Consider the following 71,782-nt stretch of genomic DNA (forward strand, 5'->3'; position numbering starts at 1 on the left):
CCCAGCATCGCCTATACCATGTGGAATCCCCCTGCACACAAGTAACAAACTTGGCTTGATTCTGCAATCTTTACCTGGACTTCAGATGATGGAGGTTACAGTGTCTCTCACGTAGACTTAGATAGACATGGCATCATTGTATCTGTCCCATTATGGCGTCTGTGAGAGCACGGGCACTGCCATTAAGGCCATCTCCATTTTGAAGTAGTCCATTTTCTTCTTCTACTACTTCTATGAGTTGGCAAACAAACTGAAAGGGTGCATACTGCCACCTGGAGTGTGTTGTTTAAACAGGTATAAAGCCAAGGTTGGCGATTTACTGCCATTTTCTTTTCTTTTTTCTTTTTTATATTTACTGCCATCTGCAGTTATGGAATGTTTGCTCACAAGTATAATTAATTGGCTGATCCCTCCAGGTGACCTGGATGGAATTATGTGATCCTTCCTAAACCCATAGGAAGCCCCACCCAGTTGACTACTTCAAAAAGGTGAAAGTCCGATCAATGGTGCTGGCCATGCTAAAACAGGATTTGGAGCACTAGAGTCCTCTATCTATCTCTATGGTCTCTCATGCTAAAAAGCAAAGGAGAACCATTTCAGTAATTCCCCATTAGGCCAGAATATGTGGCTATGTCACATGGTGCTGGAGTCCCTAAAGTGTGTATGTGTGTGTGGTGTGTGCGTGCACATGCGTACCCAGGCTTGTGAGTATGCATTCACATGTAACAATCAGTTTGAACACACAAACATTGAGTCATGAAGGGCTCTCACACTTGCATGCTCTCCTGTGTAATTGTATTTTATGGGGAGAAAGAGCTTGAGTGAAAAAAAATTCATTGGGGCACTATTCCACAGAGCCTTTAGCTTTCACAGAAGCCAGAGCTGTTGGGCCATAGATGCCAGAAGGTGGTCTCACAATGCCCCAGCGGCAGCACTACTTTTCACTAGCACTAATGGGGTACTCTACAGGGCCCTTCACTCTCCTCAATAGCATTGGTGACCACTGAAAGCTATGGTCAATGAAACATCTGTGCGAGTAATACTACTTTTTGTTCACTGTCCTTCTAAATTAGATTTGTGCTGAAGTTCAGAGAGAAATCAACTGGCTGTATTGAATACAGCACTTTAGGGGCACTGTGTGGTGAGCAGGTTTGGATTTTATGGCAATGTTCCAATTCTCTGAAACAGCTTCTTACCTGAAAGGTCTGGGACTGGGTTCCAATACTCTGGTTTTTCCCAACACATATCCTTATTAGGCTGCCTTACAACACTTTTTGCTTAGGTGGGAATATATTGAAGTTTTATAGAGACCCCAGCTGATGTATAGAACAATCTTAAAATTATCTACTTGGCTTAGATACAAGCATCATGAAACCTCTTACACAATAAATTCATTTGACTTGGTGAAGATCAGTTCTTTGGACCTAACTTGCTTTCCACTTCCATGTGGTTTCTTCCCTCACAGACTCAATGACATGGTGAAATGATTAATTTTGTGTATGGTTTCCTAGAAAAAAGGGAGGCTCAACTTACCCCTTTGGTTCAACTTACCCAATCTCCCTTACAAACTGTCATTTTGAAGAGCTTTGGAGAGCTGTCAAAACATTGGAAAAGTGAACAGAAACATCTAGACACAGAAGGGTAATGATAAAGGAAAACCTTCAAACACTGTGTAATCAAACGTAAGCAATGCTCTTTGTGATGTCAGTCTGGGCTCGTCTCTGGGGCAGCAGAACGGAGATTGGCTGGTGGGTTGAGACCCACACAGCACAGGAAGAAGAAGTGTCAGGGAATACATTACCTGCATGTTTGGCATGACACCCTCTGCATCTTGGCAGATTGATGTTTCCTGAAAACAGAGACAGGCATGAGGGTTCCACTGATGAGGGGATGTGTGTGATGTATCTGAGGGTGTTACTTTCTGGGGAGTTTTGTTTTATTGCATTTGGAGATTTGAGGTGAAACTGTCACTGCTACAAATTTCAAATACATTTTCTACTTTGTTACTGCAGCTTGTAAGGAAGGGTATGTTGTCTTCTACAGCATTTTCCACCCAATTTGGTGAGAGTCAGAGGGCATAATACATCCATTCTTCATTGGCTGAGTGGCGAGAGGGTGAGCTTTTGATTGGCCTGGGGGTGAGAGGAGATGGAGAAAACTGATCTTTGATTGGTTGAGAGGAGAGGGCCGACAAGGTCAGTTCTCCCTGCCACAAAGGCAGCCAACCCCTTGATCAATATGGTCATTTTCGCTGTTCACTGAACTCTTTATCCCTTTCTCTCTCCCGCACACACACACACACACACACACACACTAAATGAATTGACAGTAAATGGACCATAGGGTGAGATCCAATGATAATCTGTTGGGTGAACTGTGAAGAGGGGACATAGTTTATTCCCATTCCTATTACTGGGAGTTAGTAACTTCTGTCGTCTCTACCTATACCTGATCTTTATGTTCTTGCTGTATGTGGTTGGAGTAGAGCAGGCAACCCTGTTCCTTGATGATTTTGTCCCAACTAGGCACCACACTGAGCTAATTACTTAATTGATCAGTACAGTGATTACCTAAATTCAACACACCTGGTGTTCCAGGTCGGTTAAAGGTAGACTCAGAGAAATGCCGTTGCCGCGAGCAGCACCGCAGATATTGAGATGAGCGGGATGCAAGACTTCGCTCTCACACGGTCACACACTGTATCTGCACATGTGCACTGGTTCGCTTCACGCGGTTCACAGCGTGGTAGCCACGGGACCAAAACAGCAGTTGAGCCTCACGCTTCAACGCTCTTCGTTATTGCGGAAATTGACCCACTATGCTGTTTACTTTCTGCATCTACGTTATGAGTCTACTTTTAAAACCATGAAGTGACTGCGGCACTATAGGACCAGGGTTGCCTACCCCTGGAGTAGAGGATATTAGTATTTATTTTCAATTCATTATTCTCAAATATGAGTTCATAGTTTCAGACACAATATCAATGATTTATCTACTCACTAAGATTGCGTTGTTTTTCACTTTCATTAGAGATGAGAAGAAATGCTGGCTTAGCAGTATGCAATTTGCAGGCACTCACATGGGTGCCAACATTGCGCCAATTGAAATTGTAAAACTCAAACCTAGTTCGCCAAATTCAGTGTATTTATGGCTTTAACACCACGGTGTCATATAGCTTCTTCACTAGCATGTCTTCAGCAGGAGCAGACCCTTTAGCAGTACAGCGAAAAGGAGCTGTAAGCCAGCAAATGGCAGCACAAGCTGTTTATGAACACTGTTCCCGGTGGATGATCTCCAAATAAATCTATCCAGTCAATTAGACCCGCAGTGGGACACGAACCATTACAGTTGCGTATGAGTACGTATGCTTAATAGCATCATTTACAGGAAAGGGTCTGTGTGTGTGTGTAACAGCAAGCATTACTGTAATATCTTACAGCATCATTAGTTGTGCAAAAGCACCTGCATGTATCAGTGAAACAGTCCAGTTGCTCACTTCTCAGCCATAGCAACAGGCAGAGATAGGCAACAGATACACAAATGGATCTTTATATATAAGTAATTCAAAAGTAATTAAATACGTATTTAAAATACAAGTAATAGAAATACTACCTTTCTCTGCCAGCAGGATGCTCAATTTGCGTACCCTGAAAATAGTTTAACTGATAAATACATGGAAATGTACTGAATAGTCACCTACCAGGAAACATGGAGTCAGACGTCATAAGAGCGTTCAACAACGAGCTAGAAAATTGTGATAAAATCATTTAGATTTACCGCCCCCTAGATAAAAGTAAATGGCAAACAAAACTGTACACGCTTATGTTCCTCTTAGTGTACATCTTGAGGTGGATTTCTAGATAAACTCTGCATTGCGGTGCGGTGGCTCAGTGGGTTGACTGATAGTATGGCAGGATAGGGATAGCAGGAGGAGGATGGAGATAGATGGAGTGAGAGAGAGAGAGAGAGAGAGAGAGAGAGAGAGAGAGAGAGAGAGAGAGAGAGAGGTTTCTGACTGAGTTGAAAGACAGAATTCTGCCAGTTTCTCCATGTGACCCCCATCAAGGCTGGCGGAGAAGTGAACTGCTGCCTAAACAGCACTGAACACTACCTGCAGCCTGGCTGGGATCTCTTGCTCTCTCACCAGAAACACTCTGACTCTCGCCATGGTTGTTATATTGACTTAGTGTGGGGGGGGTTGTAGAGAGGTTAATGCACACAAACACACACAGGGTGGAAACAGCTGTTAATTTGTTGCATGATGGTTATTTGTCTTTCTAATGTCCTCGAGGAAACAACTCAGAATGAGTCTGGATGGTCATTAATGTGACTTTACCTGTGAAGTAAATAAATATAGAAAATGGAGAGAGAGAGACAGAGAACGAGACAGACAGAGGGGGTGGGAGAGACAGAGAGGGAGAGAGGGTGAGACAGAGAGAGACAGAGAGAGAGACAGACAGAGGGTGAGGGAGAGACAGAGAGGGTGAGACAGAGAGAGACAGAGAAAGAGACAGACAGAGGGGGAGGGAGAGACAGAGAGGGAGAGAGGGTGAGACAGAGAGCGAGAGTGTGTCTGCGTACGTGTCTTGGTTGTCTGTATGTGAGATTGTCATATCTTTGTAGATGTGACAGCGAGTGGAAAATGACCCTGCTTCATTGCCATGCTGGCCCAGACAGCACTGTAATATATGACCGGCATCATAACAGTGAGCAAAGACAGCGGTTGGGAGAGAAAGGGAGCAGAAATATCTTCTCATCATGCCAGGGGCAGTGGCATAAAAGCGCTGGTGTAGCTTTATTTTTCTCCCCGCTGTCATTTTATGTAACGAGCCCATTAAACCAGGTGGCGTCTCATTTGTCAACTCCCTCGCAAATGTGTGTTCGTCAACAAAATGGGACTTGCGCCAGTGTTTGGTGTCATTGAAGGTCCTTTAAGATAACAAAAGAGCACACGCTGGCTTTGTGTCGCAAATCTGTATTGATAATAGAGTTGTGAGCCTTGGAGACAGGCTGCTAGCTTTCATCGACTTGGTAAAGCCCTCAATCGAGATCATTTCCCTCCCTACGTTTATTGACCTGCCTTTCCAAACAGATTTTACACTAACAAATTGCTTTCATTTGTGTCACAAAATAATTGTATTTGATCCGATACATCCGATTCTCCCCTTCTTGTGTAAGCTTATGCCTAATCAATTTACTTCTAGCCTCTTTCAACCGCTAATCTCTTTCACCCCCTGACAACAAATTCTGACTTATTGAATAGACAATGCATTATCATAGTGTTGGAAATGAATGTCTGGCAAACCGTCCTTACATTGGCCGATTGGTGCAGGCATAGCACAGTCCACACACTTATTCAGAAGTTTAACTACTATTTATTCAGTACTTTACTAAGAATCTTACACTTTCTTTTTACAGATCTGTAACATCTTGAAACCTGCAAGATCAGTAAGGGGGCTTTCTGTTGTACACTTGTTTTGGGTTTTATTGGTGAAAACGTATTATTATCAGGGTCTCAGTTGTAACATCATGATGATTTGTTTTATTTATTAGCCGACGCCAATGGCAACAGCCGACACATAACGAAAAAGACATTACAGATAGAAGACTTAGCAATTTACATATATTTAAAAACATTAACATGTAGTGTGTGTGTGTGTGTGTATCTATCATGTATACATACATGTCAGTACATACACAGAACAAGTAGGTCACATGGGGGAGAGGCGTTGTTGTGCCATGAGGTGTTGCTTTATTTGTTTTTTGAAACAAGGTTTGCTAATCACTTGCGCTATATAAGATGGAAGGGAGTTCCATGCACTCATGGCTCTGTATAATACTGTACGTTTCCTTGAATTTGTTCTGGATCTGGGGACTATGAAAAGACCCCTGGTAGCATGTCTGGTGGGGTACGTGTGTGTGTCAGTGCTGTGTGTAAGTTGACTATGCAAACAATTTGAAATTTCCAACACATTAATGTTTCTAATAAAAACAAGATGTGACGCTGTCAGTCTTTCCTCAACTCGTAGCCAAGAGAGACTGGCATGCATATTATTAATATCAGCCCTCTGATAAAAATGAAGAGAAAGACGTGCAGCTCTGTTCTAGGCCAGCTGCAGCTTAACTAGGTCTTTCTTTGCAGCACTTGACCATATGACTGGACAATAATCAAGATAAGATAAAACTAGAGCCTGCAGGTCTTGCTTTGTGGAGTGTTGTGTCAAAAAAGCAGAGCATCTCTTTATTACAGACAGACCTCTCCCCATCTTTACAACCATTGACTCTACACTATATAGACCAAAGTATGCGGACAACCCTTCAAATTAGTGGATCCGCCATTTCAGCCACACCCGTTGCTGACAGGTGTATAAAATTGAGCACACAGCCATGCAATCTCCAAAGACAAACATTTGCAGTAGAATGTCCTTACTGAAGAGCTCAGTGACTTTTAATGTAGCACCGACATAGGATGCCACCTTTCCAACAATTCAGTTCATCAAATTTCTGCCCTGCTAGAGCTGCCTCCGTCAACTGTAAGTGCTGTTATTGTGAAGTGGAAACTTCTAGGAGCAACAACGTCTCAGCCGCGAAGTGGTAGGCCACACAAGTGGTTGCAACACTCAATACCGAGTTCCAAACTGCCTCTGGAAGCCATGTCAGCACAAGAACGGTTCGTCAGGAGCTTCATGAAATGGGTTTCCATGGCCTGAGCAGCCGCACACAAGCCTAAGATCACTATGCGCAATGCCTAGCATTAGCTGGATTGGTGTAAAGCTCACCGCCATTGGACTCTGGAGCAGTGGAAACACGCTCTCTGGAGTGATGAATCACGCTTCACCATCTGGCAGTCCGACGGATGCCAGGAGAATGCTATCTGCCCCAATTCATAGTGCCAACCGTAAAGTTTGATGGAGGAGGAATAATGGTCTGGGGCAGTTTTTTATGGTTCGGGCTAGGCCCCGTTGTTCCAGTGAAGGGAAATCTTAACGCTACAGCATACAATGACATTCTAGACGATTCTGTGCTTACAACTTTGTGGCAACAGTTTGGGGAAGGCCCTTTCCTGTTTCCGCATGACAATGCCCCCGTGCACAAAGCGAGGTCCATACAGAAATAGTTTGTCGAGATCGGTGTGGAAGAACTTGACTGGCCTGCACAGAGCCCTGACCTCAACCACATCGAACACCTTTTGGATGAATCGCAGACTGCGAGCCAGGTCTAATCGCCCAACATCAGTGCCCGACCTCACTAATGCTCTTGTGGCTGAATGGAAGCAAGTCCCCTCAGCAATGTTCCAACATCTAGTGGAAAGCCTTCCCAGAAGAGTTGAGGCTGTTGTAGCAGCAAAGGGGGACCGACTCCATATTAATGACCATCATTTTGGAATGAGATGTTCGACGACCAGGTGTCCACATACTTTTGTTCATCTAGTGTATATATTTTGACCATGACAGTTTACAATCTAAGGTAACACCAAGTAATTTAGTCTTCTTAACTTGTTCAACAGCCACACCATTCATTGCCAGATTCAGCTGAGGTCTAGAACTTAGGGAATGATTTGTACCAAATACAATGCTCTTAGTTTTAGGACCAGTTTATTACTGGCCACCCATTCCAAAATTGACTGCAACTCTTTGTTAAGGGTTTCAGTGACTTCATTAGCTGTGGTTGCTGATGCGTATATGGTTGAATCATCAGCATACATGGACACACATGCTTTGTTTAATGCCAGTGGCAGGTCATTGGTAAAAATTGAAAAGAGTAGAGGGCCTAGAGAGCTGCCTTGCGGTACACCACACTTTACATGTTTGACATTAGAGAAGCTTCCATTAAAGAAAACACACTGTGTTCTATTAGATAGATAGCTCTGAATCCACAATATGGCAGAGGTTGAAAAGCCATTACACATAAGTTTTCTCAACAACAGGTAATGGTCAATAATATCAAAGGCTGCACTGAAATTTAACAGTACAGCTCCCACAATCTTCTTATATCAATTTATTTCAACCAATCATCAGTCATTTGTGTCAGTCTAGTACATGTTGAGTGCCCTTCTCTAAAAACATACTGAAAGTCTGTTTTTAATTTGTTTACAGAGATATAGCATTGTATTTGGTCAAACACAATTTTTTCCAACAGTTTGCTAAGCGCTGGCAGCAAGCTGATAGGTATGCTGTTAGAACCAGTAAAGGCTGCTTTACCACTCTTGGGTAGCGGAATGACTTTGGCTTCCCTCCAGGCCTGAGGACAAAGACTTTCCTCTAGGCTCAGATTAAAGACACTGTATGACAGATAAGAGTGGCTATAGAGTCAGCTGACATCCTCAGTAGCTTTCCATCTAAGTTGTCAATGCCAGGAGGTTTGTCATTATTGATAGATAACAATTATTTTTCCACCTCTCCCACACTAACTTTTCAAAATTCAAACTTACAATGCTTTGCTTTCATTATTCGTTTGTTATGCATGAGTACGATGGCTCACTGTTCGTTGTTGGCATTTCCTGCCTAAGTTTGTCCACTTTGCCAATGAAGTAATCATTAAAATAATTGGCAACATCAAATGGTTTTGTGATGAATAAGCCATCTGATTCGATGAAAGTTGGAGTTGAATTTGTCTTTCTGCCCATAATTTCATTTAAAGTACTCCAAAGCTTTATACAGCATCATTGATCTTTACTTCATAATACAGTTTCTTCTTCTTTTTGATGAGTTTAATCACATAATTTCTCAATTTGCAGTAAGTCAGCCAGTCAGATGTGCAGCCAGACTTATTAGCCACTCCTTTTGCCCCATTTCTTTCAACCATACAGTTTTTCAATTCCTCATCAATCCATGGAGCCTTAACAGTTCTAACTGTCAGTTTCTTAACAGGTGCATGTTTATCAATAATTGGAAGAAGCAATTTCATAAATCCCTCAAGTGCAGCGCCCTCCAGCTTTAAGAATGCAGCATTGAAGTGATGCTCTAGAGCGTTTGTATAATTTCAGCCAGTGCTTTTGAAAGTAGTGCTCACTAGCCAAAATGGGTCCCCGAAAAGTGTGCACAATTGTGTACTACATGTTCCATTTTGTATGATATGTTATGTCCTTTTTTTGGTTTGTCAACAAAATGGGGCACACGCCAGCATTTGGAGTCATTGAATGTCCTTTAAGATAACAAAAACGCACGCACAAGCTTTGTGTCGAAATCTGTATTGATAATAGAGTTGTGAGCCTTGGAGACAAGCTGCTAGCTTTTATCGACTTGTTAAAGCCCTGAATCGAGGTCATTCCCGCTCCTAAGTTAATAGACTTGCTTTTTACACTAACAAATTGCTTTCACTTGTGGCCCAAAATACTTGTATATTTGTGGTGATTTAAACCGATACATCCTTTCCAATAGTAAGGTCTTACTGATTCCCCCATTTTTGTGTAAGCTTCAGCGAGTAACCTAGCGGTTAAAGAGGTGAGCCAGCAACCGGAGGTTTGCCAGTTCGAATCCCAGGTCAGATGGAAAAATGTTGCTAGTAACTGGAGGGTTTCTGGTATCAAATCATAGATGCCATTGCCTGCCGTTGTGCCCTTGAGCAAGGCACTTAATCCCTCACGACTGCAGCGCCCAGTGTGGCAGCCTCCGGTACCTCTCCAAAACCTGTGTATGTACACTGAGTATACCAAACATTAAGAACACCATCCTAATATTGAGTTGCACCCCCTCTTTTGCCCTCAGAACAGCCTCAATTCGTTGGGGCATGGACTCTACAAGGTGTCCAAAGCGTTCCACAGGGATGCTGGCCAATGTTGACTCCAATGCTTCCCACAGTTGTGTCAAGTTGGCTGGATGTCCTTTGGGTGGTGGACTATCCTTGATACACATGGGAAACTGTTGAACGTGAAAAACCCAGCGGCGTTGCAGTTCTTGACACAAACTGGTGCGCCTGGCACCTACTACCATACCTCGTTCAAAGACACTTTGGTGTTGTCCATTCACCCTCTGAATGGCACACATACACAATCCATGTCTCAAATGTCTCAAGGCTTAAAGATCCTTCTTTAACCTGTCTCCTCCCCTTCATCTAGACTGATTTGAAGTGGATTTAACAAGTGACATCAATAAGGGACCATAGCTTTCACCTGGATTCACCTGGTCAGTCTATGTCATGGAAAGAGCTTAATGTTTTGTATACTCAGTGTTTGTGTGTATTTCGGAGGGCTTGGGTTGAAAGCGGAAGTCAAATTTCGGTTGGACCTTGTGTGCAATTGGCCAATAAAGTGATCTTAATCTTAATTGCACTTGGTACTGATTCTAAATGAGCGAGAATCAGGCTCCCGAGTGGCGCAGCGGTCTAAGGCACTGCATCTCAGTGCTTGAGGTGTCACTACAGACTCCCTGGTTTGATTCCAGGTTGTATCACAACCGGCCGTGATTGGGAGTCCCATAGGGTGGCACACAATTGGCCCACCGTCGTCCGGGTTTGGCCGGTGTAGGCCGTCTTTGTCAAATAAGAATTTGTTCTTAACTGACTTGCCTAGTTAAATAAAGGTTAAAAAACAAAAGTCAATCCCAAATGGATTTGGCACATAGCCAACATTTATCAGATATGGCCCAAATATAGCTTGTGTTTTTCAGAACACTGCTGGTGATTCTGCACATGGAGCACTTCTTTAGCTGAGGCTCAATTCAATTTCCAATCCCTGAGAACATCTGACCACAGAACCCTGCCACCAGCAGGGCCTGGGGTCCTGAATTCTCTGATGGAATTACCCTACATTGACTGACTCCACAGTCTTGCTTTTTCCAGAGGCAGCTCGGTGAAAAAAGCAGCTCATTCTATTACCTAAAGGTCCATGTCACAACCTTTCGACTGCCCTGGTCCCTCCACTTTATTAGGTTAGGCACCATTATTTTAATGCAGTTGTCCATTTTCTCTCAGGTGTATTAAAGTTCCCTAACCTTCGTTTCCTTCTGACCTTCTCAATAAGCTGGAAGTGAATCAAGTCCAGTCGCAATGACACAGGTAAGACAAATCTCTTCCGACCCAACAGCATTTCATACAGATGGACATTGTGAATGATCACCTGCATTTCCAATGTATTTAACTGAAATGGATAATCATAGGTTTGATAATGTGGGATTTATGCCCAATCAAGTTACTTCTAGTCTCTTTCAACCACTGCCTAAATGAGAGCCTATAAGTATTGTATGCAAAACTACCTCACCCCCTGACAACAAATTCAGACTTGAATAGACAATGCATTATTGCGTCATAGTGTTCGAAATGAATGTCTGGCAAACCATCCTTACATTGGCTGATTGCACCAGGCATAGCTGTATTATACAGGGTGCATTTAAAAAAGAGACCTAGGTCTCAATATGTCTTCCCTGTTAAACTAAAGGTTAAAAAAAAAAGTGCACTGTCAATAAGAAATCCACACATTTATTCTGAAGTTGAAATACTATTTATACAATCATGTACTCAGAATATAACAATTTCAACCAAAACAGAGAAATCTCCACATCATTCTTCATACCGATCTGTAACATCTTGAAACCTGCAAGATCACTAATAATAATAATAATATGCCATTTAGCAGACGCTTTTATCCAAAGCGACTTACAGTCATGCGTGCATACATTTTTGTGTATGGGTGGTCCCGGGGATCGAACCCACTACCTTGGCGTTTCAAGCGCCGTGCTCTACCAGCTGAGCTACAGAGGACCACTAAGGGAGCTAGCTTTCTGTTGTACGCTTGTTTGAGGTTTTATTGGTGTAAATGAACTGATATCAGGGTCTCAGTTGTAATCTCATGATGAGAGAATGCTGTGTGTGTGGTGTTGAGGGGGAATTGGGGTGTTTGTGCTGGAGAATGCAAGTTCATTACACTTGTATTGAGAAAGCTTACTAGACAGAGTTGATCTGTGTCTGTGCCATGCAGTGTCGGGCTTCATTAAGCCTCCTCTGCCATGCTGTGGCTGCGTTCACACTGCACTTCCCACAGCGCTGTATTGGCACCTCACACATCACAGTCCGTACGGGTGACGGCTAGGGCCCCACAGCTCCTAGTGGAGTAATGGCCTCTCAAACACACATACACATACTGCTCTCCCCTCCATAAGGGAAACCACACTCTGCTACAGTCAGCAACTCTCAGCGCTCCTGTACTGTAGAATGGGTAGGCATAAATGAAGGAGGCACCTCCAGCTTTAAGAATGCAGCATTAAGAGTGCCCCTGCTGATATGTTGAGCTTCTAATGGGCCTGGAGGTGAACCAAACTGCCCACATAGGAGTTCAGGTGTTGAAGGGGTGCCTAGTGCTGGTGGAGGGGGAGGGTGTCACAGTGGCTGATGAATCGGCATAATTCTGTTCTGTCGAGCTAAAGCCAAAGGATCTTGGATAGATGGAGGATCATCTGTCTTAATGGCTGCCTGGTGGACAATTCAGAGAGGATGGTCAGAGAGGAATTGTGAATGCAGGCAAGATTCCTCGCAAAACGAGGATGCCTAAGTAGATGTTGTAACTTGAAAAGGAGAGGAGAAGGGATTGGTCAATGTGCCCCCCTGGGTAAAATACTCTTGTACTTCAGCCCCGTTTGTTTGTCTCTTTCCAGGTCCTCATCTAGGAGGCCAGACGGCATGTATCATATTAAAGAGCTCTTCTCTCTTCCCCCAAGTAGGGGACGTATGAGTGCATCTCAATCTGCAGCAATAACCTATTTATGAACATCCAGCAAATATACAGTGAGCGGAAAAGGAGTACCACTCAAACATTACACACAGCTAACTCAGGCCAAATCATTTCACATCCCCTTGACTAATGCATAAGGACATGTATCCTTAAAAATATATACTTACTCAAACAGCATATACCATACTACTCCTTTTTAATTCAGGAAATGAATGATATGAATTGAGAAACTAGCATGTTAAGAATGATTCTTGCACAATTGTTCTACTGTACCTCTCCTCATTGAACATCTATTTCAAGAGGCTGACAATGTACTCTACACATTGTAACCCCATCCTCAAGGGGCTCATGAAAATCTCTAACTACAGTTAGACAAACTGAATGTTTAAGGAGCATCCTTCATCTCAGCTGCGCGCATAAAACCATTCTGAGACTGGATTTGAGGGAAAACTAGAGTAGAAAATGAACAAAGCTGAGTATTTTGCGGAATACACAGAGGGAGACAGTGGATTGGGGATTAGAGTGATGATGTTGTTTGCTTTTGAAATGACATGAGTCAGGATGTCTCTTAGTCCCTTGACAAATAAGCCCAATCTGACAGAATGCACACTGAGAATTTGCTGAGCTTTTAAGCGGATACCATGTCAGTTCAAACAATGTTATTTCACACACCAAGTCATATTGAGAAATGGCTCTAACCTCACTTCAAGGAAATTTTCTAAAAGAGTATTCTACAATGTACTCAGTCTTTGATTGTTCCGTTTTTACAGCAGCTACATTGTTACATACAGTACCAGTCAAAAGTTTGGACACACCTACTCATTCAAGGGTTTTTCTTTATTTTTACACCCTTTGCCTTGATGACAGCTTTGCACACTCTTGGCATTCTCCCAACCAGCTTCATGAGGTAGTCAACTGGAATGCATTTCAATTAACAGGTGTGCCTTCTTAAAAGTTAATTTGTGGAATTTCTTTCCTTCTTAATGCGTTTGAGCCAATCAGTTGTGTTGTGACAAGGTAGGGGTGGTATACAGAAGATAGCCCTATTTGGTAAAAGACCAAGTCCATATTATGGCAAAAACAGCTCAAATAAGCAAAGAGAAACGACAGTCCATCATTACTTTAAGACATGAAGGTCAGTCAATACAGAAACATTTCAAGAACTTTGAACGTTTCTTCAAATGCAGTCGCAAAAACCATCAAGCGCTTTGATGAAACTGGCTCTCATGAGGACCGGCACAGGAATGGAAGACCTAGAGTTACCTCTACTGCAGAGGATAAGTTCATTAGCGTTATCAGCCTCAGAAATTGCAGCCCAAATAAATGCTTCACAGAGTTCAGGTAACAGACACATCTCAACATCAACTGTTCAGAGGAGACTGTGTGAATCAGGCCATCATGGTCGAATTGCTGCAAAGAAACCACTAATAAAGGACACCAATAATAATAAGAGACTTACTTGGGCCAAGAAACACGAGCAATGGACATTAGACTGTGGAAATCTGTCCTTTGGTTTGGAGTCTAAATTTGAGATTTTTGGTTCCAACCGCTGTGTCTTTGTGAGACGCAGTGTAGGTGACCGGATGATCTCTGCATGTGTAGTTCCCACAGTAAAGCATGGAGGAGGTGTTATGGTGTGGGGGTGCTTTGCTGGTGACACTGTCTGTGATTTATTTAGAATTCAAGGCACACTTAACCAGCATGGCTACCACAGCATTCTGCAGCGATACGCCATCCCATCTGGTTTGGGCTTAGTGGGACTATCATTTGTTTTTCAACAGGATAATGACCCAACACACCTCCAGGCTGTGTAAGGGCTATTTTACCAAGAAGGAGAGTGATGGAGTGCTGCATCAGATGACCTGGCCTCCACAATCACCCGACCTCTAACCAATTGAGATGGTTTGGGATGAGTTGGACCTCAGAGTGAAGGAAAAGCAGTCAACAAGGGCTCAGCATATGTGGGAACTCCTTCAAGACTGTTGGAAAAGCATTCCAGGTGAAGCTGGTTGAGAGAATGCCAAGAGTGTGCAAAGCTGTCATCAAGGCAAAGGGTGGCTACTTTGAAGAATCTAAAATCTAAAATATATTTTGATTTCTTTTGACACTTTTTTTGTTACTACCGTATTTTCCGCACTATAAGGCACACCGGAGTATAAGCCGCAGCAGCTAAATTGAATGATATTGAATGATGTGTACATATATAAGCCGCACTGGACTATAAGCCGCAGGTGTTTTAATGTTTAATTACCATATGTAAGGGTTCGTGCACAGAGGGGATTGTCGGGAAAGAGACAAACTGTCTCGCTCTCGTAATGTCTGTCTGTCTTGCTCTCGTTCTGTCTCTCGTTCTGTCTCTCGTACCACTCTCGGTTCCACTTTTACTTTTGCGCGCTACCTGTCTCACTCTTTTCCGGCCTCCAGCTTTTCCTGCTGGAGCCCGCCGCTTAAAGGTGGGGGGCGCGGACCGGTCATAGAGCCCATAGAGTTAAAGTTGGTGGACTGTAACCTGTAAAATCCATAGATTTAGGAGGTCTTCTAGTGGCCGTTAGCTGTAAAAATCCATAGATTAGCCGCACCGTTATAAAAGCCGCAGGGTCGAAAAACTGGAAAAAAGGCGCGGCTTATAGTCCGAAAATTACAGTACATGTTTCCACATGTGTTATTTCATAGTTTTGATGTCTTCACTATTATTCTACAAGGTAGAAAATAGTAAAAATAAAGAAAAACCTTTGAATGAATAGGTGTGTCCAAACTTTTGACTGGTACTGTATATGTGTACTTAAATACAGTGCCCTCTGTAATTATTGGGACAGTGATGCTTTTTTTCTTAGTTTGGCTCTATATCTGATTTGAAATGATACAATGACTATGAGGTTAAAGTGCAGACTGTCATCTTTAATTAGAGAGTATTTTCATCCATATTGGATGAACCGTTTAAATTACATCACTTTTTGTACAGAGTCCCCCCATTTAAGGATACCAAAAGTATTGGGAGAAATTCACTTATAAGCGCATTAAAGTAATAAAACATTAAGTATTTGGTACTATATTCCTAGCATGCAATGATTACATCAAGCTTATGACTCCACAGATTTATTGGATGCATTTGCTGTTTGTTTTGGTTGTGTTTCAGATTATTTTGTGCCCAATAGAAATTAATGGTAAATAATGTATTGTGCCATTTTGGAGTTGCTTTTATTGTAAATAACAATATGATATGTTTCTAAACACTTCTACATTAATGTGGGTGCTACCATGATTACAGATAATCCTGAATGAATCGTGAATAATGATAAGTGAGAAACGTACATACGCACAAATATCATACCTCCAAGACCTCTTACCATTACAATAACGGGAGGTTAGCATCCACATTCATGTGGAGGTTTCTGTGGCATAGCGGCAGTATCAAGTCCTTAGATTAGAATAAAGAATACTCCACAAGCTGGTCGAGAGTTTCAAGTACCTCAGTGTCCAGATCACTAAGGATCTATCATGGTCCACACACAAACACAGTAGTGAAGAGGGCACGACAACGCCTCTTCCCCCTCAGGACTTTGAAAATATTTGGCAAGGGCCCTCAGATCCTCTAGACTCCAGCCACCCAAGTCATTGAATGAATGTTCTCTCTGCTACTACACGGCAAGCGGTACCGACGCACCAAGTCTGGAACCAACAGGACCCTGAACAGCTTCTAACCCCAAGCTATAAGACTGCCCAAGTAGTTAGTCTGGGTAGCTACAGTGGTTTGCGAAAGTATTCACCACCCTTGGCATTTCCCGATTTTGTTGCCTTACAACCTGGAATTAAATGTGATTTTTTGGGGGGTTTATATCATTTGATTTACACAACGTGCCTACCACTTTGAAGATGCAAAATATTTATTTTTCTGAAACCTACAAGAAATAAGACAAAAAAACAAAACTTGAGCGTGCATAACTATTCACACCCCCAAAGTCCATACCTTGTAGAGCCACCTTTTGCAGCAATTACAGCTGCAAGTCTCTTGGGGTATGTCCCTATAAGCTTGGCACATCTAGCAATTGTTTTTTTTCCCATTCTTCAAGTCAAAACTGCTCTAGCTCCTTCAAGTTGGATGGGTTCCACTGGTGTACAGCAATCTTTAAGTCATACCACAGATTCTCAATTGGACTGAGGTCTGGGCTTTGACTAGGCCATTCCAAGACATTAAAATGTTTCCCCTTAAACCACTCGAGTGCTGCTTTAGCAGTATGCTTAGGGTCATTGTCCTGCTGGAAGGTGAACCTCCATCCCAGTCTCAAATCTCTGGAAGACTGAAGCAGGTTTCCCTCAAGAATGTCCCTGTATTTAGCGCCATCCATCATTCCTTTGATTCTGACCAGTTTCCCAGTCCCTGCCGATGGAAAAACATCCCCACAGCATGATGCTGCCACCACCATGCTTCGCTGTGGGGATGGTGTTCTCAGGGTGATGAGAGGTGTTGGGTTTGCGCCAGACATAGCGTTTTCCTTGATGGCCAAAAAGCTAAATTTTTGTCTCATCTGACCAGAGTACCTTCTTCCATATGTTTGGGGCGTCTCCCACATGCCTTTTGGCGAACACCAAACGTGTTTACTTATTAACTTCTTTAAGCAATGGCTTTTTTTCTGGCCACTCTTCTGTAAAGCCCAGCTCTGTGGAGTGTACGGCTTAAAGTGGTCCTATGGACAGATACTCCAATCTCCGCTGTGGAGCTTTGCAGCTCCTTCAGGGTTATCTTTGGTCTCTTTGTTGCCTCTCTGATTAATGCCCTTCTTGCCTGGTCCGTGAGTTTTGGTAGGCGGCCCTCTCTTGGCAGGTTTTGTTGTGGTGCCATATTCTTTCCATTTTTTAATAATGGATTTAATGGTGCGCCGTGGGATGTTCAAAGTTTCTGATATTTTTTTACAACCCAACCCTGATCTGTACTTCTCCACAACTTTGTCCCTGACCTGTTTGGAGAGCTCCTTGGTCTTCATGGTGCCGCTTGCTTGGTGGTGCCCCTTGCTTAGTGGTGTTGCAGACTCTGGAGCCTTTCAGAACAGGTGTATATATACTGAGATCATGTGACAGCTCATGTGACAGCTCATGTGACACTCAGATTGCACACAGGTGGACTTTATTTAACAAATTATGTGACTTCTGAAGGTAACTGGTTGCACCAGATCTTATTTAGGGGCTTCATAGCAAATTGGGTGAATACATATGCACGCACCACTTTTCCGTTATTTATTTTTAGAATTTTATGAAACAGGTTATTTTTCAATTTCACTTCACCAATTTGGACTATTTTGTGTATTCCCATTACATGAAATCCAAATAAAAATCCATTTAAATTACAGGTTGACATGCAAAAAAATAGGAAAAACGCCAAGGGGGAAGAATACTTTTGCAAGGCACTGTATTTGGTTAACTATTTGCAATGACCATTTCTGCACTAACTTTGTCTCTTCACATACACTGCTGCTACTGTTTATTATCTACCCTGTTGCCTAGTCACTTTATTTCTAGTTATACACTCAGTGGCCAGTTTATTATGTACACCCATCTATACTGAACAAAAATATGAACGCAACATGTAAAGTGTTGTTCCCATGTTTCATGAGCTGAAATTAAAGATCCCAGAAATGTTCCATACGCACAAAAAGCTTACGAAGACAATCCATCCACCTGACATATCAAGTTTTGATGTCTTCACTATTATTCTACAATGTAGAAAATAGTAAAAATAAAGAAAAACCCTTGAATGAGTAGGTGTTCTAAAACTTTTGACTGGTAGTGTATCTACCTCAATTACCTCATGCCCTTGCACATCAACTCGGTACTGGTACCCTGTGTATATAGCCAAGTTATCGTTACTCATTGTGGATTTATTCCTTGTGTTATTATCTTTCTATTATTTCTCTTGTTCTCCTCTCTGCATTAAGGGCCTGTAAGTAAGGATTTCACTGTTAGTCTACACCTGTTGTTTACGAAGCACGTGACAAATACACATTTGATAACATTTGATTTGAGATTGTTTGCAATTCTATCCTTCCAAAATCAAGGCAGACTGGAGGTCTTCATCAAGCGCATCTTTTTATTGTTCAAGACACACATCTCAGATCAATCTTTTACTTTCAGGCAGAGACTGGGGATGCTATGTGACCTCTACTACTAGCTGCAGTGTTAAGTCAAATGGTACGAGGGAGTATACCAGACGTTTTAGGCAAAATCACTGCACAATAACATTAAACCATCACCACAGCATACAGTTGAGACTAGTATTTTGGTCAGATGGGTAAAACTTCTTTTTTTATGCTATGAACAACCATTAATTGCTACTATTTTCCTCGTCCGCAGCAGCAAGACCAGATTGCCAGTGCAGGGGAAACGACACCCAGAACAGTGTGTGCAGAAGGCAATATGATACGCAGGACACCAAGCACTGCGAGTGCAACAAATACACAACACTTTTCTGACAGCAACCTCAGACACCACAGCATATTAACATGGAATGACATCGCAGCAATGTCAGAAATTGCCTGGTAAAAATTAGACTGCTGCGTCTATTTTAATGCTACCAAGTCACATGTTTCAGTGCATAAACTGTGTTGATACTCTACATTGAGTTTTCAGTGTGACTCTAGCCAGTCTGGTGGTATACTGTAGCTATATAGGACATGTGTTTGTGCCATCAGATTTAGTGATGGTTTGTTTCAATGTTACATTACCACATTAAGGTGACAGGCTAGCTGACATCTGGTACCCATAGAAAGTGCTCTGGTTCATCCAATATCCTATCATCCACACAAATGTATTCAAATTCATGCTTTTAATGTGCAGGGAAATAATTCCAACAAGGCAAGCAGCTAGCAACATCCTTTAATATTGGTTTTCTCCAAATGGATAAATAAACAAACAAAGCTTTGTAACTGTTCATCATTTGGAGCAGAATACATTCAAACACATGCAAAAGGGAGTTGTACAACTGTTGAACAGCACTTTAAGTGCTAGGTTAACATCTCTCTATTGCAAAAGGATAGCAGAAAGGGGGGAAAAGGTTTTCATGATTTCTTCTTCACTATTAGTAAATAGCTGAACCTCTCTGTAAATGTGCCAGCACCAGCACTCCTTGACCTGTGAACTTGTGACCTCCAAAATGGCCCCAGAAAACAAAAAATGTCTGAAAAACCTACAAGTACATCAGATAAATGTAGTGCACAGGGCTAAGGAAGCGACAGCAGTGGGAGCATTTGAAACGCAGTAGGACTGTTCCAGTGACTTCGATAGGGTAGGGCAGCGGAGGGAGGAGGGGATCTATAGTGCACACGGGTGGGCGAGGTCCTCAAACAAAGACTGCTCTTCGATCCCTCGCGCAAACAGCTTGATCAACTGGCAGTGGACTCTGGAAGGGCAGAAGACAAAGAAAACATTGTCAGGGAAAAACAAAGGCATGAATTAAATTCAAATGTTGAAAATAGCACAGTGCAGACAAACTTTCAGAAGTGGGTTATATTTCTACATATAGGGGGGTGCGTACCCGACTTCGATGGCAGCGTGGGGGAGGATCTCGCCGTCACAGTTCCAGCTGCTATAGGCAGGGTGGCAGATCTGGCTGAAGAGCTGCTTGCCGTTCTCCCTCAGGTCTAGCTCTGAGTCGTTCTGGCATGGCGTGAAGCGGAAGCGCCGCACACGGTGCACCTCTACAAAGGTCATGTCAAACTGAAGGGGAGAGGGACAGAAGGTCATGTCAAACTGAAGGGGAGAGGGACAGAAGGTAATGTCAAACTGAAGGGGAGAGGGACAGAAGGTCGTGTCAAACTGAAGGGGAGAGGGACAGAAGGTCATGTCAAACTGAAGGGGAGAGGGACAGAAGGTCATGTCAAACTGAAGGGGAGAGGGACAGAAGGTCATGTCAAACTGAAGGGGAGAGGGACAGAAGGTCGTGTCAAACTGAAGGGGAGAGGGACAGAAGGTCGTGTCAAACTGAAGGGGAGAGGGACAGAAGGTTGTGTCAAACTGAAGGGGAGAGGGACAGAAGGTCATGTCAAACTGAAGGGGAGAGGGACAGAAGGTCATGTCAAACTGAAGGGGAGAGGGACAGAAGGTCGTGTCATACTGAAGGGGAGAGGAACAGAAGGTCATGTCAAACTGAAGGGGAGAGGGACAGAAGGTCATGTCAAACTGAAGGGGAGAGGGACAGAAGGTCGTGTCAAACTGAAGGGGAGAGGAACAGAAGGTCATGTCAAACTGAAGGGGAGAGGAACAGAAGGTCGTGTCAAACTGAAGGGGAGAGGAACAGAAGTGAGAAAGTGAAATCCCTGATACAGGGAATTAGCGAGTTAACCATCTCATGCAACCACTCCTATGGACCTGGGTTGGAGTACCCACAGAAATCAAGACACCATTGCAGACGACCAGTGTGGTTACCTGGTCGTCTTTGCTGGTGTGGCGTAGCAGGTGGCGCAGGAAGTTGAATCGGGAGCACTTGCGTACAAGGATGAGGTCGGTGGTGCCGTCAGCGAGGTGGGCGGCGGGGGACAGGCCCTTGGGGCTACGGGGACAGGCACAGCTCATACTGGCCGCGTTGATGGCCAGGAACTTCCCTCTGATCACCCCCCACCCCCCTTCATTTTCTGGGATAGAGCAGAAACAGGTTGGTGCTTTGTGGTAAATACATTGTGTAGGTTTCAGTAGAGACCCATGGCGTGTGGAGTTGAGGTCATTTGGGTGTTCAGGCAGAGATACTGTGCTTACCACTGTCTGAGACATCTGGAGCAGTCTTGCATTTCTCTGGGGAATCCTCTGTATACAGCTGCCCGTCGTGCTGGCATATGAAGCACCTGGAACGCAGGAATGGAGTGAGGATGGGACAATGGAGTTTGCTAGCAAAGTGAACAATCTCTCCTTTGCACCATCTAGACAAACATGTAATACTAAAGTACATAACAGGTTGTGTGTATCATTGGACAGGTTGTAAGAGTACAGTCTGACATACCCAGCTCTACACCTGGTCTGGTCTCCTGGTGTTCCCAGTGTGTCAGTTGCTGGTAGAAAAGACACAACCCCTTCATAGTGGTGATGTGTCAGAAAAGTCTTAAAACCTGCACAAACAACGGCATGGCCTTTATTATTAGCAATGGCAACAGTCTACCGCAACTGTACCCAGTGGTGGTATTTCCTAAAAAAGCTAAAGCTAACTCTTCTGACCTACCGGAAAAGTCATATCTGGCTGGTCCCATCCATCGTTTCCTCACGCTGTCTGCCAGCACGTCGCCGTAGAAACCGTATCCAAGCAGGGAGACTGAGTACCTCAGGAATGTGTTGTTGTGATGGACCGAGCACACGTCCATTGGCTGGGAGTCTCCTGTGAAGACACGCACCCAAAGTCTAGTATGAGTGATCCTCCACAGATACTGTGGGGTACAGTGTCCTACAGAGGCAGAGGTGTGATGGCACACAATACGTGCTTTTACTATGAAACACACACCAATGCCTGAACACACCCGCACACACACACACCCACCTACTCACACACTCACACACACCCGCGCACCTCCAGCAGTTTCCTCTTATCTCTAAACCTTTGAATCAGTAGGTCACGGCTGTCACTTGTTGGTCAGCTGAGTGTACCATAGCGATAACATGGAAGTGAAAAACATGACACACATTTCTACTCACAATAAAGCTCCAGGAATGACCTGGAACAGTGATAAAGAATGCTTATGCTGTATAAAAAGGTCAGTTACACTCCATTTTTTTTTTTTAAAGGCAATTTAATTAGAAGTGCTGCCAATATTTCAATGTGGATAAATGCACTGACCCACTATGATGTGTAAGGCTGAGGTCACAGGGTCGTTGATGCCGACAGTTGCATAGCAGATGCAGTCCGTCGAACCTGGATACCACACAAAACAAGACATTGATACGTTCTGTTTCTGACTACAAAAACTCTGAATCACGGCCATGGTGCGTGTGTATACACGTGTGTGTAAGATGGAAAAATGGAATGTGAAATCAACACAGTTATATATTGTCAAGACACCGAGAAAAAAAAAGTATGTATGCTTGCAGATGGCGTGTATAGAATGTGTCCATGCATGTGCTTGTGAATGTGTGTGTTGGGTGTTGACTAACCTGCGGGTATAATGCCGATGCGGAGAGTACAGGGTACTAGCTTCTCCTCCGGGCTGTTCTGGTCCACTCCGTTATCCTTCTGTGCTCGAAAGACCAGGCCATGAACTATCTCGCTGAACATGCCGTCCCCGCCCACACACACCACTCTGCATAGAGGTCAAAGGTCATGTAACACACAGAGGTCAGAACAACAACAAAACTGATCTTTTTGTTTGAGAGGAATATACTTGACCCGGGGTGTTTTTAGTTCAACTATGATTGGTTGAATATGATTTAGTGACGGTTGGGCTGAAAACCAGACTACAAAGAGGTCTTTAAAACAGACCTTTGATTATTGTAGCGACAATGACATTGAGAACATCTCCACCCTCGACTCACCCATCATATTGCTTTAACTCCGCCTCTGTCCTCAAGTGGTCCCTGGCATGATTGGCATGCTCTGTAACTATGACAACAAATGACCAGGAAAGAGTTAGAAGTCTCAACATGCTTCACATTTGACTTTCAAGTGCTTCCTGTAGATGGGATACACTTGAAAAGTCAACTTGAACAGGTTTACAATTGACTAATTTATATTGCTTGATGTTTTCCTAATATGTAGCATAAATCGATATTTTGGACTTTGGGAGTAATCATTCACTCGCTTGGAGCAATATATCGACTAAGCATTTTCCATAAAGAAGTCCCAAAGTAGCCCTAAAGTAGCATTTAATCTTCTCTAATCGTTAGACATTGTAATAATTTGTAGCCAAAGGAATAGTTTGATTTCATGTGCAAACATTTTCACATCCACCTTAGATTCTTCTTTTCTTTTTTACACAATTGCTCAAATACTGTATCAATATCTTTGATATCAACCCAAGCAGCTGTATAGTTAAATACAATTAGTCAAAATTTGGACTTTGAAATTCCACAGTTACAAATGTAAACAGTCTTTCTGTAGTCTGAGAAGTAAACCGGATGGAAGGGGAATCCAGCATTCATCGACATCATCCGTTCCATTAAGGAACTGGGATGATGGATGGCGGCCGTAAATGATGTCATATTCCTGTGCGGCCTGAGAGAGCTTGTGTCCATTTGCCTACAGTGAACAATTTTTACTTGGCCCATAAAGACTCATCTTTTATTAAAGCAAGTTTAATGTCTTTGGCAGGAACTCACCAATCACGTCCGTGGAGATGGAGGCACAGGCGAAGAGAGGCGCGACTTTCTGCTCATAAATACGCTTGCCTTGCTGCTTGCCCCCATAAGGGTTGATGTACACCAGCAAATGCTTGGGTCTGCTGGCTGCAAAAAGTCAAGTGAAAGATGTTATTGTATTTTCCAGATCAATTGTAGGCTGTAGGCTGAGTAAGTGTTGAACAATTAGTGCTTTTTGAGGTCGGTTCGGTTTCGGTTCAATTATTGAAAACATTATCACGGTTTTCGATTTCAATCATTTAAAAAAATATGAAATACATTAATAGTGAGCATTCAATTGCAAAAACATTGAAAATATTCCATTGTCTCTGCCAGGTCTACATTGGGTAGACATCAATAGAAAAATAGGAAATTACTATGAAACAATACAATATTTCAGTTGTGTATATTACAGTGGGGAAAAAAAGTATTTAGTCAGCCACCAATTGTGCAAGTTCTCCCACTTAAAGATGAGAGAGGCCTGTAATTTTCATCATAGGTACATGTCGACTATGACAGACAAATTGAGAAAAAGAAATCCAGAAAATCACATTGTAGGATTTTTAATGAATTTATTTGCAAATTATGGTGGAAAATAAGTATATGGTCACTTACAAACAAGCAAGATTTCTGGCTCTCACAGACCTGTAACAACTTCTTTAAGAGGCTCCTCTGTCCTCCACTCTTTACCTGTATTAATGGCACCTGTTTGAACTTGTTATCAGTATAAAAGACACCTGTCCACAACCTCAAACAGTCACACTCCAAACTCCACTATGGCCAAGACCAAAGAGCTGTCAAAGGACACCAGAAACAAAATTGTAGACCTGCACCAGGCTGGGAAGACTGAATCTGCAATAGGTAAGCAGCTTGGTTTGAAGAAATCAACTGTGGGAGCAATTATTAGGAAATGGAAGACATACAAGACCACTGATAATCTCCCTCGATCTGGGGCTCCACGCAAGATCTCAACGTAGGAGTGGCTTCGTAAGAAGCATTTCAAGGTCCTGGAGTGGCCTAGCCAGTCTCCAGATCTCAACCCCATAGAAAATCTTTGGAGGGAGTTGAAAGTCCGTGTTGCCCAGCGACAGCCCCAAAACATCACTGCTCTAGAGGAGATCTGCATAGAGGAATGGGCCAAAATACCAGCAACAGTGTGTGAAAACCTTGTGAAGACTTACAGAAAACGTTTGACCTGTGTCATTGCCAACAAAGGGTATATAACAAAGTATTGAGAAACATTTGTTATTGACCAAATACTTATTTTCCACCTTAACTTGCAAATAAATTCATAAAATATCCTACAATGTGATTTTCTGGATTTTTTTTCTCAGTTTGTCTGTCATAGTTGACGTGTACCTATGGTGAAAATTACAGGCCTCTCTCATCTTTTTAAGTGGGAGAACTTGCACAATTGGTGGCTGACTAAATCCTTTTTTCCCCCCACTGTACTTAGTTTTTATTTGATGACTTTATTATTTATTTTTCATTCCTTAAAGTCATCATCTCATCTCAAGCAGTAGCAGTCAGCCAAACCTAACGTTATCTCTGTGCTCTCCATACTGTACTGTCTTTGAGTCATCCTATTTAGGTAGCCTATGCTGCAGACCGGTCTGATGAAATCATTTTACTAGTTCTTCAAAGTAGATAAGGCATACTTTCACGAACGGTCTCTGTCCCTCTCAGCGTTGTGTACATTCCTCTCTCATGCGGTCTGTGTGTATCTAACCTAACGTAGCAGACGTAAAAATTTATCCGTCCATAGATCTGTATATAATTATGTTTCTGCCCTAACAATGGGAGTCATTGTCACAAAGGCAGGAAGGCAGGCGACAATTTTAGGTCCAAAATAAGCCCATAGAAACACATTGGGCTTATTTTGGACATATTTTGGTGACCTCTCTGGTCTCCGTCCGAAACTGAAAAAAACTGGCGCAATGGATTATGGGATTGTAGTTAATTACCACATTTCTGAGCTGAACTAGGTTGAATATTTGCTTAATGAAAACGACAACTCCCTTCAGCCCAGCATCCCACATAGTTGACTTGATTTCTGTTGTGAATTATTTGATTTCTCTCTAGAAAAATGGCACGCTGGGCTCACATAAAAATTTAATTAAAAAAATAGATGGAATTCAAGTAATTGAACAGACGGTCAATTAGTTGTTTAATGACCGGAAAAAATATGAAATGACGGTTAATCGCTCAGCACTACTGAGTATCTGCACAGAATGACGGCCATACTCATTTCTGAGTTAGCCTTGCAACCAGACTTCACAAAGCATATTCAGTGTCAGTAATACTCAGCCATACTCAGTGCTGCGAGCTGCTCTCTGATGGTCTGGACCCACTGCTGACACAGCGCCCCCTCTGGACAGTGGAAGGTGACGTCACTACACCGCCAGCGGTGCTGCCGCACTCTCTCCACATAAGACACTGTGGAAGAGGGACACAAAGGGATGACAGGGTACAGAGGCTTAACAAAACAGATTTACCTTGCAGTATCATCTACCATATTGTAGGGCATTCACTCACTGCTCTAGAATATAGAGAAAAACAGGGCAATTCAAGAGGGTGCTACGAAAGTAAAGTTCAAACGTTGTTTTCTTTGCCCCATGTCATTATAAATCACAAAGAATGAATCATTAGATTGTTCGCTACGATATTATAACCTTAATATACTTGACCACGCCACTTTTGGTAGTATCTCTTCAATATTTGGGGTTGGGAGGTGGTACCATTTGGAGGTGTTTGCATGGGTTGGACCAATCAAAATCAACTTGATACCCTCATAATTTTCACCTACAGATCCTTGGCTTTCATTGGCTATATTGGCGATCAATCTACGTTAAAAAGGGCTGTTTCTATGGTGATTTAAAGAGAGAATCAGAAATAGAGAATGAAAACAGGAACAGATTGTCTTCGGGGGGTGGATATTGAAATTCAGTCAGCATTGTAAATTAATATATACTTAGTCCCTATTTTGTTTTGTATTCTGCGGATTTCATTTAGAAAAAGCATGTTTTCACTAACGAACTTGCTTGTCAGTTGATGTTAGCGCCGTTCTGCCGCGGAGCCGGGCTACTGAGTTCTACTTTTTGATCGTGCCTGTGTAGATTTTTTTTGTCCCTGGCCTACACACAATACCCTATAATGTCAAAGTGGAACTATGGTTTTTTTTATGTTAAAAAATTAATACAAAATGAAAAGCTGAAATGTATTGAGTCAATATGTATTCAACCTCTTTGTTATTGCAAGCCTAAATAAGTTCAGGAGGAAACATTTGCTTAACAAGTCACATAATAAGTTACGTGGACTCACTGTGTGCAATAATAGTGTTTAACATTATTTTTTTAAATGACTACCTCATCTCTGTACCCCACACATACAATTATCTGTAAGGTCCCTAAGTCGAGCAGTGAATTTCAAACAAACAGATACAACCACAAACCACAAAGACCATGAAAGGTTTTCCAATGCTTTGCAAAGAAGGGCAACTATTGATAGATGGGTAAAAAAAAAAAAAGCTGACATTGGATTAGATTTTGAGCATGGTGAAGTTAATTACACTTTGGATGGTATATCAATACACCCAGACACTACAAAGATACAGGCGTCCTTCCTAACTCAGTTGCCGGAGAGGAAGGAAACCACTCAGGGATTTCACCATAAGGCCAATGGTGACTTTAAAACAGTTGGCAGAGTTTAATGGCTGTGATAGGAGAAAACTGAGGATGGGGTCAACAACATTGTAGTTACTCCACAATACTAACCTAATTAACAGAGTGAAAAGAAGGAAGCCTGTACAGAATACAAACATTCCAAAACAAGCATCCTGTTCGCAACAAGGCACTAAAGTAATACTGCAAAAAAAGTAGCAAAGCAATTAACTTCTTGTCCTGAATACAAAGTGTTATGTTTTGGACAAATCCAATACAACCCATTACGGAGTAGCACTCTCCGTATTTTCAAGCATAGCATGTTATGGGTATGCTTGTATCGTCAAGGACTGGGGAGTTTTTCAGGATAAAATAAGAAACGGAGCTAAGCACAGGCAAAATCCTAGAGGAAAACCTGGTTCAGTCTCCTTTCCACCAGACACTGGGAGATGAATTCACCTTTTAGCAGGACAATAACCTAAAACACAATGCCAAATGTATAATGGAGTTGCTTACCAATAAGACAGTTAATGTTCCTGAGTGGCCGAGTTACGGATTTGACATAAAGCTACTTGAAAATCTATGGCAAGACCTGAAAATGGTTCTCTAGCAATGTTCAACAATCAATTTGACAGAGCTTGAAGATTAAAAAAAAAATGAATAAATGGGCAAATGTTGCACAATCCAGGTGTGGAAAGCGCTTAAGAGACTTACCCAGAAAGGCTCATAGCTGTAATTGCTGCCAAAGGTGCTTCTACAAAGTACTGACTGAGGGGTGTGAATACTTATGTAAATGAGATCTATGTATTTCATTTTTATTTATTTTGCAACAATTTCTAAAAACATGTTTTCATTTTGCCATTATGGGGAATTGTGTGTAGATGGGTGAGATTTGTTTTTATTTTAATCTATTTTGAATTCAGGCTGTAAAAACAAAATGTGGAATAAGTCAAGGGTTATGAATACTTTCTGAAGGCTCTGTATATGGTAGAGACATGGGGCTTGGACTATCGTTTTTCTGATGCAATTCTCTATTGAATGGACATACTTGTATAAACCTTGAATTAATTCAACATTTTATGGGTGAACACCCTATATATTGAATCCAATATCTGTAGATTGCTCTAGATTACCAACAACTCCTACCTGTGAATGCATATGGATAGGCCTCAGTCAGTTTCTGGGGCATTTTCTGCCACCTGCCATCATCTTTCGTCCCGCCGTCCACATCGAGCTCCCGGACTGCTAGGATCTCAGACACGGACACGCTGTGGCTGGTACCTGTTAAACACACCAAATCAATCTGTCACAATGTGGTAGGAACCAGAGGTTTATCCTTTATACATTCATTTCTTGGAGAAAGGGAAAGCAAACACACACACACACACACACACACACAGAGAGAGAGAACTATGGTGCCAGGATCTCAAGCCCTTTTTGACCTACCCAACCAAACTTGGCTGGCTGTATCAATTACAGCTTGGATAGCTTCATGCTAATAAAGTTAATGTGATGAGATTGTAGCTTTAATGGACTATTAACGGTTTGATTTCAGCATTAGGGTGGAGCTAGTATTGGGCTGAGAGAAGGCAGGGAGGGGGAGAACCATTAGTGTTGTATAGCTGTTGACCACTCCTGCCATAGAAAGCACTACTGATGGATAATGGAAGGGGAGCTCATTTGGAGAAAGATTAAATCTATCACTATAGACCAATACCATATTGTTAGGGCAACTCCTACACTAATGGTGCCTGTTATTACCACCCTTTTCCTGAAGTCATTATCATGATCCGAGTCTGAATTCATTTAGATTTTGTGCCAGTGCAGTTCTATAAAAGCTCTATAGGAAATCAGGGAAGAATGAATTACTTCTGTGCTGATCAATCATTAATGCATATACAATGGCCTGGTGTGGCACCATACAGAGGCCATAAGAGTGACATTATAATAAAATACTGTTTTATTTCTGCCTGCTATCTAACTGCATACCCCAACCCATCAAGCTGACCTCGAATGCAGTTTGTGTGTCGACTGAGAAGTCACTTTTCAGCTACCAAGACCTGTCTACGACCCGTCTATGATCCATTTGTATTTGTATTTATTATGGATCCCCATTAGCTGCTGCCTTGGCAGCAGCTACTCTTCTTGGGGTCCAGCAAAATTAAGGCAGTTATACATTTTAAAAACATTACAATACATTCATAAAAGATTTCACAACATATTAAGTGTGTGCCCTCAGGCCTCTACTATACTACCACATATCTATAACACAAAATCCATGTGTACATGTGTGTATAGTGCGTATGTAATCGTGTGTTTGTTTGCATGTGTCTATGTTTGCGTTGCTTCACAGTCCCCACTGTTCCATGATCTGTTTTTTAAATCTAATTTTACTGCTGGCATGAGTTACTTGATGTGGAATAGAGTTCCATGTAGTCATGACTCTATGTAGTACTGTGCACCTCCCATAGTCTGTTCTGGACTTGGGTATTGTGAAGAGACCTCTAGTGGCATGTCTTGTGGGGTATGCATCGGTGTCCGAGCTGTGTGCCAGTAGTTCAAACAAACAGCTCAGTAGAAATACAAGTAGTGATGAAGTCAATCTCTCCTCCACTTTGTCCCTCTTTGTGGCACCTGACCACACGACTGAACAGTAGTCCAGGTGCGACAAAACTAGGGCCTGTAGGACCTGCCTTGTTGATAGTGCTGTTAAGAATGCAGAGCAGCGCTTTATTATACAGACTTCTACCCATCCTAGCTAATGTTGTATCAATATGTTTTGACCATGACAGTTTACAATCCAGGGTTACTCCAAGCAGTTTAGTCTCCTCAACTTGCTCAATTTCCACATTTTCCATTACAAGATTTAGTTGAGGTTTAGGGTTTAGTGAATGATTTGTCCCAAATACAATGCTTTTGAAATATTTAGGACGAACTTATTCCATGCCACCCATTCTGAAACTAACTGCAGCTCTTTGTTAAGTGTTGCTGTCATTTCAGTCACTGTGGTAGCTGACATGTATAGTGTTGAGTCATCCGCATACATAGACACACTGGCTTTACTCAAAGCCAGTGGCCTGTCGTTAGTAAAGATTGAAAAAAGTAAGGGGCCTAGACAGCTGCCCTGGGGAATTCCTGATTCTACCTGGATTTTGTTGGAGGCGCTTCCATTAAAGAACACCCTCTGTTCTTTTAGACAGGTAACTCTTTATCCACAATATAGCAGGGGGTGTAAAGCCATAACACACACATTTTTCCAGCAGCAGACTATGATTGATAATGTCAAAAGTCTAACAAAACAGCCCCCCCAATCTTTTTATCACCAATTTCTCTCAGCCAATCATCAGTCATTTGTGTAAGTGCTGTGCTTGTTGAATGTCCTTGCCAATATGCGTGCTGAAATTCTGTTGTCAATTTGTTTACTGTAAAATAGCATTGTATCTGGTCAAACACCATTTTTACCAAAAGTGTACTAAGGGTTGGTAACAGGCTGATTGGTTGGCTATTTGAGCCAGTTAACCTCTACGGGATCAGTGTTCTGTATATGGGACGGTTGAGCTAACGTGTGCTAATGTGATTAGCATGACTGTTGTAAGAAACAGCAAACTTTCCAGGACATAGATATGTCTTATATGGGCAGAACACTTAAATTATTGTTAATCTAACGGCACTGTCCAATTTACAGTAGCTATTACAGTGAAAAAATACCATGCTATTGTTTGAGGAGAGTACACAACAACAACAAAATTATCATGGCAACTGGTTTGATACATTCACCTCTGAAGGTAAATAATGTACTTACATTCAGTAATCTTGCTCTGATTTGTCATCCTGCGGGTCCCAGAGATAAAATGTAGCATAGTTTTGTTTGATAAAATCAATTTTTATATTCAAATGTAGGAACTGGGTTCCACAGTTTGAACCCTTGCTGTCTCTGATTTCACACCCACCCCGCCCGGCCATCTAGATGTGTGAAAATTAGTGTATAGGCTAATGATCCATCATGTATGACATTCCTGAGAGTGTGTAAACTTACATTTTGTATTACCATATCCTTTTTGTATGTTCTCTATAGTTATGTACTTGAAAATGTATCAATTGACCAATTCGGCACATTTGGGAAGACTTGATACAAAATAGTCCAGTATTGCAATGCTTCACTGGATCAATCTGAAACTTTGCACACACACATTGCGGCCATCTAGTGGCCAAAATCTAAATTGTGCCTAAACTGCAATATTATATTGTGGCCTTTCTCTTGCATTGATGAAAAAAGATACAAATAGAAAACGCATGTTTTTTGTTTGTATTATCTTTTACCAGATCTAATATGTTATATGCTCCTACATTAATTTCACATTTCCACAAACTTCAAAGTGTTTCCTTTCAAATGGTATCAAGAATATGCATATCCTTGAGGTCCTGAGCTACAGGCAGTTAGATTTGGGTATGTCATTTTAAGCAACAATTGAAAAAAAGGGTCAGATCCTTAAGATGTTAAGGGGGCTTTACTATTCTTAGGTAGGTGAATAACTTTTGCTTCCCTCCAGGCCTGAGGGCAAACACTTTTTAGTAGGCTTAAATTGAAGATATGGCAAATAGGAGTGGCAATATCGTCCGCTATTATCCTCAGTAAATTTCCATCCAAGTTGTCAGACCACAGTGGCTTGTCATTGTTGATAGACAGACAAAAACATTCACCTCTTCCACACTTACTTTACGTAATTCAAAATTACAATGCTCGTCTTTCATAATTTGGTCAGATATACTTGGATGTGTAGTGTCAGCGTTTGTTGCTGGCTTGTCATGCCTAAGTTTTCTAATCATGCCAATGAAAAAAATCATTAAAGTAGTTGTCAATATCAGTGGGTTTTGTGATGAATGAGCCATCTGATTCAATTAATGAAGGAGCAGAGTTTGCCTTTTTGCCCAAAATTCCATTTAAGGTGCTCCAAAGCTTTTTACTATAATTCTTTGTCATTCATCTTTGTTTCAGAGTATTCAGTTTAGTCAAATTATATCTCAATTTGCAGTACATTTGCCAATTGGTTGTACAGCCAGACCTATTTGCCATCTCTTTTGCCTCATCCCTCTCAACCATACACATGTTCATGTTAATGACATGTCCCTACTGTGACATTGTCATATAGTCTTTGATAAAAGACCACCATTTCTGGAGGTGCCAACAACCCCATTGGCTAAGGAGGGTAAATAAAGGCCACTACAGAGGAGAGGTATGGTGCAGTGACTTGGAGGAGAGGTATGGTGCAGTGTCTTGGAGGAGAGGTATGGTGCAGTGTCTTGGAGGAGAGGTATGGTGCAGTGTCTTGGAGGAGAGGTATGCTGCAGTGTCTTGGAGGAGAGGTATGCTGCAGTGTATTGGAGGAGAGGTATGCTGCATTGACTTGGAGGAGAGGTATTGTGCAGTGACTTGGCTCAACAAGTTGAGGTAGAGGTCTTCACGGATCCACCTGTACCCGAATACCCGAGAGGGTCCGGATCCAGAATTCTAACTAATGTCACGGTCTGGGTCGGATCTGATGATGATGGGTCTTACTCTTGGGTATGTGTAATTTTAACTGACATGTACGGAAGGACCCATACGAGACTGCTGCAGGGAGAGAGAGAGAGCGTGAGAGCGAGCGCTTGTATAATTTATGCTGCTGCTGTTGCTTTTCAGGAGAGTGGCACGTGTAGTTTGTTGTTGGCCAATCATAAGGCATGAAAGCGCCAACAGGCTACAGTCATAGAGCCTCAGTGTGTGGCAAAAGTTAAGAGATATCTAAATCAATGGAAGATGGAATTAAAAGTTAAAGGCAAGGAAAGGCTACAGCGACTAAGAGCCAACAGGTAGGCTGTTACTTAAGATCATCAAGGACATCAACCACCCGAGCCACTGCCTGTTCACCCCGCTATCATCCAGAAGGTGAGGTCAGTACAGGTGCATCAAAGCTGGGACCGAGAGAATGAAAAACAGCTTCTATCTCATGGCCATCAGACTGTTAAATAGCAATCACTAGCACATTAGAGGCTGCTGCTGCCTATTGAAATCACTGGCCACTTTAAGAAATTGAACACTATGTAAACATTATTATCGTTTACATATCTTGCACTACTCCTCTCATACAGTTGAAGTCAGAAGTTTACATACACCTTAGCCAAATACGTGGTCCTCTGTAGCTCAATTGGTAGAGCATGGCGCTTGTAACGCCAGGGTAGTGGGTTCGATCCCCGGGACCACCCATACGTAAAAATGTATGCACGCATGACTGTAAGTCGCTTTGGATAAAAGCGTCTGCTAAATGGCATATTATTATTATTATTTACATTTAAAAACTCTGTTTTTCACAATTCCTGACATTTAATCCTAGTAAAAATTCCCTGTCTTAGGTCAGTTAGGATCACCACTTTATTTTAAGAATGTGAAATGTCAGAATAATAGTAGAGAGAATTATTTATTTCAGCTTTTATTTCTTTCATCACATTCCCAGTGGGTCAAAAGTTTACATACACTCAATTAGTATTTGGTAGCATTGCCTTTAAATTGTTTAACTTGGGTCAAACGTTTCGGGTAGCCTTCCACAAGTTTCCCACAATAAGTTGGGTGAATTTAGGCCCATTCCTCCTGACAGAGCTGGTGTAACAGTCAGGTTTGTATGTCTCCTTGCTCGCACACGCTTTTTCAGTTCTGCCCACAAATGTTCTCTAGAGGACAGGGCTTTGTGATGGCCACTCCAATACCTTGAATTTGTTGTCCTTAAGCCATTTTGCCACAACTTTGGAAGTATGCTTGGGGTCATTGTCCATTTGGAAGACCCATTTGCGACCAAGCTTTAACTTCCTGTCTGATGTCTTGAGATGTTGCTTCAATATATCCACATCATTTTCCTTCCTCATGATGCCATCTATTTTGTGAAGTGCACCAGTCCCTCCTGCAGCAAAGCACCCCCACAGCATGATGCTGCCACCCCCGTGCTTCACGGTTGGGATGATGTTCTTCGGCTTGCAAGGCACCCCCTTTTTCCTCCAAACATAACGATGGTCATTATGGCCAAACAGTTCTTTATTTGTTTCATCAGACCAGAGGACATTTCTCCAAAAAGTATGATCTTTGTCCCCATGTGCAGTTGCAAACCGTAGTCTGGCTTTTTTATGGCGGTTTTGGAGCAGTGGCTTCTTCCTTGCTGAGTGGCCTTTCAGTTTATGTCGATGTAGGACTAGTTTTACTGTGGATATAGATACTTTTGTACCTGTTTCCTCCAGCATCTTCACAAGGTCCTTTGCTGTTGTTCTGGGATTGATTTGCACTTTTCGCACCAAAGTACGTTCATCTCTAGGAGACAGAACACGTCTCCTTCCTGAGCGGTATGACGGCTGCGTGGTCCCATGGTGTTTATACTTGCGTACTATTGTTTGTACAGATGAACGTGGTACCTTCAGGCGTTTGGAAATTGCTCCCAAGGATGAACCAGACTTGTGGAGGTCTGCAATTTAATTTTCTAAGGTCTTGGCTGATTTCTTTTGATTTGCCCATGATGTCAAGCAAAGAGGCACTGAGTTTGAAGGTAGGCCTTGAAATACATCCACAGGTACACCTCCAATTGACTCAAATGATGTCAATTAGCCTATCAGAAACTTATAAAGCCATGACATCATTTTCTGGAATTTTCCAAGCTGTTTAAAGGCACAGTCAACTTAGTGTATTTAAACTTCTGACCCACCGGAATTGTGATACAGTGAATTATAAGTGAAATAATCTGTCTGTAAACAATTGTTGGAAATATTACTTGTGTCATACTCAAAGTAGATGTCCTAACCGACTTGCCAAAACTATAGTTTGTTAACAAGAAATTTGTGGAGTGGTTGAAAAACAAGTTTTAATGACTCCAACCTAAGTGTATGTAAACTTCCGACTTCAACTGTATGTGAGAATGCTGTTCATTGACGACAGCTCAGCGTTCAACATGATTGTCCCCTCCAAGCTCGTCACCAAGCTTAGGACCCTGGGACTGAACAACTCCCTCTGCAACTGGATCCTGGACTTCCTGACGGGCCGACCCCAGGTGGTGAGGATGGAAACATCACCTACGCCACTCTGACCCTCAACATGGGGTCCCCACAGGGGTGTGTGCTTCGTCCCATCCTGTACTCCCTGTTCACTCACGACTGCATGGCCACGCATGACTCCAACACCATTGTCAATTTTGCTGACGACACCTCAGTGGTAGGCCTGATCACCGGCGACGATGAGACAGGGAGAAGGTGACCTGGCAGTGTGGTGCCGGGACAACAACCTCTCCCTCAATGTCAGTAAGACCAAGGAGCTGATGGTGGACAACAGGAAATGGGTGGGGGGCGAGCACGCCCCATCCTCTTCAACAGGGCTGCAGTAGAGCGGGTTGAGAGATGGAACACCTTCCTAATATTGAGTTGCACCCCATTTTGCCCTCAGAAAAGCCTCAATTCATTCCACATGGATGCTGGCCCACATTGACTACAATACTTCCCACAGTTGTGTCAAGTTGGCTGGATGTCCTTTGGGTGATGGACCATTGTCGATACACACGGGAAACTGTTGAGCGTGAAAAACCCAGCAGCATTGCAATTCTTGACACACTCAAACCAGCGCATCTGGCACCTACTACCATACCCCATTCAAAAGCACTTAAATATTTTGTCTTGCACATTCACTCTCTGAATGGCATACATACACAATCTATGTCTCAATTGTCAAGGCTTACAAATTATTCTTTAACCTGTCTCCTACCCGTCATCTACACTGATTAAAGTGGATTTAACAATTGACATCAATAAGGGATCATAGCTTTCACCTGGTCAGTCTGTCATGAAAAGAGCAGGTGTTCCTAATGTTTTGTACACACGCACACATATATACATATATATACACACACACACACACACACATATATATACAGTGGGGGAAAAAAAGTTAGTCAACCACCAATTGTGCAAGTTCTCCCACTTAAAAAGATGAGAGAGGCCTGTAATTTTCATCATAGGTACACGTCAACTATGACAGACAAAATGAGAAAAAAATATGGGGCGAATTTGCACAATTGGTGGCTGACTAAATACTTTTTTCCCCCACTGTGTGTGTGTGTGTGTGTGTGTGTGTGTGTGTGTGTGTGTGTGTGTGTGTGTGTGTATATATATATATATATATATATATATATATACACACACACACACACACACACATACATAAACACACTGCTCATTCTGATATTTCTTAATTTCTTTCTTTTTTGGATTTGTGTGTATCGATTTGTATTGTTAGATATACTGCACTGTTGGAGCTGGAAACACAAGCATTTCGCTGCACGTGCGATAACATCTGCAAACTAAGTGTACACAACCAATAAAAATGTGATATGAAGCAAATTGGCAACAGGAAACATGAGTTTCATTGTTCTGTTTGCTACCAGTTGTTAACAACAGATGGCATTGCTACCTCGGTGGAGGTACGGAGAGGCCAAATGAAAACCATACATCAAATGTGATGACTCAGCAAATTGTAGCTGTTAAACATACACTGCATTAGTGTTCCACGGTATACCGAAACTTCAGTACTTTTTCAATGCTAGAACATGAAAAACACTACAGTAATAAAAAAAATAGTTTTACTTTCGGTACTAGCCTAGCACTTTGTTTATGATAATATGCAAACCATAACGTAAAATATGCCGATTTCAAAGCTGACTGCCACCACAAACTTTATTCATTCACTTATTCGTTCTCTCTCACATCTCTACCAAAGATTATCAGCGAACTGACTGCCTTGCAAATGACGTCGTTACTGGTTAAAGAGACAGCGCACATTTTTATAAAAGAAGCTACTTCAATGCAAATGTTGTTGATCAGTACCCTAAAATAAGTCCTAAATGGAAGGGAAACAAATTGTTTGTCATCTGTAGCCCCTTAAAAATCAGCCAAAACAAGCTCAATAACTCAATGCATGCACACACCTATTTACCCAATTTATCAATAGAGATTTACCATTCAAATAAATTATTACCGTTATATATGTAGTTGGTAAAAACAAAGTCAAATTGATTGCATGATTGTATAATTGATTCAGTAATGTATACATGGCTGTCTCTGAAAAATTTTGATGTAAAGAAATTCAAAATGTCATGATATTGAACTCAAAAGATGCACAACGATTGCTGTGGTATCATGATGGTATTGAGTATTGTGATACTAAACCTGGTATCGAAGTCAAAATTCTGGTATTGTGAAAACACTGCACTGCAAAGTATCAGCTCATTTTTAAGTCATGAGCATTCAACCTCAATGTCCACCCCCAGATCCAATGATTCCAAGTTAGAAGACATAGCAAAAAATACACTGCTCAAAAAAATAAAGGGAACACTAAAATAACACATCCTAGATCTGAATGAATTAAATAATCTTATTAAATACTTTTTTCTTTACATAGTTGAATGTGCTGACAACAAAATCACACAAAAATGATCAATGGAAATCAAATTTATCAACCCATGGAGGTCTGGATTTGGAGTCACCCTCAACATTAAAGTGGAAAACCAGACTACAGGCTGATCCAACTTTGATGTAATGTCCTTAAAACAAGTCAAAATGAGGCTCAGTGGTGTGTGTGGCCTCCACGTGCCTGTATGACCCCCCTACAACGCCTGGGCATGCTCCTGGTGAGGTGGCGGATGGTCTCCTGAGGGATCTCCTCCCAGACCTGGAGTAAAGCATCCGCCAACTCCTGGACAGTCTGTGGTGCAACGTGGCATGGTGGATGGAGCGAGACATGATGTCCCAGATGTGCTCAATTGGATTCAGGTCTGGGGAACGGGCGGGCCAGTCCATAGCATCAATGCCTTCCTCTTGCAGGAACTGCTGACACACTCCAGCCACATGAGGTCTAGCATTGTCTTGCATTAGAAGGAACACAGGGCCAACCGCACCAGCATATGGTCTCACAAGGGGTCTGAGGATCTCATCTCGGTACCTAATGGCAGTCAGGCTACCTCTGGCGAGCACATGGAGGGCTGTGCGGCCCCCAAAGAAATGCCACCCCACACCATGACTGACCCACCGGTCATGCTGGAGGATGTTGCAGGCAGCAGAACGTTCTCCACGGCATCTCCAGACTCTGTCATGTCTGTCACATGTGCTCAGTGTGAACCTGCTTTCATCTGTGAAGAGCACAGGGCGCCAGTAGCAAATTTGTCAATCTTGGTGTTCTCTGGCAAATGCCAAACATCCTGCACGGTGTTGGGCTGTAAGCACAACCCCCACCTGTGGATGTCGGGCCCTCATACCACCCTCATGGAGTCTGTTTCTGACCGTTTGAGCAGACACATGCACATGTGGCCTGCTGGAGGTCATTTTGCAGGGCTCTGGCAGTGCTCCTCCTGCACCTCCTTGTACAAAGGCGGAGGTAGCAGTCCTGCTGCTGGGTTGTTGCCCTCCTCCACGTCTCCTGATGTACTGGCCTGTCTCCTGGTAGCGCCTCCATGCTCTGGACACTACGCTGACAGACACAGCAAACCTTCTTGCCACAGCTCGCATTGATGTGCCATCCTGGATGAGCTGCACTACCTGAGCCACTTGTGTGGGTTGTAGACTCCGTCTCATGCTACCACTAGAGTGAAAGCACCGCCAGCATTCAAAAGTGACCAAAACATCAGCCAGGAAGCATAGGAACTGAGAAGTGGTCTGTGGTCACCACCTGCAAAACCAGTCCTTTATTGGGGGTGTCTTGCTAATTGCCTATAATTTCCACCTGTTGTATATTCCATTTGCACAACAGCATGTGACATTTATTGTCAATCAGTGTTGCTTCCTAAGTGGACAGTTTGATTTCACAGAAGTGTGATTGACTTAGAGTTACATTGTGTTGTTTAAGTGTTCCCTTTATTTTTTTGAGCAGTGTATATTACACTACACAGAACACACATTTACAATGCATCTCCTCTAGGGCTGGGCGATATGGCCTAAAACTCATGTCTCGATTTTTTCGAACTTATTGGCGATTCACAATATATATCTCGATTTAAAAAAAATGTTCTCTAAATAAGCTTTGTTGTACAATTAAATGGCCAAATATACTGCATTTAAAACAGTCAGCAATAATCGAATGAGCTTGTGAAATTATACTTAGGCTGAATATATGCCTTCCATAACCATAAGACCCACTAATCATTTAATTATTTGATCAAAATAGTTGTACCTGCTTTTTTGCAATAATCACTTATCTGGCTTTCAGGTCTGTATTTAAAAATGCCCTTTTTGTTACAAATTTCAACAGAACCATGCATAATGCATATTCACTAATAATTAACATCGGTCTCATAAACAATCTCTCAAGCACAAGCCCACGTGCTAGTGAGTAGCCAGCTAATATATAGATTTCAAGTTTAGCCAACCTCATAGCAAATGGGTTTCATTTAATCTCTCCAACTTTTCTGTCTTCTAAATCTGATCAGAGATAGAGGAACATTGATTGACAAAGGGAACCCCATCAAATACAGCTGGCAAAATCATTTCAAACTAGTCACTCTAGTGGACGTACAGTGAGCTCCAAAAGTATTGGGACAGTGACAAATTTTTTGTTGTTTTGGCTCTGTACTCCAGCACTTTGGATTTCAAAATTATACAAATGATGCAGACTGTCAGCTTTAATTTGAGGGTATTTTCATCCATATCGGGTAAATCATCTAGACATTACAATACTTTTTGTACATTGTCCCCCTATTTTAGGGGACCAAAGGTATTGGGATGAATTCACTTATATGGCCCCATATTCCTAGAACAAATGATGACATCAAGCTTGTCATGCTACAAACTTGTTGGTTGTATTTGCTGTTTGTTTTGGTTGTGTTTCAGATTATGTTGTGCCCAATAGAAATGAATAGTAAATAATGTATTGTGTTATTTTGGAGACACTTTTGTTGTAAATAAGAATAGAATATGTTTCTAAACACTACATTAATGTTGATGCTAACATGACTATGGATAATCCTGAATGAATCGTGAATATTGATGAGAAAGTTAGAGGCATAAATATCAACCTCCTCAAAAAATGCTAACCTTGTTATTGTAATGTGTCCAACTTTCTCACTCATCTTTATTCACGACTCATTCAGGACTATCTATAACCATGGTAGCATCCACATGAATGTAGAAGTGTTTAGAAACATTATATTCTTATTTACAATAATAGTGACTCTCGATGTAATTATTGTGTGCTAGGAATATGGAAAAAAATACTAAACTTTTGACTACTTTAATACACATAAGTGAATTTGTCCAAATACTTTTGGTCCCATACAATGGGGGGACTATGTACATAAAGTTCACCCGATATGGATGAAAATACCCTCAAATTAAAGCAGACAGTCTGCACTTTAACCTCAGTCATTGTATAATTTCAAATCCAAAGTGCTGGAGTACAGAGCCAAAACAAAAACTAATGTGTCACTGTCCCAACACTTTTGGAGCTCACTGTATGTAGCCCAACTCGTTGACCACATTGTGGTAAGAGTGCTCCTCCTACCTGACTCTCCTTTGCCTCGGTGCAGGAACTTAGGAAAACAGAAACCTGGAATGGGAACAGTGGAGTTATTGTGGTTTGCATCAAGATGAGCAAACACTTTTTTCACACAGCAATATTGACATACTGTATCTCTTCAGCAGAATGAAACCTTTAAAAGGTCCTACATTGGCTTGCTTCACAATTTAGCCAGGGGAGTTCAAAGTTCAACAAGTGTTTCTCTTAGAGCGTTTCTCTTCTCTTAGTCAAAGGTTATGGATATACTGACAAAATACGTGTCTCTACGCCCTAACAATGTGAGTCGTTGTCCACAAAGTGTCACAGCGGGCTGTCTAGCTCCCGCCTATCCTTTCTTTGAATTGGTGGATAAATTAATTATTTAAATACTTTTTTTCAATATTCGATGAGGGTTGTTGACGTCAACCGACTGTATTCAATGGAGAGATGCTATGCTACTAGACTCATACCATGAATATGCATATCCATCTTGAGACAACTCCGATAAGTGTTTTTCCTCAAAGTTGCAGGGATGTTATGTGTCCTACTTATTATGAAACGTCTATTCAATCAAATAAACCTCACGTAGCAAATAAGCCATTCATTTCTTTGTTGCCCAAATTCGACACTCATTGACCTCCATACAAAAACTCCTTGCTTGGTGGGCCAAAAATATATATATATAAAAAATATTCAGCAGAGTTGGGCATCTCTCTTTACCTCTTCCTCTGTCTTAGTTCAACGTACGTTTCTCTCAGATGCAGCAGATTTTGGCACTGAAGACAGTAGTGGAGCCAGCGTTCGATCAAGCAATTTCTACTCCGAGATAAGGTCTTGCGTCATTTGATCCCTTTCAGCTAGAGAATGGAAAATAATAATCTTATAAGAAATGCGTAGAAATTATTTTACCCTTTAAGTCTAAGAAAAAATAAATAATGTTATTTTATCAAAGACTCTATTACCCTTTCATCTGGAGAGATGATTATTTTAACAACGCTGCTTGTGATTGCTCATTTTCAGGACTTTTGTCCTTCAGATATCTCAGAATTTAATGGTATTTTTTCAGCTCCTGAAATGAATAGGCTCGACTCCAAAGCCCATCCATTCTGAAATAAATGAAGAGACCTTTGACAGCCTCAAGATGAAAGATGGCAGATAGCAGGCATCCAAATGAACTAACACGATACAGGGAGGTCACTAATCTGTTTTATCTCTAGGCAGATATACTGTCCACATGGGAAGCCATTACATAAGTATGACAGGATAATTTCATTTTGGTATGACAACTTACAGCTATAACAATGTCACTGTAAGATATATAGATCTTAACATTGGCCTGCTGAATGTACACTATTGGTCATTTGTAGCCGAGGACATTATAATGGTTATTTTAGGTTAGTCATACCATATTTGATCCCAGGCCTAAATGCTACATAACACACTTGATTCTCAGATACTTAGTTGGCCCATGTTGTTATCAACTCCTTGGGTCATGGTTTATTAATATGCAAAACCATTTTTCTGGTGATAAACACGGAGTATACAAAACATTAAGAACACCTGTTCTTTCCATGACAGACTGACCAGGTGAAAGCTATGATCCCTTATTGATGTCACCTGTTAAAACTACTTCAATCAGTGTAGATGAAGGGGAGGAGACAAGTTAAAGAATGATTTTTAAGCCTTGAGACATGGATTGTGTATGTGTGCCATTCGGGGGGGGATGCAACGCAATATTAGGAAGGTGTTCCTAATGTTTGGTATACTCAGAGTACATCATACAAGTCTGACAATGGACAACTGCATAGTCACAGAATAAGCCGAGCTATGAATAAAAAGGTCTGTAAATACCGATGTTTACCGACTTCCGTTAGCGCGAGACATACAATAAAAAGGTTTACAAGCTGCTTTAGCTGAATACCAGCCTGAGTCATCACAGACAAACTGTACTCATCAAGGCCTTCCTACCTAGTTTGAACCTAAACCATATGTTCTCATTTGACAGTTTCTCAATTGAATGAGAAGATCAATACGATTGATATTTGGAATGTTTGAAGATACTCTTGATAATCTATATACTGACACACCACACACATTCAGCCATTCTTCATGACTTTCCTCCTTATACCCCTGTTGTTCAAACTGAACCCCAAGGTTGACCCCAATGACTTATTGAACATAACTCGACTGCATTAGCTCCTCGCAACAAGGGTAGGTCAACACAACATACTGTACAAGCCATATTGTATGGAGCTGCTCTGGAAAATACAAGTCACTGTTTTCCTATGCCACTCAAAACACTAGCCGGATCTTTCCTAGTTGTGCAACTAGTGTACTGGTTTGGCTAATAACAGCCACAGAAAGAGAGGTGGGTTGGGTGATGAGGAGTGGGAGAAATTCAAACCCTTGGTAGGTCATGGGCCTGCCATGCAGGACACCAAATCAGACTAGCTAGCATTAGCCCTCCATGGAAATGTCAAAGTGCCAAGCAAGCAGTGGGAAAATGTCAACAGAACAGCAGGCCCTTATCCATCATAGTGTAGTGAGTGACATCATGAGTGAATGCCCTTCTGCGCTCTGATTCAGTGTTCACTGTTCATCATTATACGAATATAGATGGGCTCCCATGTTTGCATTGGACTGTTTGAAACATTACAAAAACATCTGATGGAAACATTTGCCAGGAACTACATTGTGGAAGACCCGTGCTAGGCCTTCCTCCATCTCTTGACAGTGAAAGTGATGGGCATGTTTGCTTTTGATGAGGGTGTCCTGTCCATTGTTAGAATGAGAGAATCTGAATGGCACATGGTCTACTTCAGAATTAGGCCGCAGAAAAGAGTGCAACTCAAACTGTGAAAACGATCGGCTAAACTGAAAAGGTGATACTGTTCGAGCTACTTCAAGGGTATTAATAAATAATAAACGAGGCTGCTATCAGACTATGGGATAAACTCATACAATTCCTTCAACATTTTCTATATATGTTATTAAATATCCAAATTAGCATCAAACATGTTATATTGTTGATTTCTTGACTCGGAAAGCTAAATTGTTTGACGACATAATTGTCTGTGGGTTCCTATAGATTCAACGAGGCCTATCATTGACCATAAGGAGCGTGGACCCGCTTTCTTCCCTCATATCTCTAATGTAGGCTATGCTTTTGAATTCACCACAACAAGACGCTTTGAATATCCAAAAGGCATTTAGTAGAGTCAATTTCCATTTAGGCCTGCTTTCATGGGAGGTAGGCCTAAAGCCACATTCAATTCAACAGACCATACTGAGTTGAACAGTGCTGGCAGGTAGCCTAGCGGTTAAGAGCATTGAGCCAGTAACCGAAAGGTCGCTGGTTAAAATCCTTGAGCCGACTAGGTGAAACCTTTGTCGATGTACCCTTGAGCAAGGCATTTAACCCTAATTGCTTCTGTAAGTCACTCTGGATAAGAGCGTCTGCTAAATGACTCAAATGTCAAACATAAACACATTCCATACGTCACCATGTGGATATGTTATGCTCCCATAGAGAATGATAGAGACTAAAAGGCCATATTAGCATGGGCAGCGCCATTGAGGGCTTCCACCATGTAGTCAACTGGGTGGGTCTTCCACTTCATGATCTCTCCTGGTGACCCTGTTGGAGTCATGTCCAATCAGGTCATCTGGACGGATCAGCCAATCATGAAGAAGAAAAATGACTACTTTAAAATGGAGATAGCCTTAATGGCACTGGCCATGTTGTTAGACACTATAATGTCACAGACACAAAGAGGAGTCTTCTGTCTCTATGTTTGCTCCTCATCTGAATCTTGGGTGACAAGGGATGTGGTACTATGGCTGCGTTTACACAGGCAGCCCAATTCTGATCTCTTTTCACTAATTGGTCTTTTGACCTGAAAAATATCTAAGTGAAAATATCTGATGTTTAGGGTCAAAAGACCAATTAGTGGAAACAAAGCTCCGAATTGGGCTGCCTGTGTAAGTAAACGCAGCCTATGTGGCATCTACCATTCAGACATGTTGGCTCATGTAACCTAGTAGGCTATAATTACAATTTCATCAATAAATAACGTTTAATCTAATTAGCCTATAATAAAGACTAACACATAATGAACAGCCTATAAGTATGATGCTTTGTGCGTTTAAATGCAGTGGGAATAGACTGACAACACGAAGGCTACCGTGCAAGCGCTATAGCGGTTATTAGGCCTACCGTATGAGGTGATTGCAAACTCCAAGAACAAATCGCGTAACATCCAATTGACCCGACATAGTGAATCTACCCAAGCCAGGGCCGCCGCCGCATTCCGCGGCCCAGCTGTCAAACATTCAACAACTCAGAATTGGCTTGCTTTCAAAACTAAGTTCTGGGCAATGGATAGTCTCGCTGCTATGATACAAATGCATCTATAAAATAAAAACAAAAGACTGCACTAAACTGTCCTTGTTGTCTGTTTCAGATAGGCCTATAGAGTGCCCTTTACATCTACGCCTAATTTAGGCTTTAACATACCATGTCATTCGTTGACAATAACAATAATGTATTGTCTTTCATCAGCAAAAAGGTTAGGGGCAGGCAACAAAACATTTATATATTTTGAGACTAAGATCCAGAGAATTGTGAATGCGCACGTTACGTGTTTACGCGAATGTGGATAGCGAATATATCCAACAAAGAGAACATACTATAGGCTATAAATCACCTATCTGTCCCTAGATGTCTCAGTCGGAATATATTAGTAGCATATATCTTTGCACTTAATACCCAGTTTATCTTTTGACACTTACCGACTTTGAACGGGTGATGTATACTGCCTGAAACGCGTTTTTTATTGGCCGGAATCTCTTTCCATGTCAGAATCACACGGTTTAACAATACTTCGAAGACTCTGTTTTTCAGGAGGAGTTGGGATGCCAATAACCTCGGTTGTTTTTCCATGTCTTCACCAATAAGTCACCGCACTAGGTGACTTAGAGAGCGTATCAATGTTATCTTAATCTAAGCATTTCTTTAGTAATTTATCGGGTTACTGAGACCCATTCTCTACACAAGGAAACAATGTTGCTGTTTTCGACTGCCACAATTGGATAGCGGATTCTCCATTCACCAAAAGGGGACGGGCTGAAATTACGCTTGACGTCACGACGTATTCCAATTTTGGTGCTAGAGAAAGAGGCTTTGAGATGAGCTTGTTCAGAGAGCAAATATTTCAATAAAATAAAATACAATTAATATGATTGTAGGCCTATGTGTATATTTGTAAAATAAATACAATTAAATAAGTGTTATGTATTTTAAAAACGTCAGAATGACACTCAAACGGACCATTATTATTTCACTTTCATGTTAGGCCTACTACTTCTATCCAATAGAGATAGATCGAGGACTCTAGTGGCCAAAAGCCTGATCGTTTTAGCATGGACAGCACCATTGAGGACTTTCACCATTTTTAAGTAGTGAACTGGATGGGACTTCCTAGGGGTTAAGGAAGGATCACAGAATTCCATCCAGGTCACCAAGAGGGATCAGACAATGAATTCTACTTGTGAGCAAACATTCCATAACTACAGGTGGCAGTAAATCGCCAACCTTGGCATTATATCTGTTCAAACAACACACTCCAGGTGGCAGTATGCACCCTTTCAGTTTGTTTACCAACTCATAAAAGTAGTAGTAGAAGAAAATTGACTACTTCAAAATGGAGATGGCCTTAATGGCAGTGCCCGTGCTCTCACAGACGCCATAATGGGACAGATACAATGATGTCATGTCTATCTAAGTCTATGTTCTATCCAGCACTTATAGTCCTTGATTTTGTGCCATAGGTGCACTTTAATCCCAAACAGTTGTACTAGCTCATAAGTAATAAGGTCATAACAGTCAAATGTCGTTATGCAGTTGACCAAACTATAAAGTGTTGAGCTCTGTTGAGATTTATGCCACTTTAATTGAAGAGGGCTCAATATTTTATAGGTAATTTGTGTGGAACGCTCAAAAAAGTTTAGGTAGTGTCATGACGTTCTGGTTGGTGGGTCATCTCTCCCTCAGGAAAGCTGAGTCAGCCATCTTGAATTTGCTTTGATGCGGGGATGTTTGGGCCGCCCGTGTGGATCACAGTTTAATTTGTTTTAATTTGTTTGCAATGCGCAGTTTTATGCTGCTCGCTTGAAACCACCACCACCTCCGTTTTTATCATTAGTCTTATTGCCTTCGTTTTCTTAAGCGCCATCTTATCATCACCTCTGATTTGGTAAGTAACTCTAATGTTGTTTTTGTTGTTTTTTTAAAAATTGAATTTCGATAGTCTTAAATGTGGAACTGGGAATACATTTGTACAATGTGCACAGTGAATATTTGTTGTAAATAGTTAAAAAAATCTAAGTAATTGTAACTTTAGAAGTTGTTAAATATGTGACAAATACGTTACGTTACTTCATCTTACAACGGTGTAACGTTATCAGCAGGTTTCCTGGATGAACTACATTTCCCATAATGCATGTTTGCCCGGGACATTGACGGTGGAGGAAGGTCCATGAGTTTTCGCTGTTCGCCGGTAATGCAAGTGCGTACTGTGAGGATACTTATTTCAATAAGTGTCTGCCTTACACAGTAAATATTTTACGTTATCGAGCTGTGTGTACGTGTGTGCTAGCGTGAAACGAACAATGCTAAACAACATAATGTGAGTGTGTTATCATGATGCTAACCAGGCCTGTGTTTGTATTTCTTCCTAGGCTCAAGTGTGTGGTTGTGAGATCATCTCGAAATCCTTTTAACAGTTCAGGTAGGATGTATTATGAAATAGTGTTACTAATGTAATACATTGCTAAAACCAAGTATAGAGTGTATTTGTTATAATTCATTGGTATTATATTTAAAAGGTGATCGAATAGCTCCTGATTTGTAATGTCATTAATGCATTTCTTTTGAAGCAATGTTTTAAAAAAATGTACAAGTGAATAGGTTGGTTTACTTTTAAGTTTAAATTTCCCACGTATCTCGTTAAAGTTTTGACCAATGAGTTAACTTGTTAAGTTGTGGCCAATGGGAGAGTGGACTGGTTGCCGGGAAAGAAAAGGGAGGGAAAAGTTGAAAGAAGAGAGAGGAGAGACGTTAGTGGGGTTGGTGAAGGAAAAACGACCAAAGGAAACGATAAAGAGAGAACAAAACCATACCTACAGAGTTTTTTTTAAGGGAAATCCTGATTTTATTTCTATAAGAGAGTGTTTATTATTTAGTTAAGAAAGACCAAGTGGAGACTGAAGCTGCCGTCGCATTGTGGAGACATTCGACATCCTAGAGGTTAGCCTAGCATCGTGCAAGACTTGGAGAGAATTGCTTGTGATGATCAGTTCGGGTTTCCAACGGATGTCTGTTGCTGCTACCGAGTACTGGCTGCATTGATAGCTGTGTTCGCGGTGGATCTTGTGAGGACACCTGCACGGAACTACTATATTTTGCTGAGGCATTATCTACAAGTAGTGAGTAACTACAAATGTGGGGTGGACTTCGGGACTTTATGTATGTCCTCATTTTTTTTATGAGCTCCAACGCGCGCCCAGGGTTTAAGCAAGCTTGCAAATAATTTGGACATGGGGTTGTGGAAAAATCATTGGGGTTTATAATTTGTATTTCTTTTGATGTGATACATTGAACATTTGATTAATATAGATCTTGAACCTTATGTCTGTTGTATTGGTGGAGTCATTTACTGTTTCAGTTTCATTTAATGCATGGGAAAGCATATCCTTATAACAATAACCAAGTCTATAATCATTCTATCTGAAGCTAATACCCTATTTGTCATTCACCCTAGCAAGTTTACAATAGGGATTCTTATTGGAGATGTCCTTCTCACCTAATATCCCATGCTGTTCAGATATTCTAAATAAGGTAATATCGTGAGAGTCAAATTCGAGCCTGGTGAGAGGGTTACACTAATAATTGGTTTTATTTTATGTGTTTCCACAGTCATTCTTTTGCTATTTCTCTAAATGTTTTTATCTCAACTGTGGGGTCAACAGTTGATCACTTGAACCCTTTATTAATACTTTGTTAAATACAAAGAACAACAACAGAAATAGCAGATCTATAAGCACACAACTTTGATGCTTTGCTTGTTAATAACTAACTTGCTTATCTTTTAACATTTTCATTTTTACTATAATTAGTGTACAATGAATGTTTTTGATATTTGTGTAATTATTATTGTAATGGATATTTTTTGTCCATGTAGGAACAACGTGATGTAAATATGAGACGGGCCCTCGTCCTTCGTGCACTTCCTGTGTACCTGCTTGAAATGCCTCCAAGTTTTTCAGGACCTGTAATGTAAGTGTACTGGCCTCACTATCAATCCCTTTGCTTAGCTATTCAGTCAGCTTAAACATGACATCACTCAAAGAACTCTAGGAGAACCAGAGGGGCATTCCAGAAAGCAGGTTATGTGAAAACCATCAGTATAGCCAATTGTATTTTTTCCAACAACGTAATTTCAAAGTCTGTGTTTCTAGTTTGTCGCCGCATTGAGTATAAGATAAAATCTTTTTATATTTCATTTTCAGCCGATTTTAAATAAAACAAAATAGCCTAAAATAAAACATTGAACAACATTCAACCACTTCCTTAAAGGCTAATATAAAATAAAGCGATGTTAAATTCAAAATGAAAAGACGACTGCATCTGAAACTCTGTCAGTGATTTATATAACAGCCGCAGCCAGAAAATGTCTGCTTCCTGTTTTCTCCCGTTGCCATGGTGAATAACCGTATCGGAGCTCCATTGATGATGGCTTTTTACTAGTCGTCAGGCACAAGCTCAACTCCGAGTTAACGTACTCTGAGTCAACTTACCTAACTCAGATCAGCTGTTCTGTAACTGAAAACTCAGTTTCACTTCACAGGGTAAGTCAACTCTGAGTTCAGGGTTAGGCTCAGTTTGTTGAACCTCCTTTCTGGAATAGCCCCCAGAACCTGTTTATGAAGTTTCCTTGAGTTGTTATTCTGCAAACTGACATGTAGAAATTACATAAATGAAAAGGTAAGTATAAAGAATTCCACTAAACAAAAAGTATGCTTACAGGTAGGTGTGAAACTAACATAAAATAATAAGCATGTGTAAAGAAAATAGTTTAAACATGTAGCTTAGTTGCAGTCTAAGTGCAAAGTGACCGTAATGTCTAGACATCATTAGCATGATTTGTATCCTTGAGGGGCTGAACTCATTTTTGTATTATTTGTGTTTTATAGTCAGCAGATGGTCCAGACCTCACTGACACTCCGGTGGCTCTCCTGACAGTTGTCACTGATGATACTACTGATGCGGCCCTCTTCAGCCCTGAGAGCATCTGTATTGTCGTGGAAGATGAAATACTTGTGAGTGGTCCCACAAACCTGGCTGACTCATTTCTCCTGCTCTTTGGGTATGTCTATGCACTAGACCTACAATACCCAAAGAATCTTGAGCTTACATTCACATTTATCCAAAAAGTTGTGATGTGTCTTGAGGACAACAAACCACTGAAAGGCCGTCTACTGACACTGAAGAATGATTTGTTCAATGAGTGAATCACTCAGAATGGACTATTTGTTGAGCTGAGTATTGAGGATGTTTTTAGTTTTTTTCCCCTCTTTACAAATGTAATAATTTGCCTCTTCTACCTCATGTTTAATATGTTACACTGTTTGCCTCTTCTACCTCAGATGTAATACATTGATTGTTAATAGATAAATATCACAACATTGACGTATTGCCAAGCCCAAGTTTTTGTACTGTACTTGTGGGAAACGACTGTTGAATTCATGCACTATACATGTTTAATGTTGTGTGACCTAATGCTTACCTTGATGTTGCCAGTTGAAGTACGGCACAGTAGAAACCAGTACTTTTATTTGAATGTTTTATTTTAAAAAAGTGAGTTGCAGCCTTCAAGGTACAGTAAGTGCCAAAACGTTTTAAATGGCTCCACATTCTAATAGTTGTCATTGCTGTTGAGGATGGATTATAATTAGAATCTTATTGAATTTTATCATGAAGCCTTTGTGAGTTTTTATCATAATGTTTACTGAATAGTGTGATATGGAGACCCAAAATACTGAATCTACCCTCTGTAGCAATGACCACTATCAGAATATGGAACTATTAACACTTAATGTACTTTAAAACACATTTTGTTTTTATGGAGTCATTTCCTTTTCCTTTTTTGTTTTAATTTATGACAAGCACTTTGTTTTGACTGAGCTCCTTTTGATTCGTGCCTTTTTAAAAGCACATTGTGTTGAATAAAAAAAAAAGTTAAATTGTCACTGTGGTGTCACTTTCATGTTTTCTAACATTATTCGCTGATTATAATTGTGTAATGGACCAACATCAGTATTTCAGTTTAGAATTAATTTTGATTGCATGTCCCACATTATGAGTTGAAGAATATTGAAAATTTTGAGTGTATTTCACACATTATATGAGTTGAAGAATATTGAAAATGTTGAGTGTATTTCCCACATTATATGAGTTGAAAAATATTGAAAATTGAGTGTATTTCCCACATTATATGAGTTGAAAAATATTGAAAATTTTGAGTGAATTACTCCCTAATTATAAGTTGAGGAATATCAATATTTATAAGATAACATTGAGATAATTTAAGGCAACTGTAAATGTAATTTTTATTTTATGTAAACTTAAAACATTTAAAAACATCACTAAAATATTTTTGTGTAATCTGTTACAAAATAATTTGAGTTATGTGAACTTATTAGGGTTTACAGTGTGGACAAAAAATGAGTTTTATTTTGACATGAGGTAAGCCGAGAGGAAGTGGGTCTACAACAGACCCACGTTTGTAAAGTCTGTTCAATAATATTATCCTTTAGATATTTTGTCTCAAATTACCCCTCTCATAATGACCAACCGCCCTGCCCACCGGCACATTAAGTTTAAATGGAATTGTATTTAACTTCTGGCTTCCCACGGACTGTTGTTGTGCAACCGAGTACATTTGAAAGCAACGCTAGTGTGTGTACTGTAAATACAGCTGCGTTGCTAAAAGTAACTAGTACATTGGGTGCAGTAGGTCTTTAGACTCTCCTGGAGGTGGTTTGTAAATCTTCCCTAGCGTGAGGAATTTTTTTTCTTATTTCTCGGGACTCTCGTTTGAGGTCAAGCAGGTCATAAACAGTTTCTCTGTATTGTAAAATTATGCTTTTGTTAATTCCATGAAGTTTGGACGTTGAAAGGGATTGAATGCATTTCTCACAAAATGTATTGCTGCAAAGCAGATCAATCTATGTGCTAGTTAGTCACTGCAGTAGATCATTCAAGAAAACAACGTCTTCAATGGCCAGTACTGTATAATCAATGATCTCACTAACAAATCATCATTGGTTTAATTGGAACACAACACATCTCTGTTATGTAGTGGCTGTGTGAGCAATGACAGCTTTGTCAGAGTCCCATTACAATGAACTGGGAGTCTGTAGTTAGTACATAGTGAAGCATTGAGGATGAGTAGAATGCCATCTTGGAGTGATGTCATAATGGATCATGGGGTCATAAAAAGATATAATCCTCTTGCCATTAGGCTAGAATCTTAGGTGGGAGAACATTCAGAGAGAAGGTTAGTTGGAGAAAGTCATCATATTGGTAAGTAATGTTTCTAAATTGTTCCTAAAGTTATGGTGAATCTACTATCAAAATCTATAGTATAAAGAGAAGTTTGCATAATTGGTTGGTCACAGCTTGTTTAGTTTGGATACAGGGCTGTTTTATGGTGAGATGCAAAATAATGTGTTAGAGGCACTAAAAATGTAGGCATTGATGAAAGGCACCGCATAGGGCATAGGTCACTAACAGGCGGACCGCGGTCCGGATCCGGACCCAGAAGCCGTCCCATACGGACCCGGACCAAAACAAAAGATTATGAATTAAAACCTGACGGGGCGCTTCTATTTTAATATGCACAGCTTTTGTAGTCTTTACGGTACTCGTTTTGTGAATGAGGAAACTCACCGACCAATTGCATGTGAGTTAAGCGATCCCACGTGATACCACTCAGCCAATGAAGTCTTTGCATTCCTGGCGGTAAACATTGGGACTCTACAGTGCAGACAGATGAGAGTTTTAGAGGCAAGTTACCAAGGAAAAGAAAGTCGGATTAAAAAGATAGCGATATATGTAGAAAACAAAGGGAGCGAAAACAGACGAATGAGACGGAGAAAGGGAACGAAACAGACGAGTGAGAAACAGACGAATGAGACGGAGAAAGGGAACGAAACAGACGAGTGAGAAACAGACGAATGAGACGGAGAAAGGGAGAGATACAGACGAGTGTGCCGGAGAAAGCTGAGGAAAATACGAGTGAGACGGAGAAAGTTGACGAAAATATGAGTGAGACGGAGAAAGGGAGCGAAACAGACGAGTGAGGCAGAAAAAGGGTAACAGTTAGAGAAAATAAGGAACAAATGGCACTCTCCAAAAAAAAGAAAAGTGGACAATGAAAACAGAGCATTTAATCCAGAATGGACAGACTCATTTCAGTCCACCAGGATCCTGAGCAACACATTCACTGCCCAACAACGTGCTCTTGAGTGTTCCCTCAGAGTTTCTTGGATTTTGGGTAAACACAAAAAGCCATTTACAGATGGAGGGGTTGTCAAAGAATGCATGAGTGCAGTAGCTGAAACACTACTTGAGGGAAAACAAAAAAATGAGCTTTGTGATAAAATAAAGCAAATTCCCATGTCAGCATCATCTGCCACAAAGAAAAGTGAAATATTAACTCAGGATGTGCTAACCCAGCTAGATGAAGCCATGCATAAGGCACCATGTGTAGGCTTAGCTGTGGATGAGTCCACTGACATATGTGACAATGCTCAGCTGTTAGTGTTTGCCAGGTTTTTCAACACAGCCCAGAAAACATTCTGTGAAGACATGTTAGGTGTCACTCCCCTTCAGACCAGTACAAGAGGAGAGGATATCTACCTGGCCATTAAGGAGATGTTAACAAAAAGAGGAATAGAGCCAAAACAAGTGGTTTCAATAACCACAGATGGAGCCCCTTCTATGATAGGGAAAGAAAAAGGAGCTGTAGCAAGACTGAAAGGGGACAATCCTGAGCTTTTATCTTACCATTGCATCATTCATCAATCTGTCCTCTGTGCCTCCCTGTCAGATGAGCATGCTGAGGTGATGAATACAATGATGAAAATGATAAATTTTCTCAGGGCATCCTCTTCCTACCAGCATCGCATGCTTAGGGAATTCCTCAGAGAAGTTGATGCCAATGCTGATGATCTTTTGCTGCACAACAATGTGAGATGGCTCAGCAAAGGCAGGGTGCTAGAGCGCTTTTGGTCCATCAGGAGGGAATTAGCATCTTTTTTGGCAGAGCTAAGCAGTCAGAAGGCAACACAGTTTTCTCTCTTTTTAGAAAATGAGAAATGGATGGATAATGTGGCCTTTTTGGTTGACATCACGTCACATCTGAATGAACTGAATTTGAGGCTACAGGGCAAGGACAATTCAATTTGTGAACTGATGACAGCTGTTCGCTCCTTTCAGAGGAAACTTGAAGTGTTCAAGGAAGACCTGCAGGGAGACTGTGTACACTTCCCAGCAGTGCAGGAACAGGTTCAGGGACAGAGAGATTTGTCTTCTTTTGTTGATTTTATTGATAAGCTGATTGTAAACTTCAGCAACCGTTTTGACAGCTTCAGCTTTGGAGAGCAGCTCACCATGTTCATTCAGAACCCATTTCTGATCACAGATGTCAGGGGGTTCTCAAAGGAAGTCACACAGCACTTTAAATGGGTAAATGCTGGGTCTCTCCAGATGCAATTGGTTGATCTCCAAGCAGATGTGGCCCTGAAAGAGCAGTTTGTAAGAACTGACCCTTCCACTTTCTGGTTCCAAATGGTCCCTGAGACTGCTTTCCTGGGTCTGAGGAAAGTAGCCCTATACATCTTGACCATGTTTGGCTCCACATACAACTGCGAGGCAGCTTTCTCCACAATGAACATAATTAAAACTAAATATCGTTCCAGGCTCACCAATGAGCACCTTCACATGTGTATGAGAATGGCCCTGACTCCATTCAAGCCCAGGTTTAAAATTCTGGCAAGACAGGCTAAAGCTCAATTCTCTCACTGAGCAAAAACATGGTGGAGTAGGATATGAGGGGAAGAAAGTGATACTCTAAAACTGTTCAATTGTTAAGATCTGTTGAGATTTATTATTTGTAAAATTGGTTGAGACTGTTGAGTCAAGATGTGAAACAGAAAAGGGGAAATTCAAACTTTTCCTCCCTTTATATTATTTTTCTGAAGTTAAGCACTTTTTTTTGAAAATGCACAATTTTCACATTTTATTTATTTTCTCTTATTTTGACATGCAGCCCTAGTTTTATTTAGTTAATTAATGAGAGCACATTGTACATATCTACAGTCATACATATATGTTCAGTAGGGCTGCCCCTCTTAGTCGATTAGTCGACTAATCGGTCGTTTTGGTCTTAGTCGACTAAGATTTCTTTAGTCGATAAGTCATTTTTTATGCTTATTCATGCTTAATTACTCATTTCCAAGTAACTTATGAGAACATTTCTGGTGAACACGAGATTTAAAGTGGTGCTTTTGCAGGATTAATTTCGGAGAAACTCAGTTTTACAGATGGTTAATTAACTACATTTATATTGCGCTTTTCTAGTCTTGCACAGCTCTGTCGATTAAATCAACTAATCGATTAGTCGACAAACTCATATAAGTGTTAGTCGACTAAGAATTTCTTTAGTCGAGGACAACCCTAATGTTCAGTTCTATGTTTCGTGATAATAAATATTGTCAACAAGTTTTTGAATTGTACTGAATTAATTTGATTAGACGGTCAGTTATTGATTACATTCAGAACTACTAGGCTACTTAAATATATATACCACTAAATTGTTAGACATTATGATCTTCTGGACCTTTGCTTCAAAACATTTTCTCTAACTGGACCTTTTTTAAATTTTGTTGAATACCCCTGGCATAGGGTAAAAGGCTTTAATAGTAGTTTGAATGGCTATAGGGACACTGGGAGGTCATGTTTATTGGACATACTGTCACTATAATCACAGGATGCATAGCCGCGGGAAGTAGAGGAGGACCAAGGCGCAGCGTGGAATGCGAACATATTTATTAATTGATGATCACACGAACAAAAACAAAACGAAAACGTGACGTCCCTGGTTACATTCACAAACCAACACGGAACAAGAAACCACACCAAATGAATGCCTAACGGCTACCTAAGTATGACTCCCAATCAGAGACAACGAGCTACAGCCGTCTCTGATTGGGAGCCACCCTGGCCAACATAGATATACAAAACCAGAACAAACACAAATGAAAACTCACACCCTGGCTCAACATACTAGTGTCCCCAGAGCCAGGGCGTGACAGTACCCCCCCCCCCCCCAAAGGCGCGGACTCCGACCGCGCCAACCAAACACCACAGGGGAGGGACCGGGTGGGCACTCCGCCTTGGAGGCGGATCCGGCTCCGGGCATGATCCCCACTCCCTCTCTAACCCCCCAAAGTACCCCTGGTCCGGTCTGACCCTGCTGACCGGAGCTGGACTGCACACTGGTGGAGCGGATTGCTCTAGCTCCGGCGTGACGCAGCTGACCCGTGCCGAACCAGGCACCGGTGGAACAGGCACGGGCCGTGCTGTACTGACGACGCACACTACTGGCTTGGTGCGGGGGACAGGAACGGGCCGAGCCGGGCTGACGAAACGCACCACTGACTTGGTGCGGGGAGCAGGAACGGGCCGGGCCGAACTGGCGACGCGCACCACTGACTTGGTGCGGGGAGCAGGAACGGGCCGGGCCGAGCTGGCGACGCTCACCGTAAACATGGCAATTGTGTATAACAATGTCATGCTAGCCATTTTGAGGTTAACTGTGAGAGGATGCAGTCAAATTGCCGGGGTCTGAGGGGCTATGTCCATTCTAGTCATTCTATTTCTATGAGAGTAGTTTACAGAAGGGTTTTATAAGTCTGCACAGAGACAGAGAAGTAAAATACACATTCAATTGACAATCTGCAGGGAAAATTGTCAGTACTTTTCACATACAGTGGGGAAAAAAAGTATTTAGTCAGCCACCAATTGTGCATGTTCTCCCACTTAGAAAGATGAGAGAGACCTGTAATTTTCATCATAGGTACACGTAAACTATGACAGACAAAATTAGAAAAAAAATCCAGAAAATCACATTGTAGGATTTTTAATGAATTTATTTGCAAATTATGGAGGAAAATAAGTATTTGGTCAACAACAAAAGTTTCTCAATACTTTGTTATATACCCTTTGTTGGCAATGACACAGGTCAAACGTTTTCTGTAAGTCTTCACAAGGTTTTCACACACTGTTGCTGGTATTTTGGCCCATTCCTCCATGCAGATCTCCTCTAGAGCAGTGATGTTTTGGGGCTGTTGCTGGGCAACACGGACTTTCAACTCCCTCCAAAGATTTTCTATGGGGTTGAGATCTGGAGACTGGCTAGGCCACTCCAGGACCTTGAAATGCTTCTTACGAAGCCACTCCTTCGTTGCCCGGGCGGTATGTTTGGGATCATTGTCATGCTGAAAGACCCAGCCACGTTTCATCTTCAATGCACTTGCTGATGGAAGGAGGTTTTCACTCAAAATCTCACGATACATGGCCCCATTCATTCTTTCCTTTACACGGATCAGTCGTCCTGGTCCCTTTGCAGAAAAAGAGCCCCAAAGCATGATGTTTCCACCCCCATGCTTCACAGTAGGTGTTCTTTGGATGCAACTCAAACACGACGAGTTGAGTTTTTACCAAAAAGTTATATTTTGGTTTCATCTGACCATATGACATTCTCCCAATCCTCTTCTGGATCATCCAAATGCACTCTAGCAAACTTCAGACGGGCCTGGACATGTACTGGCTTAAGCAGGGGGACATGTCTGGCACTGCAGGATTTGAGTCCCTGGCGGCGTAGTGTGTTACTGATGGTAGGCTTTGTTACTTTGGTCCCAGCTCTCTGCAGGTCATTCACTATGTCCCCCCGTGTGGTTCTGGGATTTTTGCTCACAGTTCTTGTGATCATTTTGACCCCACAGGGTGAGATCTTGCGTGGAGCCCCAGATCGAGGGAGATTATCAGTGGTCTTGTATGACTTCCATTTCCTAATAATTGCTCCCACAGTTGATTTATTCAAACCAAGCTGCTTACCTATTGCAGATTCAGTCTTCCCAGCCTGGTGCAGGTCTACAATTTTGTTTCTGGTGTCCTTTGACAGCTCTTTGGTCTTGGCCATAGTGGAGTTTGGAGTGTGACTGTTTGAGGTTGTGGACAGGTGTCTTTTATACTGATAACAAGTTCAAACAGGTGCCATTAATACAGGTAACGAGTGGAGGACAGAGGAGCCTCTTAAAGAAGAAGTTACAGGTCTGTGAGAGCCATAAATCTTGCTTGTTTGTAGGTGACCAAATACTTATTTTCCACCATAATTTGCAAATAAATTCATTAAAAATCCTACAATGTGATTTTCTAGATTTTTTTTTCTCAATTTGTCTGTCATAGTTGACGTGTACCTATGATGAAATTTACAGGCCTCTCTCATCTTTTTAAGTGGGAGAACTTGCACAATTGGTGGCTGACTAAATACTTTTTTCCCCCACTGTAAATGTAAATTCTGTCAATTTGGAATTTACGTTATGGTCAAATTAATCTTTTTCAATTGGGTAAAAAATTAATGTGGAACTGTTAAAAGTGATTTGCTTAATTTCTTTTGATGCCGATGCTGTCTTTAGGTTGTTTAAGGATTTGTTTTCCATTAGCAGCATCCTGTAGGTTGCTAACATTTAGGAACTCTCTTTTAGAGCTCTTTCGTTATGGAAGTGCACAGTATTGGTCAGGGTGACTTGCATGTTGAGGTGGGCCTGCTAAGGAAGGAGGTGGACCTGCTGAAGCAATTGGTCTGTATGGGGGAGATGAGATGGATAGAGAGACAGTCTCTGGAGATGAATAGAGAGATGGTGTTGAAGGAAGTGGAGAGGGACATACTTGAGAGGATGAAGAGGGAGGAGAAGAAGGAGCATGCAAAAATAAATCAGATGAAGGATGAAGACTTGCTGTTGATGGATATTAGAATGAGGGAAAGGGAGAGAGAGATGGAGGAGGAAAGGAGGAGGTTCATGGAGAAATCTGAGAGGCAAAAGGTAGAGAAACAGATGGCGCTCCAGAAGAAAAGACAGGAGGAGAGAGACAAGTGGGAGATATCTGAAAAGAAGAGAGTGGAGGAATGGAAAGAGTTTTACTGGAAGGAAGAAGAAGAAAACCGAAAGGAAGATGCATGGATGAAAGCAGAGAGGAAGGTGGAAGAAGCAAATAGAAAGGTGGAAGAAGCAAAGAGAAAGATGGAAGAAGCAAAGAGAAAGGTGGAAGAAGCAAAGAGAATGATAGAAGAAGCAAAGAGAACGGTGGAAGAAGCAAAGAGAAAGGTGGAAGAAGCAAAGAGAAAGATGGGAGAAGAACAACAGATGCTGAAAAAGCAAGCCAGGCTAACGGAGACCCTGAGCGATAGAAAAAGAAGAGACGGGGAAGAGAGAAAGGAAGATGAAAATAAGTGTGTGAAGGAAGCAAGGGAAGGAGACAGGAGAGAGCTCCTGAAAGAAAAGAGACTAAGTGCAGAAGAAAATATGACACACATGGAGAAACAAACTAGAGAGCTGGAGGAGGAGAGGAAGAGAGAAGTTGAGAGTCAGCTTAGAGAAGAGTTGAGAGAAAGGAAAGGCGAAAGAAAGCACGAGGAGGACATGAAAATAAGGAAACTGGAAGACACGGAGAGAGGTGAGATTTTAGGAAAAATGAGAGAGTTGGAGGAGATGACAATAAAGATGGAAAGACAGCATGCAGAGAAGACAGCGATGGAGAAGGAGGAAAGAAAGAGGGTGGAAGACACAGTGGGGAAGAAAAAGGTGAAAAAGATAATCTTGGAAGTGTGGGAATTTCACTTTGGAAGTGATGAAAGTTCGGAGAGTGACGATAGCGAAAGTGAGGAAACACCAGACAGTGATACTGCAATTGTCAAAACAACCGAAAAGGTTGAGAAGGAAAACAGTTCAGATGAGATGAAAGACAACAGTGTGGGGGTATGTCAAGATAGTGACACATCTGTGATTGAGGAAATCAACATGAAGAAAGACATGGTTGACAAAGACAATACAGACAACAACGTTGGTAAAGAGAAAACAACCCAAAACAACGAAAAGAAAGAGGAGGGTGAGAGAAAAGAGGGTCAAAGCCAAGACACAGAGACATACAAAACAGATGGAGCAACAGAATCTGACGAGCTCACTTTGACTCCTGGAAAGGGGTCAGATAGCAATGACTGTGAGAGTGTCAAATCCAACCAAGTGGAAGAAGAGGATGACCAAAAGGACAAAGGAGAGTTAGAGAGTCAGGAGGAGAGGAAGGAGGACAGGATACTTCCTGGAGTAGAGGGAGAGACTCAGCATCCTCAGGAAGACCAATCGGAAACGTCAAAAGGTAAAGAAGAAAGATGTTTGACAGCATGTGCAATTTGTCATTTATCTGTTATTAATTGTAGTGAATGCCACTGACATCGATGACACTTACCTTTTCACACCTTTATCTTCAAATGTCAGATTTCTCCATCTTTGATGTGGCAGAGGTGAAGACTCAGGACCCTGATGAGGATCAACCAGAAAAGGTCAAAGGTAAAAAGGAGAGGGAATAGACAGAGAATAAAGTGTGATATGTGAGGTTAGCTTCAACACCTTAACTTATACTGTCTGTTTCCCAACTCCCTCTCTCCCAGATTCCTCCATCTTCTCAGCTGGTGCTGAGGTCAAACAGACCCAGTGCAAAGGTCATCTTAGTTTACAGTTCTTTTGTACATTGAAAGTGTTATACAACTGCACACATGGAGTGTGGTATTAACATCCTCCATTTTCCTTTGTCTTGTCAGATGTCTCCATGGTTACTGCAACTGAGTCAAAGACTCTGAATCCTCAGAAGGACCAGCCAGCAAAGTATAAAGGTAAAGACCAGGGCCCGGTTTCCTGATAGCGATGGAACTTAAGCTTACTAGTGTTTTAACGATGCATCGTTTTTATAATGGCCGAAGATGTCACATGCGTTTCCCAAAACACCACGCAGAGAGAACGTTCACTAAGTGCGTCATTGGAGTAGGTCTCGATACTGATCGAAAGAAAGGCAGGGCTGCTCTCTGATCAGATTTCTCCATTTAAATCTTACCTTAACATTATAATTATTCCACAATACTGATGACGGATCAGCTCCTAGAGAGCCATTACCACCTTATGGCTGCAAATATTGAGGCGGCTTATTCTAATGCTTACCCTATAATAATGCACTAAATCACAGATTCATTTGGCCCATCAGTGCGCACATGTTGTTACACATCATGAAATATATTGAGGTAAAAATTACAGACAGTGTAGCCTACAAATAGAAGTAAATTGACTGAACATGAAATTGATTTCAATATGATTGAAATATAGGCCTATACAGCCAACTGGATTTTTTTTCTAATGCAGTCATCTCGGTTTTCAGTTGAAGCAAATGTTTATCCTTCGCTTGTTGAATTGCAAAGATATTGGCAACTTCGTATTTGTAGTTAACTTCCTGCCGAAGTTATCGTCAGTCACAGAGAGACAGATAAACTGCTTGATTCTATGTTTAGCGGATGTCTTCTGTGCAGAAAGTGACGCGGAAGGGCAAAAAAAAATCTAACGACGCATTTAGCTGTCTGATATCAGTGGAGTTTTCTGGTTGAATCACCCTTCTTTCCACCCAATTTTGTTTTTATGTGATGACGTTGAATCAACCTCTCTCTCTCTCTCTCTCTCTCTCTCTCTCTCTCTCTCTCTCTCAGAATTCTCTGTGTATTCCACGGGCAGTCGAGGCGTGGCCAAGGTCCCCCAGGTTCTGCAGGTCAAAGTGAGTAATAAAAGTGAGAGTGTCCAAAAGAAAGATGGGAATGACAAAGTAACAGCGCCAAAGACAGATGCAGAGCTCCTTATGGACAAATTTGAGAGGATAGCAGAAGAGGAGAGAATTTGGCCTTGTCAGAAGGATAGGAGAGATAAAGACCAGGCCAAAGAGATAGAGGGAAAGAGAAAGGAGGAGGAGGTGCTGTCTAAAGAAGAGCAGCGCAGGCTGAGGAATGAGAAGGCCTTACAGGAACACCTGGACAGGGTAAAGAATCCGGAAATGACAGGCAAACAGACCAGACAACCACAATGTAAAGGTAGGACCAGGCAAAGTGACAAGGGACTCAAACACAAAACATTTCATTCTCTGTGGTTTAAAAGCAAAGAGCACCATCGCGCTCTCCCTAAAGTTAGGTTGGTGCGTAAAACCCTTAAATTCAAATAAGCAATAAAGTGTGATGGTCCGCACTCAAAAAGATGTCGCATAAAGCTGACGTCATTTTTTTTGTTTTTGTTTTTGTCTTTTTCACTGCATGAGGGATAGCGTACACAGATTATGTGTGACTACTCCTCTGCTGCATTGAAACAGCCTATAGGACTTAACTCTACTTTTACTGCTGTGTGTTATTGTCCTATCAAATCTCCATTCATATATATTCCTTTTCTGTCCTTAGATTACTCTATTTTCACTGCATCAGGGCTAAAGAGCAAGGACCCGCATGATCAACAGTCAGCAAAATGCAAAGGTAAAACATGAAGGGGGATAGAGAGGGACAGACTTTTCACAAAGTATTTGATGACACAGTGCAAAGATAAAAAGGACGAGAGAGAGAAAGAGAGAGAGACAGAGAGAAAGAGAGAGAAAGAGAGAGAGAGAGAGAGACTAAGAAGAGAGAGACTAAGAAGAAAGACCACTAGTGGATAAGGAGAAGAAGAGCTCAATGCTTAAAGTTCAGAATGTGAAGTGAGCATGAATTCCTTCAGTATGTTTATCTATCTCTCCTCTTTCCCACCTCTCTCCGCAGATTTATCCATCTTTTCAGCTGATGCTCAGACGCAGCAGTGCAAAGGTAAGAAATAGGAGGGGTGCAGCATTATGAATTGCTGTGTCATATAAGACCCACTACCCACTGGGCACAAACTGGTTGAATCACCCTTCTTTCCACCCAATTTTGTTTTTATGTGATGACGTTGAATCAATATGGAAAACTGCTTGGATTTGCAAAACGTCATCAATGTAAAGGAATTTCAGTAATGTTTGTATTTTTTTTCACCCAACTTTTAACCTAAATCCAATGACATGGTTCACATTTAGTTGATTTCACGTTGAATTCACGTTAGTTGACAACTCAGTCAAATGTAAATCAAAACTAGATGTTGAACTGACGTCTGTGTACAGTGGGTAATATTTTAATTTTTTATTTTCATGTCATCTTAGTTTACAGTTGTTTTGTACATTGAAACTATTCAATCTATGGTAGTCACACATTCATATTTGGATTGCAGCCTATTACATGAATACAATGATCTGTTGGACCATTGATATTCACTGTCCTTGAACTTGTCTAGTAAATTATATTGTGTTTAGTTAATTTGAAAGCATGTCCAGCATGAAAGCATCGTCAATATTGTACATCTTTTAGTGTTTAGGGTATTATTTTCAAACACACTGATATTAACACCAGCCATTTTCCTTTTTCCTGTCAGATGTCTCCATGGTTACTGCAACTGCGTCAAGGACTCTGAAAGCTCAAGAGGACAACCCAGCAATGTGCAAAGGTGAAAAAGGCTAGAATGACCATATTGATGCAATGATGCGTGCTGAGCTAGCTTGAAAGCTTGTTCAAGGTGTTTCTATTACGTCTCTATGTTATATCTGTCTAGTAATGTCCCTTCTCTCTCTTCTCTTGTCTGTGTTTGCTGCAGCTGGAGGAAAGACTCAGAACTCTCAGACGGACCAGGCAGCAAAGGTCAAAGGTGAACAGGACCTGACAAGTGGGGGAATTAATCAAGAGAAGACGGAGATAGAGGTCCTTCAGAGATCTCGTCAGGAACAGCTAGCTAAGTGCAAAGGTAAGGAGGGTTGGAGGTACATGCTATGATAAGTAGAGCTGTCTGAGGTGCTTTTTACATTTTAAATACAACTTTTAGTAATTTAGCAGACGCTCTTATCCAGAGCGACTTAACAGTAGTGAGTGCATACTTTTTATACTGGCCCCACGTGGGAATCGAACCCACAACCCTGGTGTTGCAAGCGCCATGCCATACCAACTGAGACACACTAGGCTCTAAATAACAGCGATGATGTTTATTTCCAATCTCTCGCTCTCTCTCGCTCTCTCTCGCTCTCTCTCTCTCTCTCTCTCTCTCTCTCTCTCTCTCTCTCTCCTTCTCTCTCTCTCCCTCTCTCTCTCTCTCAGATTTCTCTGTGTTTTCCACGAGCAGTCAAGGCGTGGCCAAGGTCCCCCAGTTTCTGCAGGTCAAAGTGAGTAAGAAAAGTGAGAGTGTCCAAAAGAAAGATGGGAATGACAAAGTAACAGATCCAAAGACAGTTGCAGAGCTCATTATGGACAAATATGAGGGGATGGCAGAAGAGGGGAGAAGGGGGCCTTGTCAGAAGGATAGGAGAGATAAAGACCAGGCCAAAGAGATAGAGGGAAAGAGAAAGGAGGAGGTGCTGTCTAAAGAAGAGCAGCGCAGGCTGAGGAATGAGAAGGCCTTACAGGAACACCTGGACAGGGTAGAGAGGACAGGCAAACAGACCAGACAGCGCAGGCTGAGGAATGAGAAGGCCTTACAGGCACACCGGAACAGGGTAGAGAATCAGGAAGGGACCGGCAAACAGACCAGACAACCACAATGTAAAGGTAGGACCAGGCAAAGTGACAAGGGACTCAAACACAAAACATTTCATTCTCTGTGGTTTAAAAGCAAAGAGCACCATCGCGCTCTCCCTAAAGTTAGGTTGGTGCGTAAAACCCTTAAATTCAAATAAGCAATAAAGTGTGATGGTCCGCACTCAAAAAGATGTCGCATAAAGCTGACGTCATTTTTTTTGTTTTTGTTTTTGTCTTTTTCACTGCATGAGGGATAGCGTACACAGATGTTTCTGCTTTGCATCCTTCAGGGTGGTTTAGCATCACGTTGTACTCAGATGATGCCATCTTAATCCCCATGGGGAGGCTAATAAAACTGTATTACATTTAAGTAACAGCAGTGTATCTCACTAAGGTACTGAGTTATGTGTGACTACTCCTCTGGTGCATTGAAACAGCCTATAGGACTAAACTCTACTTTTACTGCTGTGTGTTATTGTCCTATCAAATCCCCATTCATATATATTCCTTTTCTGTCCTTAGATTACTCTATTTTCACTGCATCAGGGCTAAAGAGCAAGGACCCGCATGATCAACAGTCAGCAAAATGCAAAGGTAAAACATGAAGGGGGATAGAGAGGGACAGACTTTTCACAATGTATTTGATGACACAGTGCAAAGATAAAAAGGACGAGAGAGAGAAAGAGAGAGAGACAGAGAGAGACAGAGAGAGACAGACAGAGAGACAGAGAGAGAGACAGAGACAGAGAGAGAGAGAGAGAGAGAGAGAGAGAGAGAGAGAGAGAGAGAGAGAGAGAGAGAGAGAGAGAGAGAGAGAGAGAGAGACTAAGAAGAAAGACCACTAGTGGATAAGGAGAAGAAGAGCTCAATGCTTAAAGTTCAGAATGTGAAGTGAGCATGAATTCCTTCAGTATGTTTATCTATCTCTCCTCTTTCCCACCTCTCTCCGCAGATTTATCCATCTTTTCAGCTGATGCTCAGACGCAGCAGTGCAAAGGTAAGAAATAGGAGGGGTGCAGCATTATGAATTGCTGTGTCATATAAGACCCACTACCCACTGGGCACAAACTGGTTGAATCACCCTTCTTTCCACCCAATTTTGTTTTTATGTGATGACGTTGAATCAACATGGAAAACTGCTTGGATTTGCAAAACGTCATCAATGTAAAGGAATTTCAGTAATGTTTGTATTTTTTTCACCCAACTTTTAACCTAAATCCAATGACATGGTTCACATTTAGTTGATTTCACGTTGAATTCACGTTAGTTGACAACTCAGTCAAATGTAAATCAAAACTAGATGTTGAACTGACGTCTGTGTACAGTGGGTAATATTTTAATTTTTTATTTTCATGTCATCTTAGTTTACAGTTGTTTTGTACATTGAAACCATTCACTCTATGGTAGTCACACATTCATATTTGGATTGCAGCCTATTACATGAATACAATGATCTGTTGGACCATTGATATTCACTGTCCTTGAACTTGTCTAGTAAATTATATTGTTTTTAGTTCATTTGAAAGCATGTCCAGCATGAAAGCATCGTCAATACTGTACATCTTTTAGTGTTTAGGTTATTATTTTCAAACACACTGATATTAACACCAGCCATTTTCCTTTTTCCTGTCAGATGTCTCCATGGTTACTGCAACTGCGTCAAGGACTCTGAAAGCTCAAGAGGACAACCCAGCAATGTGCAAAGGTGAAAAAGGCTAGAATGACCATATTGATGCAATGATGCGTGCTGAGCTAGCTTGAAAGCTTGTTCAAGGTGTTTCTATTACGTCTCTATGTTATATCTGTCTAGGAATGTCCCTTCTCTCTCTTCTCTTGTCTGTGTTTGCTGCAGCTGGAGGAAAGACTCAGAACACTCAGACGGACCAGGCAGCAAAGGTCAAAGGTGAACAGGACCTGACAAGTGGGGGAATTAATCAAGAGAAGACGGAAATAGAGGTCCTTCAGAGATCTCGTCAGGAACAGCTAGCTAAGTGCAAAGGTAAGGAGGGTTGGAGGTACATGCTATGATAAGTAGAGCTGTCTGAGGTGCTTTTTACATTTTAAATACAACTTTTAGTAATTTAGCAGACGCTCTTATCCAGAGCGACTTAACAGTAGTGAGTGCATACTTTTTATACTGGCCCCACGTGGGAATCGAACCCACAACCCTGGTGTTGCAAGCGCCATGCCATACCAACTGAGACACACTAGGCTCTAAATAACAGCGATGATGTTTATTTCCAATCTCTCGCTCTCTCTCGCTCTCTCTCGCTCTCTCTCTCTCTCTCTCTCTCTCTCTCTCTCTCCTTCTCTCTCTCTCCCTCTCTCTCTCTCTCAGATTTCTCTGTGTTTTCCACGAGCAGTCAAGGCGTGGCCAAGGTCCCCCAGTTTCTGCAGGTCAAAGTGAGTAAGAAAAGTGAGAGTGTCCAAAAGAAAGATGGGAATGACAAAGTAACAGATCCAAAGACAGTTGCAGAGCTCATTATGGACAAATATGAGGGGATGGCAGAAGAGGGGAGAAGGGGGCCTTGTCAGAATGATAGGAGAGATAAAGACCAGGCCAAAGAGATAGAGGGAAAGAGAAAGGAGGAGGAGGTGCTGTCTAAAGAAGAGCAGCGCAGGCTGAGGAATGAGAAGGCCTTACAGGAACACCTGGACAGGGTAGAGAGGACAGGCAAACAGACCAGACAGCGCAGGCTGAGGAATGAGAAGGCCTTACAGGCACACCGGAACAGGGTAGAGAATCAGGAAGGGACCGGCAAACAGACCAGACAACCACAATGTAAAGGTAGGACCAGGCAAAGTGACAAGGGACTCAAACACAAAACATTTCATTCTCTGTGGTTTAAAAGCAAAGAGCACCATCGCGCTCTCCCTAAAGTTAGGTTGGTGCGTAAAACCCTTAAATTCAAATAAGCAATAAAGTGTGATGGTCCGCACTCAAAAAGATGTCGCATAAAGCTGACGTCATTTTTTTTGTTTTTGTTTTTGTCTTTTTCACTGCATGAGGGATAGCGTACACAGATGTTTCTGCTTTGCATCCTTCAGGGTGGTTTAGCATCACGTTGTACTCAGATGATGCCATCTTAATCCCCATGGGGAGGCTAATAAAACTGTATTACATTTAAGTAACAGCAGTGTATCTCACTAAGGTACTGAGTTATGTGTGACTACTCCTCTGGTGCATTGAAACAGCCTATAGGACTAAACTCTACTTTTACTGCTGTGTGTTATTGTCCTATCAAATCCCCATTCATATATATTCCTTTTCTGTCCTTAGATTACTCTATTTTCACTGCATCAGGGCTAAAGAGCAAGGACCCGCATGATCAACAGTCAGCAAAATGCAAAGGTAAAACATGAAGGGGGATAGAGAGGGACAGACTTTTCACAATGTATTTGATGACACAGTGCAAAGATAAAAAGGACGAGAGAGAGAAAGAGAGAGAGACAGAGAGAGACAGAGAGAGACAGACAGAGAGAGAGACAGAGACAGAGAGAGAGAGAGAGAGAGAGAGAGAGAGAGAGAGAGAGAGAGAGAGAGAGAGAGAGAGAGAGAGAGAGAGAGAGAGAGAGAGAGAGAGAGAGAGAGAGAGAGAGAGAGAGAGAGAGAGAGAAGAGAGAGAGAGAGAGAGAGAGAGAGAGACTAAGAAGAAAGACCACTAGTGGATAAGGAGAAGAAGAGCTCAATGCTTAAAGTTCAGAATGTGAAGTGAGCATGAATTCCTTCAGTATGTTTATCTATCTCTCCTCTTTCCCACCTCTCTCCGCAGATTTATCCATCTTTTCAGCTGATGCTCAGACGCAGCAGTGCAAAGGTAAGAAATAGGAGGGGTGCAGCATTATGAATTGCTGTGTCATATAAGACCCACTACCCACTGGGCACAAACTGGTTGAATCACCCTTCTTTCCACCCAATTTTGTTTTTATGTGATGACGTTGAATCAACATGGAAAACTGCTTGGATTTGCAAAACGTCATCAATGTAAAGGAATTTCAGTAATGTTTGTATTTTTTTTCACCCAACTTTTAACCTAAATCCAATGACATGGTTCACATTTAGTTGATTTCACGTTGAATTCACGTTAGTTGACAACTCAGTCAAATGTAAATCAAAACTAGATGTTGAACTGACGTCTGTGTACAGTGGGTAATATTTTAATTTTTTATTTTCATGTCATCTTAGTTTACAGTTGTTTTGTACATTGAAACCATTCACTCTATGGTAGTCACACATTCATATTTGGATTGCAGCCTATTACATGAATACAATGATCTGTTGGACCATTGATATTCACTGTCCTTGAACTTGTCTAGTAAATTATATTGTTTTTAGTTCATTTGAAAGCATGTCCAGCATGAAAGCATCGTCAATACTGTACATCTTTTAGTGTTTAGGTTATTATTTTCAAACACACTGATATTAACACCAGCCATTTTCCTTTTTCCTGGCAGATGTCTCCATGGTTACTGCAACTGCGTCAAGGACTCTGAAAGCTCAAGAGGACAACCCAGCAATGTGCAAAGGTGAAAAAGGCTAGAATGACCATATTGATGCAATGATGCGTGCTGAGCTAGCTTGAAAGCTTGTTCAAGGTGTTTCTATTACGTCTCTATGTTATATCTGTCAAGGAATGTCCCTTCTCTCTCTTCTCTTGTCTGTGTTTGCTGCAGCTGGAGGAAAGACTCAGAACACTCAGACGGACCAGGCAGCAAAGGTCAAAGGTGAACAGGACCTGACAAGTGGGGGAATTAATCAAGAGAAGACGGAGATAGAGGTCCTTCAGAGATCTCGTCAGGAACAGCTAGCTAAGTGCAAAGGTAAGGAGGGTTGGAGGTACATGCTATGATAAGTAGAGCTGTCTGAGGTGCTTTTTACATTTTAAATACAACTTTTAGTAATTTAGCAGACGCTCTTATCCAGAGCGACTTAACAGTAGTGAGTGCATACTTTTTATACTGGCCCCACGTGGGAATCGAACCCACAACCCTGGTGTTGCAAGCACCATGCCATACGAACTGAGACACACTAGGCTCTAAATAACAGCGATGATGTTTATTTCCTCTCTCACTCTCTCTCTCTCTCTCTCTCTCTCTCTCTCTCTCTCTCTCTCTCTCTCTCTCTCTCTCTCTCTCTCTCTCTCTCTCAGAATTCTCTGTGTTTTCCACGGGCAGTCGAGGCGTGGCCAAGGTCCCCCAGGTTCTGCAGGTCAAAGTGAGTAATAAAAGTGAGAGTGTCCAAAAGAAAGATGGGAATGACAAAGTAACAGCGCCAAAGACAGATGCAGAGCTCCTTATGGACAAATTTGAGAGGATAGCAGAAGAGGAGAGAATTTGGCCTTGTCAGAAGGATAGGAGAGATAAAGACCAGGCCAAAGAGATAGAGGGAAAGAGAAAGGAGGAGGAGGTGCTGTCTAAAGAAGAGCAGCGCAGGCTGAGGAATGAGAAGGCCTTACAGGAACACCTGGACAGGGTAAAGAATCCGGAAATGACAGGCAAACAGACCAGACAACCACAATGTAAAGGTAGGACCAGGCAAAGTGACAAGGGACTCAAACACAAAACATTTCATTCTCTGTGGTTTAAAAGCAAAGAGCACCATCGCGTCTCCCTAAAGTTAGGTTGGTGCGTAAAACCCTTAAATTCAAATAAGCAATAAAGTGTGATGGTCCGCACTCAAAAAGATGTCGCATAAAGCTGACGTCATTTTTTTTGTTTTTGTTTTTGTCTTTTTCACTGCATGAGGGATAGCGTACACAGATTATGTGTGACTACTCCTCTGCTGCATTGAAACAGCCTATAGGACTTAACTCTACTTTTACTGCTGTGTGTTATTGTCCTATCAAATCTCCATTCATATATATTCCTTTTCTGTCCTTAGATTACTCTATTTTCACTGCATCAGGGCTAAAGAGCAAGGACCCGCATGATCAACAGTCAACAAAATGCAAAGGTAAAACATGAAGGGGGATAGAGAGGGACAGACTTTTCACAAAGTATTTGATGACACAGTGCAAAGATAAAAAGGACGAGAGAGAGAAAGAGAGAGAGACAGATAGAAAGAGAGAGACAGAGAGAAAGAGAGAGAGAGAGAAAGAGAGAGAAAGAGAGAGAGAGAGAGAGAGAGAGAGACTAAGAAGAGAGAGACTAAGAAGAAAGACCACTAGTGGATAAGGAGAAGAAGAGCTCAGTGCTTAAAGTTCAGAATGTGAAGTGAGCATGAATTCCTTCAGTATGTTTATCTATCTCTCCTCTTTCCCACCTCTCTCCGCAGATTTATCCATCTTTTCAGCTGATGCTCAGACGCAGCAGTGCAAAGGTAAGAAATAGGAGGGGTGCAGCATTATGAATTGCTGTGTCATATAAGACCCACTACCCACTGGGCACAAACTGGTTGAATCACCCTTCTTTCCACCCAATTTTGTTTTTATGTGATGACGTTGAATCAACATGGAAAACTGCTTGGATTTGCAAAACGTCATCAATGTAAAGGAATGTCAGTAAAGTGTCTTCACTGACATTTTCAACATGTCCCTGACTGAGTCTGGAATACCAACATGTTTCAAGCAGACCACCATAGTCCCCATGCCCAAGGACTCTAAGATAACCTGCCTAAATGACTACCGACCCGTAGCACTGACGTCTGTAGCCATGAAGTGCTTTGAAAGGCTGGTCATGGCTCACATCAACAGCATTATCCCAGAAACCCTAGACCCACGCCAATTTGCATACCACCCCAACAGATCCACAGATGATGCAATCTCTATTGCACTCCACACTGCCCTTT

The 71,782-nt window shown here is 41.6% G+C and overlaps 2 protein-coding genes and 1 long non-coding RNA gene across 17 annotated transcripts in view; 2 read left to right on the top strand and 1 right to left on the bottom strand.

Moving 5' to 3' along the window:
- Positions 1-19,515: 19,515 nt before the first annotated feature.
- LOC121540089 (ceramide kinase-like) lies at positions 19,516-46,284 on the bottom strand. 3 transcript variants are annotated; one of them, XM_045207844.1, is made up of 14 exons: positions 45,959-46,284; positions 41,174-41,218; positions 28,771-28,905; positions 26,279-26,401; positions 23,948-24,073; positions 23,165-23,231; positions 22,787-22,932; positions 22,473-22,547; positions 21,864-22,016; positions 21,648-21,753; positions 21,407-21,492; positions 21,080-21,285; positions 20,190-20,371; positions 19,516-20,054 (listed from the first exon to the last, which is right to left on the bottom strand). In XM_045207844.1, exons 1-14 carry the CDS (start codon positions 46,107-46,109, stop codon positions 19,967-19,969), a joined length of 1,689 nt encoding a protein of 562 aa, XP_045063779.1. In that variant the 5' UTR covers positions 46,110-46,284; the 3' UTR covers positions 19,516-19,966. The 3 variants fall into 3 exon arrangements, with proteins under 3 accessions (XP_045063779.1, XP_045063780.1, XP_045063781.1); XM_045207845.1 differs by lacking the exon at positions 41,174-41,218; XM_045207846.1 differs by lacking the exons at positions 26,279-26,401; positions 28,771-28,905.
- A 1,004-nt stretch (positions 46,285-47,288) lies between these two features.
- Positions 47,289-51,475, top strand: LOC121540529. 2 transcript variants are annotated; one of them, XR_005995503.2, is made up of 5 exons: positions 47,289-47,421; positions 47,633-47,742; positions 47,906-47,955; positions 49,408-49,502; positions 50,420-51,475. It is a non-coding gene; the product is annotated as an uncharacterized LOC121540529 (long non-coding RNA). The 2 variants fall into 2 exon arrangements; XR_005995504.2 differs by having other exon boundaries at positions 47,636-47,742.
- An 8,171-nt stretch (positions 51,476-59,646) lies between these two features.
- LOC121540530 (trichohyalin) overlaps positions 59,647-71,782 on the top strand; it is a 21,450-nt gene continuing 9,314 nt past the window's right edge. For 3 of the 12 annotated variants that reach the window (XM_045207847.1, XM_045207856.1, XM_045207855.1), the window contains exons 1-22: positions 59,647-60,728; positions 60,848-60,919; positions 61,021-61,071; positions 61,171-61,242; positions 62,101-62,475; positions 62,833-62,904; positions 63,184-63,228; positions 63,866-63,937; positions 64,085-64,231; positions 64,579-65,025; positions 65,518-65,589; positions 65,948-65,992; positions 66,629-66,700; positions 66,848-66,994; positions 67,334-67,783; positions 68,276-68,347; positions 68,769-68,813; positions 69,451-69,522; positions 69,670-69,816; positions 70,146-70,520; positions 70,877-70,948; positions 71,270-71,314. In XM_045207847.1, coding sequence (XP_045063782.1) covers positions 59,702-60,728; positions 60,848-60,919; positions 61,021-61,071; positions 61,171-61,242; positions 62,101-62,475; positions 62,833-62,904; positions 63,184-63,228; positions 63,866-63,937; positions 64,085-64,231; positions 64,579-65,025; positions 65,518-65,589; positions 65,948-65,992; positions 66,629-66,700; positions 66,848-66,994; positions 67,334-67,783; positions 68,276-68,347; positions 68,769-68,813; positions 69,451-69,522; positions 69,670-69,816; positions 70,146-70,520; positions 70,877-70,948; positions 71,270-71,314 — 3,994 coding nt within the window. In that variant the 5' untranslated portion in view covers positions 59,647-59,701. The remainder of the gene's footprint in view (positions 60,729-60,847; positions 60,920-61,020; positions 61,072-61,170; positions 61,243-62,100; positions 62,476-62,832; positions 62,905-63,183; positions 63,229-63,865; positions 63,938-64,084; positions 64,232-64,578; positions 65,026-65,517; positions 65,590-65,947; positions 65,993-66,628; positions 66,701-66,847; positions 66,995-67,333; positions 67,784-68,275; positions 68,348-68,768; positions 68,814-69,450; positions 69,523-69,669; positions 69,817-70,145; positions 70,521-70,876; positions 70,949-71,269; positions 71,315-71,782) is intronic. The other 9 variants (XM_045207857.1, XM_045207850.1, XM_045207849.1 and 6 more) reach the window with 9 other exon arrangements.

The sequence above is a fragment of the Coregonus clupeaformis genome, chromosome 26, assembly GCF_020615455.1.
Source record: "Coregonus clupeaformis isolate EN_2021a chromosome 26, ASM2061545v1, whole genome shotgun sequence".
NCBI classification, from domain to species: Eukaryota; Metazoa; Chordata; class Actinopteri; order Salmoniformes; family Salmonidae; genus Coregonus; species Coregonus clupeaformis.

Excerpts from the sequence above, each read along its gene's own strand:
- LOC121540089 (XM_045207844.1), bottom strand. The coding sequence starts at position 46,109 with ATGGAAAAACAACCGAGGTTATTGGCATCCCAACTCCTCCTGAAAAAC. Across the intron at positions 26,402-28,770 it reads CTATCCATATGCATTCACAG|TGTCTTATGTGGAGAGAGTG; the intron begins GTAGGAGTTGTT and ends CCTCTTCCACAG. Across the intron at positions 21,493-21,647 it reads CAGACCAGGTGTAGAGCTGG|GTGCTTCATATGCCAGCACG; the intron begins GTATGTCAGACT and ends CCTGCGTTCCAG.